The sequence below is a fragment of the Dinoponera quadriceps genome, unplaced genomic scaffold, assembly GCF_001313825.1.
Source record: "Dinoponera quadriceps isolate SergipeBrazil2010 unplaced genomic scaffold, ASM131382v1 scaffold4009, whole genome shotgun sequence".
In the NCBI taxonomy this organism is placed as follows: Eukaryota; Metazoa; Arthropoda; class Insecta; order Hymenoptera; family Formicidae; genus Dinoponera; species Dinoponera quadriceps.
In genome coordinates, this window is record NW_014557992.1 from 680,095 (window position 1) to 732,112 (window position 52,018).

At 43.9% G+C, this 52,018-nt stretch overlaps 5 protein-coding genes across 9 annotated transcripts; 2 read left to right on the forward strand and 3 right to left on the reverse strand.

Annotated features, from left to right (window-relative positions):
- Positions 1-7,223: 7,223 nt before the first annotated feature.
- Positions 7,224-10,691, reverse strand: LOC106749579 (defensin-like). The gene is made up of 3 exons (XM_014629205.1): positions 10,628-10,691; positions 9,168-9,391; positions 7,224-8,517 (listed from the first exon to the last, which is right to left on the reverse strand). The coding sequence occupies exons 1-3, from the start codon at positions 10,689-10,691 to the stop codon at positions 8,305-8,307; spliced, it is 501 nt and encodes a 166-aa protein (XP_014484691.1). The 3' UTR covers positions 7,224-8,304.
- A 1,676-nt stretch (positions 10,692-12,367) lies between these two features.
- LOC106749587 (apoptosis-inducing factor 1, mitochondrial) lies at positions 12,368-16,834 on the forward strand. Of its 4 annotated transcripts, none has more exons than XM_014629219.1 (13): positions 12,368-12,595; positions 12,680-13,096; positions 13,642-13,907; positions 13,994-14,027; positions 14,142-14,308; positions 14,388-14,518; positions 14,699-14,874; positions 14,957-15,148; positions 15,234-15,424; positions 15,503-15,755; positions 15,841-16,001; positions 16,074-16,313; positions 16,442-16,834. In XM_014629219.1, exons 2-13 carry the CDS (start codon positions 13,000-13,002, stop codon positions 16,511-16,513), a joined length of 1,980 nt encoding a protein of 659 aa, XP_014484705.1. In that variant the 5' UTR covers positions 12,368-12,595; positions 12,680-12,999; the 3' UTR covers positions 16,514-16,834. The 4 variants fall into 4 exon arrangements, with proteins under 4 accessions (XP_014484705.1, XP_014484704.1, XP_014484703.1 ...); XM_014629218.1 differs by having other exon boundaries at positions 12,683-13,096; XM_014629217.1 differs by having other exon boundaries at positions 12,368-13,096.
- Positions 16,835-16,937: 103 nt separating this feature from the next.
- LOC106749585 (protein broad-minded-like) lies at positions 16,938-22,395 on the reverse strand. Of its 2 annotated transcripts, none has more exons than XM_014629214.1 (8): positions 20,607-22,395; positions 19,852-20,189; positions 19,583-19,773; positions 19,045-19,467; positions 18,128-18,447; positions 17,555-17,732; positions 17,257-17,434; positions 16,938-17,181 (listed from the first exon to the last, which is right to left on the reverse strand). In XM_014629214.1, exons 1-8 carry the CDS (start codon positions 22,283-22,285, stop codon positions 17,135-17,137), a joined length of 3,354 nt encoding a protein of 1,117 aa, XP_014484700.1. In that variant the 5' UTR covers positions 22,286-22,395; the 3' UTR covers positions 16,938-17,134. The 2 variants fall into 2 exon arrangements, with proteins under 2 accessions (XP_014484700.1, XP_014484699.1); XM_014629213.1 differs by having other exon boundaries at positions 17,257-17,472.
- Positions 22,396-22,498: 103 nt separating this feature from the next.
- Positions 22,499-26,399, reverse strand: LOC106749586 (TBC domain-containing protein kinase-like protein). The gene is made up of 12 exons (XM_014629216.1): positions 25,909-26,399; positions 25,574-25,823; positions 25,258-25,486; positions 24,914-25,188; positions 24,669-24,815; positions 24,261-24,543; positions 24,023-24,200; positions 23,755-23,961; positions 23,415-23,674; positions 23,230-23,357; positions 22,828-22,990; positions 22,499-22,760 (listed from the first exon to the last, which is right to left on the reverse strand). The coding sequence occupies exons 1-12, from the start codon at positions 26,111-26,113 to the stop codon at positions 22,653-22,655; spliced, it is 2,433 nt and encodes an 810-aa protein (XP_014484702.1). The 5' UTR covers positions 26,114-26,399; the 3' UTR covers positions 22,499-22,652.
- Positions 26,400-26,443: 44 nt separating this feature from the next.
- On the forward strand, positions 26,444-36,923 carry LOC106749588 (dedicator of cytokinesis protein 7). The gene is made up of 20 exons (XM_014629221.1): positions 26,444-26,756; positions 27,216-27,393; positions 27,466-27,644; positions 27,724-27,865; positions 27,942-28,145; positions 28,202-28,393; positions 28,473-28,697; positions 28,772-29,046; positions 29,113-29,428; positions 29,518-29,823; positions 29,912-30,117; positions 30,474-32,237; positions 32,547-32,674; positions 32,749-33,011; positions 33,076-33,335; positions 33,716-34,150; positions 34,237-34,589; positions 34,658-34,860; positions 34,947-35,266; positions 35,354-36,923. The coding sequence occupies exons 2-20, from the start codon at positions 27,253-27,255 to the stop codon at positions 35,406-35,408; spliced, it is 5,967 nt and encodes a 1,988-aa protein (XP_014484707.1). The 5' UTR covers positions 26,444-26,756; positions 27,216-27,252; the 3' UTR covers positions 35,409-36,923.
- The last annotated feature ends 15,095 nt before the right edge of the window (positions 36,924-52,018 follow it).

A 52,018-nucleotide genomic window follows, 5' to 3' on the forward strand; every position in this document is an offset into this window, starting at 1 on the left:
GGGAGAGGATGAAAAGTTCGAAATAAAACGATAACGAGCGCGCCGCACGCCGCGGCGAGCTCGCCGGCAGAAGCTGTCTGCTTATTACGTCACGCTGAACGTAGTTACTAATTAGTTACATTCAAAGCGCCGCACAAGCGAGGACGACTGCGCTGGGAGGGCGGCGGGAGGCGGACGCGAGGGAGAGAAGGGGGAGGGGGAGACCTCTCGCTTCCACCCTCCACAGTGAATTTGTTTTCCCCTGCGGAGAGAGAGAAAGAAACACGGCGCGCGGGAGCAACGGAGGGGGAGGGATGCTTTCATACGTGAGAGCGAAAGAGAGACGGGCGCGACGGGGGACACGACGAGAGGCAAACGGGGCCGGCGGAAGAAACGCTGGAAAAAGAGAGGCGGTTGGCGGGGCAAGGGGGAGGGGGGAGTAGTTGGCTCGCGGGGGGGGAAGAGGCCGGAGCAAACGAGCCGTCCTTCACCCCCGTAGGTGGGTAGTTGAACGCGGTCTCCTCTCTGTCTCTCGCACTTCCGGTCTCCGCCGTCCCTTTTTCTTCCTTCCTTTCTCGCTCCTCCCCCGTCCCACTCCATCTCTCTCGCACTCCCTCTTCCACCCTCCGTTCTTTCTCTCCCCCTCGTTCTATTCCGCACTCGGCTCCGGCAACCCTTTTATTTCGCGATCTCGTTTCCGCGGCAGCGTTCCTTTTTTTCTCTTCCGACCTGTATGCTCGCCCCTACCCCTCTCCCTCCCGCTCCACGGCGCCCCTAACTCGCCAGCGCGCTACTCTCTACGCGCGCTTTTCCGGCTTCTCCTACGCTCCGCCGTTCCGACCGCCTGCGTATCCACTGCGAAATCGATCGACCGAAACGTGTTCCGGAGTGGCCGGAACGGTACGAAGGCAAGAGAAGCAAACGGGGACGAATGGGGCGATCAGGGAATGCGAGAGATCAGGGCGATTTAAGGGAAAGCCGCAAGAAAAGGACGCAACGGCTGTCTGAGCGGAGCGATTCCGTTAACCCCGTCCAGACTTTTTCTGGGTCTCCGGCATCATGTTGTTGTTGTTGTTTTCTCGCACTTGTATCCTCGCACCTCGGAACGAGTCCAAAAAATAAGATCGTTCCAGCAAACGTCTAAAGTTTGCGCGATCGTGTGTGCGCTTCACTCGAATGATCTTTTCCGACTCCGCCGCGCGTTTAGTTGTCTACGTCTCGTTCCGTTCGTTTCGTCTGCTTGTTCTAATTTGTTCGTTTCAGCACGTCACTGCACTAGTCTTCCCTCTATTCTCGAAAAGTGCGGCGAACTTTGTGATTTTTCCCCCGACTCGACCGCTCAATACATCTGATATCTCGATATTTCCGCGAGTATATTAAATGTACGCGCGCGGTCGGTGGAAGAAAGGTTGCAGCATTTCTATCTCGATGAATTTCCGAACGGCATCCGACGGAAGAAGCTGCCTTTTCTTTTCGTAATTCTCGTAAGATACATTCTTCCCTATCGGGGACGCTGGATTCCGATGCTTATCTAACAAGAAGTGTTGCCACCTTTCTCCTCCCCACCGATTGTACATTTTGCTACCACGTGCGCTCACAGTCGCATTTATTAATACACACGGAAAAGTTGTACGCTACGCACTTCGAGGAGTGTCCCGGGGCGAAGTAAAGTTATCCACCCATTCTCTGCCCGACTTTTCGAAAGGGCGGTGGCTTCGAACTCGCCGCTACGACGACGGTTACATCGGCGGTGTTATTAATGACAACGGCGATATCGGGCATCGTTAAGAGTCCGGAAGCTTGTACCGTGGAAACGGCCGGTTTAGAAGTAACGGGCGGGTACACGCGCGGACGCTAGTCCGGGACGCCCGTATTAACGCCCGGGAAATCGGATTATGTCGTGACCTACAGCACCGCCTGTCTACTAACTCCTGCATTAGCCTCCCTTCGAGCAAATTGCGTTTATCCTACAGCGAGAGCGGAACGCCGATCGGTTTCCCCCTCCCCCTCACTCTCTCTCTCTCTCTCTCGTTCTTGCAACTTCCCTCGTTCTTCCCCCTCTCTACTTCTCTCTCTCTCTCTCTCTCTCTTTCTTTCTCTCTCTTGTTTCGAGAGCACTCTACGTAGGTAAATTGCTAATTCGTGAGTCGCGCAAACAACGCCACAGCGAAAATCCGCGCGCTCGCGTGTACGCGCGCCGATAATAATTATTCCGCGGATATTTAACGGGAGGCTCTAAAACTTCCACCGTCGCGCCGGTCGTCGTCGTTGCGTTACCCGCTTCTTTCGCGGCGCACCATTCGTCCGCGGTTGCCCAATCGCCCGGTCGACGTTTATAGTTAATAAAATATCCGCGCCGCGTGCGCCTTTATCGCGGAAATATCGGCGATGCGAATTCCCTAAGTGCCGGTAATACCGTGAGATAGAAAGCGCGGAGAGAGAGAGAGAGAGAGAGACGCTTAATGCATCCGGAGGAAGATTGCGTGGCTTCTGAAGTTAACGACGACGGTCGCTCCTGCCGCCGCGCGACGCGACGGCTCTCCCCGTTCGCTCGCGCGCGCACGATCGATAATTTCAATAAGGAAAAAAGTCGCCGCGCGTGATTGAGGAGCGAAGCAGACTAAATAAAAGTCGGTCAGAGAGGCGGAAGTAAGTGGCTGCGCGAAGACCTGATATAAAGCTGCCTTTTGATCGAACGTGTTATTTTAGAGAGAGGAAACGTCTCGCGCGCGAAAAATCGATCGACGTAACGAGGCCCCCGCGTGAGAGCTCGCCTCAATTGCGTGTTTCTCGAAAATATATTTACGGAATTGCGCGACCGCCGATCCCGAAAATGAAATTGCAGCGTGTTTCGACAGGAAGCGAAATGTAATCGGAACGTTTTTACGGCGCGAATAAACGCACCGTGAAGCCGGGGAATCTAAATCACGCAGTGTGGACGTACAACCAACGGCCTACTAACCGTCGTCGTAATCGAAAATATTGCGATGTCGATTTGATGGCCATGTAGAAAGTACGAGCGCGTCGAAGGTTGCGGTTAATGATGACGATGGGGGAATCGCGGGTCTCTTTTGTCCGATTGGAGGTGGCCGCCGGGAGCTCTCTCGCAATCGCGCCGCCACGCGTCTTCGCCAAGTGACAGGTGCAATCACGTTTTACTTAGACGCTCTACCTCACTCTCGATCAGGCTACGTATATTACGCGCTACCGAGCGGGTGAGCCGAAGGAGCCGAAACCGGCTTTCGAAATCGATCCGCCGCACAGACTCGCTTCTATGAAAATGGCATGATCCATGTGTCGTAACGAGTTTTACGCGCGCACCGCGAAATAATAATCGCCCGCTCGTATCGCGTCGGAGGGCTTCTCCCGAGCAATAAAGCTCAATTTGTAAACACCGTTGTGATTTATAATTTCATTGTCAACGAATGTCGGCGTTATTTCATCAAACGTGCGCGAAACGCTTTCCGTGTTTTATTTCGCCGATATGTGTCGTGTATTTCACGACGTCACGAGTCGTAGGTGCGTGCGTGCGTGCGTGCGTGCGTGCGTACGTACGGACGTACATATATATATATATACATACATGCATACATATTCATATTCCTGATATTTATTGCGTCTCGCAATGCGAGATCGCGAGCGCTTACTATGTATATTTTGTTTATCAGATCGATGCACATAGATGGAAACAACGGTAATATTAATTTCCGCTGCACTATCAGTTAAGTGGTCAAACAAACGGTCAGTAGGTGTAATATCGATCCCTAATGCGATAAATTTTCGGGAAGCGAGCAGTTTAATTTGTTTGTTTAATTGAAACGTTTCGCTGGATTTGTTTTGTATCGGGGCGCGACGCGACCGGCCCGGACTTTCCGGATCGCCGCGGCGTTCTCGAATTCGGAACTCGCGTCTGTTTCCCCGGAATTAAAAATTCTAGAACGCAAATTAAAGTCAGTTCGAGGTAAATTTATCAGGATTTTTCTGGCGTACTGTATTTTTAGTACATAGCGCGCATAGATAATATTTTCCCGAGAGAATATTGCATTTCCCGTCGAGAAATAAAAAAATACGCGCAGCGGAAGTGAAAAATGATACGCATCACGGAATATTAATGCGGATACATCGGACGATTACTGTTGCAATTAACGTCGATCGGCAAATCGGTTTTATTCTATCTCCCGATTCGCTCCTTTCTCATTTTAGTGCTCTCACGTGATTGATATGTACTCGACATTATTTGAAATATAAACATATATTGTAAATAACCGTATTCACGCACGCGTGTATGTGTGTGTGTATGTGCGTGCGCGTACGCGCGATGTATAATAGATGATAATAGATATATAATTTGGAACGAGTGCATTTTGCATATTGCTCGAAATGTGTTCTGCAAATTATATTCTTGCATGTATCATTACACAATGCATTTTCAACTCTGTTATTTCGCGATGTATCGTTAACTTTATTTGAGCTCGCAATTATTCCCACGGGATAAGGATATAAATTAATTTGACGAGTTAAAAAATTATAATAATCGGTTACTGAAGCGATTAAAAAATCTTAATGGAGCTTATTGCCGTTTTAATCATTATTAAAGCGATTAAAGAGTCTCGTATGCTCGTGTGGCAAACGACGAGCTCGCGGGAGCGTTTCGCCCAGAATTCTCGAGCGACAAATTAGACGCGCGATTCGCTTCGCGACGAAATTTCATCGAATGTACGGATATACGAGTGCATATGCCGTGCAAGTGGTATTCCCCGTCTAAATAGCGACTGAATGGCGAACGCTCGTACGCAGGAAATCATTTTCAACGAGTGGACAGCGGGCCCGTCGGAAACGAGAAGTGCCGAAGGGAGACAAAGACGCGCGAAGAGGGAAGAGGGGATAGAGAGTAGATAGAAAGAGAGAGAGAGAGAGAGAGAGAGAGGATACGAATGATGAGTCCGATTTTTAATGAAAGCCGTGCGCGCGAGCGCAAACGCTCGCGTGGAAAGGGAGATGGAGAGCGCGCGCGCACGCAGTGGCCGCCGCCGCATTTGTTTCTCGAGGACCCTCCAGACCACAGAATCATCCAGTTACGCCCCAGGGGACGAGGGAGAAAAATCCTAATAATCGCTGGTCGAAAAATATCGCCGGTAAACTCCCTCGGCCGTTTAATTGCACGCCGAAGCACAAAGCATATTGGTTCCCCGGTCGCACTTTCCCACTTTTCTTTCGATCAAACTTCACCGTCTCCCCCTGTCCTTTCGCCACCTATTTTCTTTCCCCATTGGCCGCGCTTTCTTCTCCCTCCCGTTGTGATTCTTGCCGAAATCTATGCGGTGTACACGACGGTGGTACGTATTAATTAAAATCGACGATTAATTTCGGTTAAACGCGAAATTTACTATCAGCTAACGATTTCTGCCAGTCGTAACTTATACCAAGCTTATTGTTTGAATATACGCACAGGCTCATTAACAAGGCATTAGAAGATGAAATAGCGTAAAACAAGCACTCACTGTACGGGCGAACGATTATTATGTTAAGCTGCTTTCCGCTCGTCCTTTCTTTCCGTTCGGCTGTTCGTCGCCCATTCCAGATTCGTGAAAGAGCAGATTGCATATTTCTCCCAACTGCCAACGTGCATTTCTGTAACAACGGTGTCGAGGAATCTTGTAAGTGCGCTGTTGTTTAAACATGTAAACTAGATAATATAGTTATCTCTATTCGATCATATTATATTCCAAGTCTCTCACAGTCGAAAATATGATTTTCCGATCGCGACGGTTACAATGTTACACGCCGAACAGATTGAACTGGAAATTGTCTATTATTTGTTACGTGATACGACAACACCAGAGACATGGAATTCAGCGTTCAACGTGAAATCAAATATTTGTCACGAAAATTTCACGCTCGACGTCGCTGGATCATCAAAAGTCGCAATTTCGATGTGTCATTTGTGGTATACTGGTTATCTCTTCTCCCTTGTTCCCGTTCGTCACGATGCTTACTGATATCGTAGTCACGTTTAAGCAGTGCATATTTTTAACACAATATTTTTCTCAAAACGATCCGAACGCTTTATTTGCCATGTTATTATTAATTGCATCGCTACTCTATTCGAACATCATAGTTAAAAACGAATATGCAAGTCGGAGCATTATTCGCTGAATTCGGAAGAAGTTACATGCATCGCTTCCAGTGCTGAATTTATAATGCATTTCGTTTAAAGGTGACATATTGAATTGAAATATTTTATTATTCAAGAGCAAACATCCAAATTAGAATATATCAAGACTAACATATGATGACATTTCGTTGCCTTGCTTTTAAATATATTAGTTATCCAAGTTTAGTTTCGAGCAACGTAGAATTTATAGAACCAAGGTGTTCATTTTCAGCGTTACGTTAAAAATAGTTGGGGCAGAGAAACGTAAAAATTACAAATATAATGTACTTATTTTTAATTCAAATGTTCTGTCAATATTAAAAATTAATTGCGTTGAAAAAAAAAAATTATATATATATATATATATATTCGCGATTTATCTGCGACGACAGTTTTCTCGAGAAATTTTAATTATCGAAAATCGAAGAACTATTACCTTCGATACACTCGGTGTGTCTCAGCGTGTTACAACGCCTGCCTTTCGGTCGACCTTTTGTACGACAATGGAGACTGCAGACTGCTTGCCCGTCTCTGATAACTTCCCGATTCGAATGCTGTAGGTTCGTCCATCTATGTTATCTATTAGTATGCTCTTGTATAAAAACGATCAAACGGCACTATTGAAACAGTCTCGATCTCCTAAAATATCAGACATTGTTTAGACTCTCGTACTTTTATTTTCGTATCTCGAATTCGAATACATGCATAAATTATTCTTCCCCCTCCTCCTCTCTCTCTCTACACACTATTACATAAATTATTAACTTTCGCTTATCAGTTTTCAATACTCCTCGAAAAATCGTACACGAAGAACTGGTTATGCTAACTAAATTTCATTGCAATCGCCAACAAATACATAGTAACAACGATATGGTTTAGTTGCAACAGCAAAATTATTTTTCTTCGTGCACATAAATATCACAACTCAATTTAAATCTGCAGTTTTATTATTAATATTAGAAATATTCTAAAGATAATAGCGCGTTCGATATTTATTTCGGACTCCTCGCGTTGCAAAAAAGTGACGGGAGGAAAAAGGGGGAAGAAATATTAACAGCGCGTACAGAATTTCTATATAGTTATACTAGCTGTCACCCGCGAGCACATTTTGAATGCGTAAATGCCGTGAGCTATAAATCGAGTGGTGAGCAGATAAGGAAAATATTTGTGAGCTATTAAAACAAATACAAACCACCGGCGAACGCTGGCATTGCTGCAACCGTTGTTATGGCGAGAAGGGAATAGTGAAACAGATATATTCCCATATCCTCGCAAAACAAAGCGCCAGTTTTCGTATCGCGATGAATCGCATCACGTGCGGTACTTTTAAACATCGACTGCGGCTTTAACTGTCCTCTTTTTCGGAGGGCTGAATTACGTGACGATCAATTCATGTCTTCTCGTGTAACTGCATATGTAATTTCGATCAGATTGAGTAGCACGGTAGATCTCGGTCGATTAAATTCACTTTGACGCTGTAGTACGCCAGTCAACGCGTATAAACCGTCGCGTTTCTCCGCACGAAGTCGAGTATCGATTTCCACGATTACAGCGCGAATTCGCTGCGTGTCAGCGATCGGGCGTCGGTAATTTCATTGTCTCACGAATCGCTTTTAGATAATCAAGTTGAAAGACGAATCTCGATCGTAGGACTTATTCGCGCTCGCTATGTAAGAGATCGAACAGGCGACGGAAAAATAATCGGTTGCGCGAGTCCCGGAGCGTCTAGCGATCGTGAAGCATGATCGCTTTGCGTTTTCGCCGCTTTTCGCACGTCGTTTGACCGCAGCGCCAGCCGGAGGTTTGTACATGCATAGTAACAATACAGTAAAACAGCATATAACGGTGAACGATAAATTACCTATTGCATTCACCTGCATATACGCGATACGAACGTTTCTCACCGTCCCTGATCTTAATATTAGTTTACGAGTGATAAACAAGTCATTTTAGAAGACGGATACGAACCCTTCGAGTTCTCGCCGAGGCCGTCGGAAGGACATGCCGGAAGATATCGCAGGGTCACTTGCAAGTTCAGTAACGCCGCGTGCAAGTCACGTTGCATACTCGCGGCAAGTCGCGTTGCATACCGGCGGTCATTGCACCGGTTCGAATCGTATCGGTGTTTGCGTGTGCGACAGGTAAGCGATAAGAAACGATCTTGTCCGCGTTTAGCTTATCATATCAGTCCAGATTGCGCGTCTTGATAATGCAATTTTTGCTTCCAGCGGATCGATATGGGACGAAATGTCGACGAAAGAGACTGCATCGGTGAATTTCCTCGAGCGCGTTTGCAGGAAAAATCGACCGGTATATTTATACTGGAGGTCTACGGTTATTTCGGTGTTTCCCTTCTCGTTCTCCGCGCGTTCTCTGTCGTGTCTCTAAATAGGGAAAAAGAGGATTCACCATTTATTCATAAAATTCGCACAGGTCGCATTCAAGTCGCAGCGCGATTTAAAATAAAAATATTGCGACTTCGACTACGCTTGCGTATGATAATATAATATATATAGTATTATATATATGCTTTTAAAGAAAGACGCAATGAAAAATAATATGAAGAGGCGTGCGAATATAATATTGATTTTCGTGTCTAAATATTTAAATATTTCTTAAAGACATCTTAGATATCTAAATATTTATTAAAGACGAATCTATAGATTAGAGAGGAGGATAGGAGTTACACTCACTGGTAAAATCTTAATCGAATACGAATTTCATATTTCCAAAGACAGTTTAACCCTTCCTTTGGTTCTGAAACTATGTGTTCCATGATTCATTAAAAATCGCGAAAGAAAACTTCATTACAGGCTATTACAATGCATATGTATTATAAAAAATATATTTTATGAACTATATATACACGCTGTTGACACACGCGAGTTTTCTGAATTAACCGCATAAAATTCTCCAACAACTTAAATACATCACACTAATCGACTCGGAAAGAAACCGAAGATCGTTTTCTTCGAGTTGTAAATCACTTGTAAATCACGTCGAAGCACCAGCAATTATGAAAAAAAGTATTTACTTGTACGGCGACTGATTTGCGACACACACAGACACGTCGACTGTTGCAGCTGCCTCCGGACTTTCCACGTAACATGCAGTGCGCGGCGCAAGCGAAGTCGTTCACCTTAAAAGCACTAAGAAGATCGGAAGTGGTCCTACGTGCACAAAGATGAACGTAGTTTTCGAATAGTAACTTAGACAAGTCTTGCGTGTTGTCATCTGCAAACGAACAGTTAAATAGAGATTACACTACAGTCGACATAAAAATTGTTTCCTAGACCTAAACCGTTAATTCTAATTAATTTTGTAGTGTTGATCACACAAATATAACAATTAAAATCAAAACTTAGTTCTAATTTCCATTATATAGTAAATAACAATCAAAAGGAAATTTGATATTTGAGGCTTTCGTAGTACGGAGAAAAAAAATGTCTTCAAAATCATCTTTTTTAAATTTGTCTTTAATTTTCTGTAGAAGTATAGAGACTATTTTTATTCTTTCGTTATGTAACATTGGAAAGAAATTTTACTTTTTCTGACAGTATGAAATATAAAAATAAGAAATTATAGTAAAAATACATTCTGTTGTTTTATTTTCATACTTCGTACTATTAATTTACAAAAATTAAAATATAGCCTATATTTCGTAAACTATAGTAAAATATCTTTTTTCATTGTCATTCTCTGTTTCGACATATAAACATAAATGGGAAAAATTAAAATCCAAAAAGGATGCAATTTATGGTACGAAATTTGTTGGCCAGTGTTAACGAAAGGAGCAGACAGCGCGGATAAAGTGGACTATAACAATCTCTCTCGATCGTGACGCGAAAATACCGCGAGTCGTGGAAAATATTCCACTTTCGATCGGAATTGATTTTGCCCAGTTGTCCGGTGAAGTGTCGGAAACTTTCCAGTTGTTTCGGATACTACCCGAACGCCCGTAATGGGATAGCCGACGAAAAATAGGATCGTTTTGACTGGAAACCTCCTCGACTCTATAATGCATCCCCCGTTCGTATCGTCGCGCAATGTTCAACGAAAACGTATTTTATTCGGCTTATTACGGAGTTGAGCTTTCGTTGAGCTACTACATAGTTGTCGACGACAGATTGCGAAGCTAATCCACGAATATGGACCTAAGATATACTCAAAGAAATGGCTCACTCCTTGTTCACAATCTTGCTTTAAGACGTAAGCAAATTGACCAACCATGACCGATTACTCTTTTAATAAACGACAGTGATTGGTCAATTTGCTTATTTATATATATTTATATCTTAAAGCAAGGTTGCGGACAAAAAATAATTATTTTGAGGGTATCTTAGGTCCTAGCGGTCAATGTTCGAATTACCGTTCCAAAAATATAAGACATTCTAGAATTATTCCTGAACGTGTCTAAAATGTCCGGAAAGTGTCTCAGGACGTCTTAAACACGTTCAAGATGGTCTCAGGACATTTTGCGCTATTTGGTTGTACTTTCAACGGGCAAGGCGATGGCGACCGCGGCCAGAGCCAAGAGGACGGACACGCAGATCTTCATTCTAACACGCAGCGTGAACGATAGAGCGTCTGTTAGGTTTCGAGAATATACTATCGCCGAATAGTTTTCGCCGTGTTTTATATATTAATCAAATCGATTATCGCATCGCCCGTGTAATTGTGGTGGGGCGTGGCTCAACGATAATGAATATCATAATTTCGTGCACGAGTTAGCACAAGAGTATGTTTTCCACCTTTCACAAACAAAAGATCATGTATTATCCGCGTATACATATTTGCACACGTAATGTTATTAGAAATATAATAGTGCTTGTACGTCCGACATTTAACTTTCTGACGTTATTCGCAGTTTATTTAAATCAAAGAAGAGAGAGGAGTAAAATTACACGGGATTACTCAGGTGAGAATGCCCGAGAAAAAGAAAAAGTGAGAGAGAAAGAGAGAGAGAGAGAGAGTTATGGCAATTATATTTGCGCCACTGTATTATAATACGAGATTTATATGTACATAACCCATCGCCCAGGAATTCTCGCTGTTGCGTCTTATCTTGTTAACGTCGTAATATTTGCATTCATCCATCCACGTATATCATAAAAAAATTAAATGTCGGCTGTTAAATATCGATGCCATAAATACCGAGCTCGGAAATCGAAGGAATACTCGACCGAATGAAACTCGATCGATCGGACGATAATCGAAACCGTGAGAGATATATGCGCTCTCACAATAATCACGAGGAATCAACGTTAATAGAAATATTTGCTCTTTCCTTCTAAAGTGTTTTCCCGCTCGGGATTATGTACAATCAAACATTAAACATCGATATCGCGCGGATAGCTCGCGCAGATGTCGTTCCGATGATGATAAACATGGAATCGCGTTTCATGATGCTAACAAGAAATATTTCGTCGTTAAATATACATATATTACGCTTGGAAAACATCCTTTTACAAATACCGTCGTGTTATCGTCGAGTAGTTGAAGAATCGTCAAATTTACCGTTTATTCGTCGGTCCGACAATGATCGGAAGCCACATAATTCAAAAAACAAGCTGGCCGATAAAATCTAACCTAATCATGTGACATCGATGCAGAAATGTATTATCGAAGCTTAAAACGGTATCGTATTCGTTACGATACTGATTGCCCATTAATTCGACGATAACATTTCGTATATAGTTTAGTTGCAGCGGTAGATTGGGGGGGGGGGGGGGGGGGGNATATGCATATGCATATACTGTATATATAATGTCTACGAATTAAATTCTTACCCTATGAGTGTTTGATCCGCCATAATTGCCATGTATCTAACAGGGAATCCTATTACCGTCCATTTTTCAACGGTTCGCTCGACACATCACAGCGAGCCTGCCGATTGACACAATCTTTAGACCTTACTTCGCTTGATATCGTTGCGTTATATATCTCACGTATGCCAGATCGGTCTGCTTACCTGCCCAAGTAATTCATACGCCACTCGCCGAATATAAGGGACAAATTTCCGAAAGAATTTGCAGGACGTTGCTCCGCAAGAAGGTCAATGGCGCCATTTTCGTACGCGTCCCAAAGCGAAAAGAGTCAATCGACTAGATGACGCTGCCGACAAGCCGAACGCGGGAAAATGGTACAACGTGCGCCATCTGCGACGCCGGGCGGAACTTTCTCCCGTTACCATGGATAAGTTACACCGCCGCATGGTGGCGTCACGTCGATAACGGATTATGTAAGAAAAATGAGAAAAATTCACCAGACCCCTGTGTCAGATCTCCGAGATTCTACCAATTGTAACTTCAATGAAAGCGAAATTCCTCTCGTATTGTATCTCATTGATTCTTACAGCGCTCTTGTCGACTGACCGGCGGATCGATCGCGCCTGAAGTTAGCTGCACTCGGCCGATTCGTCCCGTACAGTTTCGGCGCGTTGTGCTCCGTGTGGTTAGATACGTGCGTATATACCCGGATGGACGGCAAACTCAGCGAGGTATAAAGGGCTCTTGGGAAATTTACGTGTTTTATCCCTTTATCCAGCAGTGTTGTCGTCGTCACATCACGTGAGAAATCCTCAGTGGTTTGGTGGCGAGCTAAACGGGAAAAGTCGACCCGATGCGCGCGCGATAGGAAGCAGGCGAAGGAGAAAAACAGACACGGACGGACGAACGGACAGTGTGGAAGAATAGGTGTTTCGGGTGATGGAGTGTCCCACGCCGTGCACCGTCGAGTTCGTTCTTCCGGTCGGGGCCGAGAGCAGCAGCCAACAGGTATACGCGAGCAACGGCAGCAGCTGAGGGGAGGCGCGCCGCGCCACCATATTGAGTGAAGCGGACGGACGACGTGGACCCGTGGCGAAGATGATCGTCTGCGGCAGAGTCATCGGCCGATTATCGTCGAGGCTGACGCACGCGACTCGCCTGTATCAGCCCGTTAATTACGCGGGTACGTATCGACGTACGTATTCTCGCTACTCCGCGAGACCTACTCCGCGTCTCGGGATCCGCAATGGTCACGAGGCTTCCCGGCGGAACCCGTCCCGTTTCCCGCCTATTTTACCGCTGGTTTTTCTCCGGATTGAAAGAGAGTGTTCAGCTCGTGTCTCTCGTATCATGGATTTAGTACCGTCTGCGGTACGTTCGTACGACCGCGATAATCGCAGCTTCCGGGCAGTCGGAACTATGTTTACAACCTTCCACGCGGCCTGTTTGCTCTGAAGTAGGCGGCGTATGATGTAACGCGAGAGGAAGAGAGAGAGAGAAAGAAAAGAAAACTATCACACTTTGGGATAATTCATTTTTTCGTACCTTTTTTTCCTTCTGTGCTAGTTTTTTTTTTATGATTGACGAATGATAATTGCTACATATATCGTACGTTACTTTAATTTTTCTCCTCTTTTGCTGCATTGCCATTGGTAATAGCCTTTTGGTCAGCAAAGAATTTCTCTTGGTAACGCCTTCTTGATTAATGTTCCTTTGATAACTTACTAAAAATGTTTACAGGGACTGTAAATATTAGTAATTTACACTACAGTAGCGATGCGAGCAATAAGAAGACGCCAGGCACCACTATCAAACCAGAAGAATGTGTGCCTAAATATTGCAAGACAGAACAAGGGATTCCTGCCTGTGCGTTGCCTAATGGATCCTGTCCGCCACCATTTGATAAAGAGCAAAAGCAATCGGGTGATAAAGGTGGCAAGAAATATCAATTTCAATATTGGCACTTGCTCACTGCCTTGGTTGTAACAGGAATCGCTGGATATACGGTAGTGTATTGGTAATCCTATATCGAATTAACAATACTAATTAATTTATTCTTTATATTTCTAATTGATATTTAAATGTTCAATAGCTATTTTTAACTGTGTCGAAAGGTGATGGGACAGGTGAGTTGAAACCTAGCCTATAAATAGACAAGATTAAATCAAGAATTGAATAGGAATTTGGATAGGATAATGAAATTCAATCAAATATACTATTTGTGTGTATCATTTTTGTAGTTTCTGAAAAGAAAGACAAGAGGAAGCTTAGAAGGTTTAGGCAGAAAACGAAAATTCCAACAGAATCACAGTCATTACCTCCAGAAATACCTTATCTATTGATAGGTGGTGGAACGGCTGCATTTTCAGCATTTAGGTCAATTAAATCTAGGGATCCCAAAGCTACGGTGTGTCAACAGTATATGTCAATACATTGTAACTTAATTTGTTTATGAAAAAACACAGCAAGTAAATATTTCTTTCTAGGTTTTAGTAATAACGGAGGAAGAAGAGTTTCCGTACATGAGACCACCATTATCCAAAGAACTTTGGTACAATACAGACAGAGAATCATCACAGCAATTACGTTTTAAGCAGTGGAATGGAACTCAGAGGAGGTGAAGTCAATTGATTTAACATATGCTGAATAGGTGACTCATTGGTGATACAATTTTTTTCTCTGACGAGTTGCTAAATAATTATATCATCGGAAATCGTGTTAATTGCATTCAATATTATTAGTACAATGATGATGGTTTTACATGTGTATGAAGTTTCCCGTTATATTTATGTCGCAGCATATTCTATGAGCCAGGTGAATTCTATTTAAACATCGATGATCTTATAAAATCCGAAAAAGGCGGAGTTGCTGTAGCCACAGGCTGGAAAGTGACAAAACTCGATGTTTTAAACAAAAAGGCGATTCTCGAGGACGGGTATGAGATAAAATATGACAAGTGTCTCATAGCAACTGGTAAGTTCCATCGAATGTATCGAAGTAAGATTGCAGAGTAAATTTAGAATTGGGTCTTTCTCACATGCGATTGTATTCGCAGGTTCAACTCCGAAAAATCTCTCTGTGTTTGAATCCGCCGAGGACAATGTGAAAGACAAGATCACAACATACAGGACAAAGGAAGATTTTCTCGATCTGGAAGAAAGTGTGGCCGATTCCAAATGCAAAAATATCGCGGTCATCGGTGGCGGATTTCTGGGCTCGGAACTAGCCTGTGTGCTCGCTAGGAATTGTACGTTTTATTTATTTATTTTTTAACGGAATAATCTTTGATACTTGAAAGAATATTAGTAATATGTAAAATCTCCCCTTTTCAGATAAATCTAAAAACGTTTACCAAATCTTCAGAGAGAAATTTATAATGGATCAAGTGTTGCCAGAATACTTGAGCGAGTGGACCACGAATAAGGCCAAGGCTGAAGGTGTTAAAGTTGTACCCAGTAAAGAGGTCGAGGATTTTAGATACAAAGACAGTCAACTGTCTCTCGTTCTCACTGGTGGTGAAACTGTATGTTAGCATTGACATTGAGAGGTTTCGTTGACATTTTCGTGAACTAATCGAGCTTCATTTCGTTTTATTGATAAGATGAACGTTGATCGAGTGATAGTAGCGGTAGGTGCTGAACCAAATACGGATCTGGCGAAAACTTCTCGGTTGGAGACGGATCCTCAGATAGGAGGATTCCTTGTTAACGCCGAGTTAGAGGCGAGAAGCAATATTTGGGTTGCTGGTGATGCAGCGTGCTTCTACGACATTGTTCTTGGTAGAAGAAGGGTCCAACATCATGATCATGCCGTTATCTCTGGAAGATTAGCTGGGGAAAATATGACCGGTGCAGGTAACTTAATAAATTCATTGATATCTCTCCGGAATATTGATAATTACGAGGAGCGAGCAAAAGGATACGCGAACTTGGTTCGCAGGTAAACCGTATTTGCACCAAGCGATGTTCTGGTCTGACTTGGGACCTGATGTGGGATATGAAGCAGTAGGTATCGTAGACTCGTCCTTACCAACTGTTGCAGTCTTCGCGAAAGCAAGCGCGAAGGAAGGAAACGCGGAGTCGACTGCTAATCCTAACGAAGTAAGTAAACACCTCTCGATACAAAGTATATCTAATTGAAACCATTTTTCTTTTACGTTCTTCTCCTCCAAGAAACACAAGTCAAATCCCGAAGAGAAACAATCTGACATAAAATCAGAAGAAGCGTCGCAAATCGTAAAGAACATTGATTATACGAATTCAGAAAAGAAAGAAACGTCTGAACATAACACGAAATCAGAAGAAGAATCCAAGAAGGATTTTAACAAAGGCGTTATTTTTTATCTCAAAGACGACATTGTAGTAGGAATAGTGCTGTGGAATATCTTCAACCGAATCCGAATTGCCAAACAGGTAAGATGATTATAGATATTACTGAGGTATTAATCAACTTCTCTCTCTCTTTAATTCTTGTCATATTCAATCATAGTTCAATATGATATTTCCTAAAAATTTACGAATTTACCAATTCCATACTTTAGGTTCTCGCGAAAGGTACAAAATATGACGATCTGAACGAAGTAGCGAAGGTATTTACTATTCACGATGATTAATTTGTTTGATCGGCAAATAAGAAAATGAATGACAATACTACGAGGTTACTGTACTTTATGTAAAAAAGTTTCGGCTTCCTTGTTCGGGGTATTGTTATCGATGGAAAACTCACAGACGAATATCGCCGCACTCTGCAGGTATGCGAATTGTATATGACGTTAGCAGCGCTACTCCGTGTTGTACACGCTGATTTCTAAATACAGTCTGTACACGAAACGTTCTCATAGGGATACGCGAAATGTATGTACGTTCATCATAGTTGATGTGCTAACTGAAAGCATTTATAGGAAATAAAGGGAGAACCATTTTATTAATTATTACGTAACGGTCAATTACTACTTGTTATAGAAATACAATTGTTTTGCTAACGTTTAATTGTACACATAATTGTGCACTCATGCACGCACACATACACACTTTGGTGTAAAAGGATCTATAAAATATTTTACATGTCGAAGTTTACATTATTTTTATCTACACGGACGGTAACGCACTTTTTCGTCAACACTTCCCCGTATTTCAAATATAAATCGAGATAATTGATGTTTTATATCTCATCTTCTGAATTAATGTTTTTCGTCATTGCCGGTAAAACTCGGTTTCTGTATCGCTGACCTAAATTATCCATGTAGGTAATGTAATTGTGACAACGGTACTCGTCTAACACCTGTGTGAAAATACATTTGGCGAATTAACCGACGGTACATGTCATAAATAATTCCACCGTGTTCAAGATACATACCATATTTTCCGGCCACATTCTCCCGCTCGTTAAATCCTCCAGCAGAAGCTCCTGACAGAATACCAAAAGCGACACGCAGTGGTATACCATGTAATCGGGCGGGTACAGGATGCAGATCGCGACGAAATGAACTATCTCGCTCCACGGAAGAATTCCCCAGAAGCATTGCGATATCATTCTATTGAATATCATCCACCAGTTGATACCGCATACATCCTTGTCGCGTTTAAATCGGAGAGAACGTTAGATTTCATCGTTCAGGCATCAAATATTCTCCGCACGATATAAATCTAGTCACCTTCAGCGCGTATTTGATATTCGGGAGCTCGATATTAACCATGGCCTCTAAAACTTGCATGAAGGTGAATTGCGAGCTGGTGTTCTCGTTATTCCTCTCGTCCATAACATGGCCCAACTTCGGCCAGAGAAGCAGAGTCGATGGGAATTGAATCAATTGCATGATGAAGGTCTTGCACCTGTAATCAGTTATCGCTGATGATCGTGTATCACCCGGTATGAAAGAGGTCAATGATGAGAGCAAGCGACTGAGGGTCGTTATACTGTGTGTGTATATGTGTGTAATGACTAAATGAAAGACAAGTTTTCAACCTGAGACCCGATGTGCCGATGATGATACATGATTAGCTCGAGTCAATCGATATCGAGGGAGACAAGCTTGTTCGATCGATTTTACGTCTTCGTGATTATGTGGCGATTATTACCGTCTTTCGATCGCGAAGCGGTAATGTTGACTGAAACAAGGACGCCGTCGAGCGATTGATTCGCGGTCAGCTGAGGCTTAAATTCACCTCCCCCGATTCTCTTTCTCTGGTGGCAAGTGAATTGATTCGAGTCATCTGGAGTAACGTACTTATCTAGATCTCCGTCGCAGATAATGAACACTGTCGCCAAGAACCAGTCGAAGCCCTCGAATTTGCTCGGCTTGTTGTACTGTATGAACATGTAGGCGGAATGAATGAACTGCCTCAAGTTCTGCTTGGTATCGTCGTCGTTCTTCAGGATCCGCTGTTGCTCCGCGTAACTCAGAGCGACGTTGATCGCGTGCGCGTCTTCTGCGACCCAATAGTCCGCGTCGTACGTTATATTCTCTTGCCACACGAATTGTTCCACCCACTCCGCGGTCGGAATGGCTTTGTGCATTTGGCTCAGTAAATTCGTTATAACGGAATTCTAAAGTAAATTTCCCTGTGTGTAAATTTGATTCATCGATTCGATCAGATTGCGCGCCAAGTGCTCAGACACAATGACAGGAATAAGGAACGAGAAATTCAATATAGAGAATTAATAATAAGATACCGGGAATAAATTATAGTTTAAAATAGTCTAGAATTTAAAACACAATAAAAGAAATGGAAAATAAGATGTAAGAGATATTGTAAAACGAGATCATCACTTTTACTATTTTCTGATGAATTTCTGACGTCATCAAATAAGGATAGTCGCAGCGACTATTCAGGAGCCTTAATGCTCATCATTTTCTTGATAATTATTGATTGATTCAAACTGACTTTCATTTGTATATTAATGATCATTAGATATTTTGTCTAATTTTCAGTCAACTACTAAGCCCTATAAGCAATCCTCAAGTTACAATGAACAGTATGCCGACTATGTTCCTAATCCTAGTTTTCTATTCCTTTATTATGGATCAATTCCAGATTATCCGTTATGTCGACATTGAACTCCTTGTTCTTACTTATCTCTATTCAATTCTTTATTTCTTATTTCTTTCACTTTTTTTATCTGAGCTCTAATTCAGGGAATCACCTTCATCGGGTATCGCGACGCTTTATGAGCCGCTCGAACCTGCGACACCCAACCGATGTCCAACAATCCAGGCCTCTTTTCCTGCAACATGTCGTTTAACTCCGAATCATATTCCTCGTCGGAATAATTCATCGTGTCCGCGTATATCCTGGGCGGTGGGTATTCCGAAAAGAGCTGATACTCTTCCAACGGCATCGCGTACTGCTTCCTCTTGTGAGCCACGTAGTAGGATTTTAATAATATATCGTACCGCAGCAAACTAGAATCGTCGATCACGTATTCTTTCGTCAGTTCTGGCTCATAATTCTCGTTACCGTCGTCGTCGTCTATCATAGACCGCTCGTAATCCATTTCGTTGTCAGCTTGTTCCTCGCGTACTTCAATCATGATCGTGCTCTCCTTCTGAATATTTAATAGCGCGTCCTACAAATCGTACATCTATTATTGTGTGTAATTATAATCATACGTTCTCTTTTTATCTGATTTTTAATTATCCTTTTCATTACATTTGTCTCCAGCAGTGTGTTTGTCGTATTACCTCAAAGTTCAGCGAGTTCACTAAGTGGACATAGGCATCCAGGTTCCAGATGACCGCGTTCAAGGACAAGAGACCCAAATGATGGTAGCTCGAGTCCTCGTTCACCGCGGTCTGCAGTAATTCCGACAAGTTCGAAGGGTAATCCTTCTCCTCGTTATCTGACTCGTCATTCACCATAAACGCCGCGAAACCTGCTCCGATATGAATCATTTACTCGGACAAGATAAATCAGAATGAGACATAGCGCAACGGTTGCTGGTGTTATTTACAATTGAAGTTCAGGGAGAACAACGTGAGTATGTGCAGGAACTCCTTGATGTTCTCTCTATCCCAAGGATCGTAGAAGTGCGCGGGATCCTCCACGTTCGCACAGATTTGCGACACCAGAGTCGACAGGACGTGAGGTGCGAGATCCGCGAGCACCTTGTAGCCCAGATCGAAGTAACCGGCTGATGAGATGAAACTGACTATGTCGGTGGAGCTCCAGGATGCTCTCAACGGGACGATTAGTCCGCGAATCAATTCCTCAAACACGAGTTTCTCGTTGACGAGCGCTTGCAGGCCGAGCGGTATCGATACCATCTTCAGCAGAACTTTCTTGACGGCGCTGAAACGCGCGATTTTGACAATTAGATATTTCTGTTTGCGTATTATTTTTTATATTGTTTTATATTATTTCAGCTGACTTTACATTAGATAATTAGATGTCTCTTTTCTACTAAATGTTATTTAGTATTATTTGATTTTATACGATTTCATTTTACATTAACTTTAATTGATGTTATATCCTCCCTTCCCGATAAAAAAAAATTTCATATATAATAATATATATAATCATGTAAAAAATCATATAGAAATATAAGATTATATAAATATAATTATATAATTATACATAATTTTATATATTTCTATATGATTTTATACGATCATATAATGATTATACATGAAAATTTTTTTGTCGGATTAAATAATTAGAAGTCATTATGTAAGTCAAGAATCAAATCCATCCGTGGTCTCGTATTACCTGTCGAGCTGCTGAATTTTATTCTCATTCTCGACGCCGTACTTGTTCATCTTCTTATAGAAGTTGGCGACGGCCGGATAGAACTGCGTCTCTATCTGCACCTGCGCGGCCTCGTAGACGTCGTACACGTCGAACAGCTTCTCCATCAGCCCGAATGAACCGAGGATACATTCCATGTCCATTATAGAGAACGGCTGCTTCAGCAAATTCGACGCGTACAGCACGAAAATTGCGACCGGGCATTTCGACGGCGCGCCTTCGGAACTCGCGCTCGAGTGTTGCTTGCAGTCTGTAGTCAAAAACTCCGGACCGTCCGCGGTGTCCAGCATGTGGGAGATCACGTCCAACGTGTGCGGCCAGATCTTGACGTCGTTCCCTGGGAGAGACGTCAAGTGGCACAACGTGGCGTGATAAAATTCTGCGTTGTACAACACCTCCGACACGTTCAGCACGCTTCGCAGAGCGTGGCGGCAAGTGTCGTACACCCCGCTCGGCGCCTCCGTCGCCAGCTTGTTCAGAGAGCGGGACAGCTCGGTGAAGAAGTTCGCGATCTCGAACGGCGCCTTCAGCGAGCCGTCCGTCAGCAACGCTCTGCCCGTCTCGTAGCTGCAGAGCTGCGACACGAAGACCAAGCAGTGCAGATAAGTGACGGTCTCTATCGTGTTGCCGGGGATGCACAGATCGTTGCCCTCATCCACGATGGCGGCGGACAAGGAACAGGGTGTCTCCCGCAGACCGTTCTGGACGCACTCCACGACGTTTTGTAAGAACGTCGGCGACCTGGCCAAAGCGGCGACGAACGTCCTCCTGATGGACAGACCGTGCAGCCACCTTTTGCTCCACTTAGCTTGCGGCTCCACTACCGAGATGACATTGAGCATGTTCAAGGTCTTTGGTTGCAGCGTGTTGCCGAAGCTATGCGTACTGAGGAAGATTACAAATTGCTCCACGATATCCTCTGTAGTCTTGTCGATATGTCGGACACTCTTCAACAACTCTTCCTGGTAGCGGATTATCAAATGCATTATGCAGAACAGTTTCTCGTGCAGGAAGAACTTGAAGTTGATCCCGGAGATCAGAGTCGGCAGGGTCTCGCGCACCTTCTGCGAGTGATACTGCGCGTTGAACGCATTCAGCAAATTGCCGTAGATACTGTGCATCTGCACGCTGCTCAGCAGCTTCGCGTGCACCTGCATGCTGGCCTCGAATATGGCCCTGCTGTCATCCGTGAGGCCGTCCAGCAACGCCTTCTGCAGAACGTCCCAGTGAGGACTGTTGTTCACGTTCGACAAGTCGATCTTCAACAGGATTTCGTAGCCAGCCAGTCTCACGTGGACCGGCTTGTCGCGACTGATCTTTTCGATGATGTAACTGTGTTGCTCCCCCTCCTCTCCCTGCGGAGAGGTGGCCCAGTCGTCCGTCATGAGATCACTCGTGAACGAGAGCGACGACTGCGTACGCGACGCCGCGGACGACGGCTTGACCGTCACGTACTGCTCGGTGATCACCATCTTCATGGAATTCAACAGACTCGCCATGTCCCTGGACTGCGTAAGCCTGTGAGCGATCTCGCCGCTGCTTTGCTCCTTGTCTATGTCGCTCTGTATGATACTCCCGAACTCCTTTCTCAGACACTTCCTCAACCACTTTTGCAAATCCGACGGTACACCTTTATCCATAATTATGAATTCTTAATTATTGAGCTAATAAATTCGAAGAAGGTAACTGAGCACAGTGCTACGATGTGAACGACGCACGTGGTGGAGCCTTCATAGTTTTGACATTTGTTACCATAGCAACGGCGAGGGATACCTTACGGCGCACGCTGTAAGGACATATATAGCACGCATTCTCGGCGGACATGTCCCCGAGGAATAATTAAGCCACGCTCATTCGCTCATGAATTATTTTATCGCAAAATTTTACAGCCTGTTGTACAAGTTTTACAGGTGTCACACGTAATATCGATTGGACTTTATCAACGACGGAGTAAGTCTGAGAGCATTATGTACAGTAACGTCATTCTTAGATTCGTGACTCTCTCAACTAACGCGCAGGTACTATGATATTCGGAGCTTTGGAACGTAACGCGTTAATGCCGCCTTGCAGAGAGCAGACTCCCACGACACCGCATTTTACCAGGAAATCTGCAAACTGTCGGATGAACTCGTTAGAACAGATCTCTCTTTCACCATTCTCGATCTACCTGCTATGTACGTACCAGCGCGTTATTTTGATCGTGCGGTCCGATAATCACGACAACGCTGCTCTTGTTGTCCGTCAGTGGCTTCGCATGCGGTCCGAGCGTGTCGATGTGAGTCTGAGAAAGTTGCACACTCGTAAACGGGATATTAATACTGTTAAGAATAGCACCTCTTTCGAACCTGTCGAAGGACAGAGATCTCGTCAATTTGGGAACAAGTCTTTATATTGGCGTATAAATTAAATACAATTTATTATATAAAATTTATACATAAATTTGTAAATTAAATTTATATATTTACATTATTAATTTATAAGTATAATTTATAAATTACATCTAATTCATCAATAATATATGAATTACAGATAATTTATTAAGGATACGTATTTATTTCGGTATAAATTTTACGCGAGTACTTACTGTATATTACTGCGTACGTCGACCACTATCACCTTGCTCGGCGAGTTGTTGTGGAGATTTAGGAAATCGTCGACGCTTATCCGTGGCATTTTCTCGGTCCCCACCTCGGGCTCGGTCCAATTTGCATCCTGCGAATAGATCGATATTTCAAAAGTGCGTCAGATGTGCCGGAATGAAGTTCATACCTTTGTCGTGTTATACTGATGCTTTCTGTACGTGATGCTAGCCGGTGTGTTCTGATACATCGTCATGGAGTCTTTAACGCACAGCTCTATGTCGATCTCGGGCAGATCGGAGAACAAGAGGATGCACTCGTTGAAACCAGACATCAGCAGCGAGTCTCGCAGCTGCTTCAGTATCGCCAGTCCGACCAAGAGAGGAAACGACGAGTCTCCCAACAATAACTTATCCCACAGATGCAATATCTTGTGCAGTGGAAACACGTCTAAAACACGAATAGCTCTTTCCAGCGGCGCGATAAACGCGACGTATGCTGAAGTTATATGTCTACGGTGACAAACTCACGTGAAAACATCGTCAAGAACCACGGTATAGCGAACAGTTCCGGTACAAAATTAATGGACTTCAGATGATTCGCCAATTGGGGATCGTGGAACGCTATGATCTGAGAGAACTTCCCCAGATATTCCTGTATCACCGCCGAGTTGTCTTTCAAGAAGAACTTGTGCAGATACTTCGGTATGAAAGCAGAGAGACACCCGAACGCGCGAGCTGCAATGATACACGCGACGAGTCACGAGATGCAAACGCGCGTTTCAACCAGCCGACTCACCTTCGTTGTTAAAATTCAGGTAAAGGAAGGGCGCGGTCAGCGAATCGAGTCCCTGCCAGTACACATAGTGCGGATTGTTCCTGACCCAAGCCTTGAGTAATCGTTGCAGTCGCTCGTGTCCGGCGCCGGACGACAGCAGCTCGCTGTATTGATGACACCTCGGTATATCCACCTCTATCTGACAAATCATTGGCGAGATGCATTTACGTGTCGAATGTATTGCGCACACCGGTCATACCTGTCGGTCGGTGTGTGTGGGCGTTTCCTTGTCGATCATGTCGTAACGCTTCTGCAGGTCGCCGGTGATACCGAGCAAAGCAGCCCACACGGCGCCCCGCACCGGCGGCGGTATGTCCTTGTGCGCCTCCTCGATAATCGCATCCTGAGTGAGCGGATACACTTGTAAGAGCCGGTCGTACAGGACCAACCGGTAAAACTGATACTCGGTGTCGCGCTCCCGTATAATCAACGGCAACTGGGACGCGGCGTTCGTCAGGTCTTCCTGCGCCTGAACTCGCATTCTGCAACGCAGTATTATATTATAAAAGAAAAGCCTGCATCGGCGTACACATATGAATGGTATCTGTGCAATTGTTCTACAATATCGAAATAAGCGATACAAAACAAAGAGGATAAATTCACTCACTGGTCCGTCAACCAAGGATAATTTGCTATGTACGGAATGTGAGCCAGACGTTGGCGAAGGGTCTCTATAGGAACCTTCACGACCCTTACGTCGAGTAGACTAGCGGTATCTCTCTGGCCGAACATTTGGCCCAGCAGTATGACTAAGCTGAAATACAAGGAGAATTTCGAACAACCGATGTAATCACATTGAATATAATTTGTCCCTATCACATTACATTCACAGAGAGACGTTTGCGGAATTACTTGGGAATGGATAAAATAGGCGGCCTCGATCTGATGAGACCCTGTTTCTTCAGATCTACAGTAATGTCCCCGCCGGCCAATTGCCACAGGTAATACAGCTCGTCCATTTTCCTAACTATTATATTTTTGTAAAGATTTTCTTCCCTCTCCTGGGCGTTTCTCGTTAAATGCTCCGCGAATATCGACAGTTCTAACAGTTCTTCGGGAGTTTTACGCTTCGTAGGATGTATTTGCAGGCAGGAATCGACGAATTCCCTCAGATCCTTTGATAGCTTCTGCATGATACAAAATGAGGTATGTAACATTGCGACGCAAACAGATAATATGTAGATACAAATCCATACTTCGTAAGCTTGGAAACAATTATTTTCTCTGGCAAGACGTTCGAATATGCTGGTGTCGCACAATATTAAGCTCAGAACTTTCCTCAAGCATTGGGACAATTTGACACCAGGCCAAATAGGCTGTCCTAACAACTGCTCTGCTACGATCATTCCCAGAGACCAGGAATCTACCTTAACGCCACTTGAACTAGGATTCAAAAATACTTCTGGCGCCGTATACTTTGGAGAACTGATAAGAAAATATTTCATGTAAGCTTTCTTCAAGTAAGTAAATTCGTTCAAATCGTCATCAAAGAAAAGGGATATTTGAAGATACCCGATTGGGAAAGACACATTTTTCCCTCCGTCTGTCATATAGTACAATCCATAATTGTAAAGCTGTACATCGCCGTTTGTCTTGATCAAAATATTATCTGGACTCAAGTGTCTATGCACCAGATCGAGTTCGTTCATGTGCTGCAATCCTAAGAGACACTGAAAGGATATCTTGGCAATCTCTTCTGTGCTGAGATCTTGCTTGGTATTCAAAGGATCACCGCTGTACTCCGCAACGACCACTATTCTCTCTAAAAGTATGTGCGGAATTAAGTTATATGGTATGTAAATAAATATCCAAGCTTGTGTCTGTGTATTTGAACTGAGACTTCTTACCATGCTTGCTTCTGATTATATCGAGATAAAGAGAAAGATGCGGATGGTAAATGGTCTTCAAAAATTGCGACTTCCCATAAATTGTTATAGAATTTGGAGTGAGTGGCAGACCGTTGCTACCGCACACTTCCACCGGGTGACTCTGTGCGAAGAAAGTCATGCCACCCAAACATCGCTCCTCGTTCTCCAAGAGTGCCGGACACATGTTCGTAAGATTATTTATAAAATTCTTCGATCATAGCGAGCTCCACCGCTCTGACTCGAAATTACCGTCGCTCATGATCATTGCAGATAAGTGGGCATTTTTCACGAAGGGAGAGAGATACGCCTACTCTGCCCATCATTTACAGCTGTCACTGAATCAAACAACATGAGAACATAAATGCGTCTGTCGTCGAGTTTATCACTTGAAAATATAAAGTGCGTCTGCTTTATTGATGAGTTATATCACAACCTCGATTCTTCATGAGAAAGAAACGGGTGGCGGCACGTAGCGGAGACAAATCGAGATCGCAACTCGGCTCCATGATTGGTCGGGAAAACTTTTTATTTTGCAGTCATATAATTAAACAGTGGGTGGGAGATAAAAATTCTGGAATGGATGGAATTATAAGCTGTCGATATAGAAACTAGTCAAATTTGAAATCATTGAGATGATAATTCATCCTTTAAGAGAAGAAGAATAGGGCATCGTTTCATCGGTCGATCATCGTCCATCTCTACTTGGAAACGTCAAAGATCGCGTCAAACGCGTCAAGGTTCGACAATAATTTTAAAGAAATCTAGGGTTCTCGCTGGTGAAACTTGATCGTTTTTATTTCTCCTTGCTTCGATGAATTCGTGTTAACGTAAGTACAAATCCTCATCGCAATACGTATTTCTCAATTCACTTTTATTTAGTACGGTTATGTTTTCTGCTCCATTTCGAATCGACTCTCACATCCTATGAATGTTAATCATTACTTTCTAATTATCTTTGTTTCTATTTTTAATATTATTATAATAACTTATTACACACATTAAACAAACATACAATTATTTCTAAATTAAATCATTGATAGGCAAAAATTTATATGCTTAAAAGTGTTGAAGAATTGAAAATATTGCGTTTATTTTAAAACTTTTCTATATAAAAAAACAACGTTTAATTTCCATAATGACTGTGAAAACAAATGTAAAATTTTAGTAAATTTTGACAAGTACTTGTAAAAGTAAAAGCACTTGTTGGAAACATTTGTATTAATATCTGACAGATGATTTTTAAATTTAAATTATTTAACAAGACGGCTATATGTATTCTGTTGCAGAATTTCATCCACAGAATATTTTACCGGGACATTTATAATGTCTTCGGTCCAACGTGCATTTGCTCACAAATTAAGTAAGCAACATGCCGCTGATGTGAGGCGGCAGATTGCCACTTCTACTTCTTATTCTCGTGATTTATCCAAAAGTGGTAGCAGTATATCAGGATTTTCTTCCACAGTATGTAGATTCTTCAAAGGGAGAATTGAAGGTAGAGAATCTTGAGATAAGTAATACTCGGTGCTTTTGCAGATGTCTTTGTGTGAAGTATTAGAGCCACTTGATTATGAAGAGTTCTTAGCACAGCATCAATCAGTGCTGGATCGTGATCCCTTGAAGCCAGTACTGGATTTTCCGCCAGGGGATGTTGAAATGAGAGTCATAAAACGGAAGATTCGAACAGAAGAGCCGATAGTTCCACATGAGTCATTGTAAGAAACACGATTGATTTGCTGCAATTGTTTATTCAAAATCAAATATATATTTTTCACTTAATTATCTGCTTTTCAGAGACATCGTGTCTCCTTATGTGAAAAGATGCATCGAGAGCTTTACGTCAGATTGGGTTGTAATAAATCGCAGATACAAGGGAAGAATCTCACCAATAGCCAGAGACAGATTGCTCCAGGACACACCTAGACAAGATTTCGAGGTATTTAAAGCTGCAGAAGAAATTTCTCTTTTGTGAGGAACAGTTTAAGCAAATAAAGGGAAATTTACTCAATCAGGTAGATCAAGAAGATACAAATGGCTGTGGGTCACCAAACGAAGAAGATGATCTGTCCAACTGCGGAGACACTCCGAGAGGATCCTGGGCGAGTCTTGATTTGCGACATTCGCAACACGATCCGCTTCTGCCGAGTTTATTGGATCGTGTCTGCCTGGAGACCATCGATCAGATGAACGAGCAAAAGAGACTGGAGGATCGACAGGTAGAAGATCGCGAACTTGTAAACTTGATTTTTCATCAAATGAACTCTGTTTTCAGGAAGCTTTATTCCCGCTTTACGCTCCACCGACATCTCCGGACGACGAATGGCAAGAGATCGGAGTTGCCCCCGAGCCTACGGAACCGTTTGCTCACAAAGTTCTCGTGAAATGTCTGCAACTGAAGTTAGAACTGGAAGTGGAGCCGATATTCGCGAGCCTCGCGTTGTACGACGCCAAAGAAAAGAAAAAAGTATATACCATCCGCCATACTTAATTAATAATTGCAGCTTTGAAAGTGCGTAGTACCACAAATGCAAATTGTATCTCAGGTGTCGGAAAATTTCTACGTCGACATGAACTCCGAGGGCTTGAAGAGAATGCTCGGAGGACACATTGCTTACAGCGATGCCAGCACCTTAGCCAGAAGCTGCGTTCTGAGCATCAGTAAACCCAGCCCCGACTTGTTCCTCGTCGTGCGGCTGGAGAAAGTATTGCAGGGCGATATTTCGGAATGCGCCGAGCCATATGTGCGTGAGGATAAAAACAAAGACAAGGTAACATCATCAGCATTATACGGCATTTTTCGATGATTTTTTTATAACGATCGCCCCATCCGTCCATTCCGCAGGTGAGAGCCGCCGCTGCCGCTGCGTGCGAACGCTTAGGTCGTTATAGGATGCCTCTCGCATGGACCGCGATTCACCTGTCCGGCGTGATAGGGGGCGGCGGCGACGCGGACAGCACCGGCAGTGCCGGATCCTTGGACAGGAAGTCGGGCGGTCTGGAACAATGGCGGAAGAAAGTGGAACCGCCGACGCGACGAGGCTCCTTGGAACGACGAAGTTCGGACAAGAGACGCAGTTGGTCCCCGGACGATTTCGCCAACTGTCTCGACAGTTTCAGGTTCGTATATGATTTATTTGAAAAGATATATCAAACAGATTAGATATTATCTCAATGCTCTTGCAGACCCATCACTTTGACCGTCTCGAGCTTCTTCAAGCAGGAAAGTGAGCGACTTCGCGACGAAGATCTCTACAAGCTCTTGGTTGAACTGCGAAGACCTGGCTCGAATCTCAAACGATTAAAGTGCTTGCCGGGAATATTGAAGCTGGATCTCAGTCCTAGACCCGAAGAGCTGCCCAGGTGTCTGGATCCCGATCTCAGGAGATTAGTGCCGTATCCGGACGAGAAAAGTCGACCGGTCAAGGAGATACTCGAATTCCCGAGCGAGGTTGTTTCGCCAGACTTGACGTACCGCAATCTCTTGTATCTTTATCCCAAGGTACGTGGCCCCGTGAAATAAACGATCGAATATCCATTCTCGTTCGTTAACGTGTCCTTACCATCCTTATTATCATCTCTCATTTTTAGGAAGCGAATTTCAGCTCCAGAACTGGCTCAGCGCGTAACATCGCCGTGAGAATTCAGCTTATGGGCGGTGAACAGGAAGCGGACGCGCTCACCGCTATCTTCGGCAGATCGTCGTGTCCTGAAATGACGCACGAATACTTTACATCTGTGTCTTATCACAACAAGAATCCGAACTTCTACGACGAAGTGAAGATGAGACTTCCCGCGGATCTAAGCGCTAAACATCACCTACTGTTCACCTTCTATCACATCAGCTGCCAGAAGAAAGCCGAACAACCGAATGTTGAGACAGCAGTCGCGTACACGGTAAGTTTCAATGGAGAATTTAGAAAAGTGATAGAGGTAAAATCAGAAAATTTAATCGTTAAAGATACACTATTGGAATCCTTTGCAGTGGCTGCCGCTTCTGAGAGACGGACATCTCCAATCGGGCGAATTCAGCTTGCCCGCTATGTTGGACCCGCCACCGGCCAACTATTCCTACATCGCACCCGATGTCCTCCTGCCAGGTACTCGATGGGTGGATGCTCACCGAGGAGTTTTCACCGTCATTTTGGAACCTGTTTCCAGCGTTCATCCGCAAGACAAGTATATCGACAGGTAAGATGCGAAAGTTCGTTACTTTTTGTACAGAATCAATCCATCTCAAGTAGCGCAATTATGAATTTTCTGGTTGCTCGGGCATTTTTTTTTAAATCTCATTTCTTATCAGTTATTACGTCACATTAACAATGTTTGACTCAAATATCAAAGCAATATTTCTACATTATGATTTTAATATTTACGAATATTATATTATGAAATAACAATTTAAAAACATTTATAAAATATGATGTCAAGATGTTTATAAAATGTTTATACAATTAACGTTTCAAAAGACTGATTTAATGTTTCTTGCTTACGGGGAACGTTCATTGCAAAATAACGCAAGAGCCGGTACAATTTTCGCATCACAGATTTCTATCACTGTGTGGTTTCCTGGAGACCGGTCAAGTGCCGCCTCGCATCGGCGAAGCCGGCATGGAATCCGAGCTGAAATCGGCGCTGCTCGAATTAGCGCGCGCCTCGCACTCCGCCCTGGTGCGATCTCTGCCCCAGTTACTGGATCAACTGTTGTCTCTTCTGGTGCGGCCGCCGACGTTGCCGTCTCAGTCGCTGAATGTCGCCGCTACGATTTTCGAGGCGTTGGGTTTGCTCGTGCGAAACATCACCAACTTGCCCGACGGCCAGTTGGACGCGCACGGGAGACACGCGCTCTTGGCTACTTACATCGCGTACCAGTGCTCCTTGCCGAGCATGTCTCACGGCGCGGGCGTGGTGCGGGCGCAGAGCAACCCGGATTTGCCTCTGGAAGACTTGGAAATGGAGATCCACTCGAGAGGGCTGGACAGAACCGCGTCGATGCGGCAGGAGTCCCCTTCGATCAACAGCCAGCCCACCAGGAGGCTCCTGCACGAGGAGCTCGCGCTACACTGGGTCGTGTCCACAGGCCAGGCGCGTGAACTGGCGATAACGCACTCCTGGTTCTTCCTGGAGCTGATAATGCGCTCGATGGTCGTCACGCTGTCGGAGCTGAACAGCTTGGAGGCGCCGCGGAAACTGCGCTTCTCGCCGCAGTTCTGCGACGACATCACGACTCTCACCGCCGCGCTGACCACCGAGGTGACGACACGCTGCGGCAAGGAGACTCGCGTCGCGTCCAACCTGATATCGAGCCTCGGCAATTTCCTGTCGGACCTGCTGTCCGTCATGGACAGGGGATTCGTATTGTCGCTCATACGCGTCGCCTGCTGCTCGCTGTCGGACGCGTCGATGCACATTCCCGACTCGGCGGCGTTGTTCGCCCTGAAACTCGATCTCGTGAGGACGGTGTGCTCGCACGAGCACTACGTAGCGCTGAACCTGCCGTTCGGCACGGGCTACACGTCGGGATCAGCCCCGGCGTCGCCCAGCCCGTCGACCGGCAGTTCCGGCAGTCTGATTTCCACCCTGGTGCCCGGAGACAGAGCGAGATTCTCGGAACTCAGTCAGGAATTCAGGCAGCAGCACTTTTTAGTCGGCATCGTTCTGTCCGACTTGGCGAACACCTTGGAGGTGCCAAACCCGATGCTGCAGAACAAGGCGATCGGCACCGTGCGGCATCTGATGAGCTGCCACGACGCCGATCCACGATACTCGGACCCAGCGGCGAAGGCCAGAGTCGCCGCGCTGTATCTACCGTTGCTGAGTATCCTGATGGATGCCTTGCCGCAGCTTTATCACTGGGACTCTAAGGACAAGAGCGTCTACCCGGACGAGTCCGGGTCGATCACGCAGTCTGTAGCCTTGGCTATCGCCGGCGGAGCGTCGGCGGACACCGCGGGCAATCAATGTCGAGTGTCCTTGAGCTCCGAAGCCACTCGACACCTCTTAATGTGCGTCTTGTGGGTACTTAAGGGCCTGGAGCGAACCGCGTTGGCTCAGTGGTGCTCTGAATTGAGCGCAAGACGCATCCTAAGTTTGCTTCAAGTGCTGAATATCGCCACCGCAGCCTTTGAATATAAGGGCAAAAAAGCGCTGAAGAGGCTGCCGCCTCAAGCCGCCGCTACCAGCGATATCCGATCGCGATTGGAAGACGTGATCCTCGGTCAGGGAAGTGCCAGAAGCGAGATGATGCTGCGGAGGAAGGAGAGAGTGACCGGCGACAAGCTAAGATGGCGCAAGGACCAAATGCCGTACAGGTAAGTTTGCTATTAAAATTAATAACTGCAGAAAAATATTTTATAATGAAATTGTTAATGTTTTATTGTGCTATTGAGTTCGTTCCGCTTTTTAATCAAAGTGTACATATAAATTTATTCATACGAAACATCTGTAAATGCAATTTTGTCAATTCTACAAGTTGGACGTTTCTTTATCCTTGCGCACTTATTTCCAACGGCTCAACTCTTATAGGCTTGTTTACTCAACTCTTCATTTATTTATTTTAAGATACAATCGATTAATTAACATGATTAAAACTGTAATTCAATTTAATTCGATACTTCAAGGTCCTGCGAGCAGCCGGAGGGAAGAGCCGTCGAGCAAGACGCTCATATAGAAGGAGCTTTAGCGGCTGAGGCTTCTCTCGTCGTGCTGGATACTTTAGAATCTGTGGTTCAGGCCGATGGCGGTGGAGGTATCTATGAATTCTTCATTTCACGCTTAGACGCGATAAATCGGATAAGCTGCGACACGTTTGCGACCATTTAGGTGCGGTTGTCGGAGCGGTGTTGAAAGTATTACTGAGGGCGCTGGCTAGAAACCAAAGCACGTCGGTACTGCAGCACATGTTCAATACACAGCGAGCTCTGGTTTTCAAATATCACAGCGCCTTGTTCGATGAGGAAAGCGAACGCTGCGGGGATTTATGCTTGACGCTGCTCACTCGATGTAGCTCGCCATTGAGCGCCGTCAGGAGTCACGCAGCTGCGAGTTTGTACTTACTGATGCGACAGAACTTCGAAATTGGAAATGTAAGTTCTCGGCGTGATTATCGCGGGCGACGAGTTGCTTTAATTTGATGTTTCTCTTTTGCAGAACTTCGCACGCGTCAAGATGCAAGTTACGACGTCCTTGTCCGCGCTCGTCGGCAGAGGCAGAGCTCCTAGCGAGGGAGCGCTGCGCAGAGCGCTGAAAACGGTATTGGTGTACGCCGAGAGAGACACGGAGCTTGCAGACACGAGCTTCCCAGAGCAAGTGAAGGATCTGCTGTTTAATCTTCATATGATCCTCTCTGATACCGTCAAGATGAAGGAGTTCCAAGAAGATCCCGAGATGTTGTTGGATTTAATGTACAGGTAAGATTGCAATAACAATTTTACTTCTACTTAAAAATATACAGGTGTGTGTATGTCGCTAAATGAGGCGTCCGTTATATACTTGTAGATTAGGTCGATGTGAACATAAAAGTTCCAAATCATACCAAATTTTGAATCATTGATTATTGAAAATGGCTATATAAAGGGTTCTTTAATTAATGATTCAAAAGTTTGCGTGGTTATTTGTAAAATGGTAAAAGACTTTTTTTTTACTCAGAATAGTCTAATCTATACAAGTTTATGATGTTCCACTTAGTGACAGACATCTTATGTACGCTATAAATCATTTATTAAATAGAGAAATATTAAATTTACCTCAAATATATATAGATTTATGAAATATGAAATTTTGTTTACAGAATCGCCAAAGGCTACCAAGGTTCGCCGGATTTGCGATTGACTTGGCTTGCAAACATGGCGCAGCAGCACATGGAGCGGAAAAATCACACGGAAGCAGCGATGTGTTTGGTGCACAGTGCTGCTTTAGTTGCGGAATATCTGCATTTGCTGGAGCCCGGTGGTGGTGGGCGGCCGGTAGGAGCCGTCGCTTTGAACGCTGTGACGCCGAACGCCCTAGAGGAGAGCGCTGTAGGCGACGATGTGTTGGCCAGAAGAGAAGAAGGACTTTGTTTAGGTCCCGATTTTTCGGAGAGCGGCTTGGCGGGACTGTTGGAGCACGCGGCTAGCTCTTTTCACGCAGCCGGCATGTACGAAGCCATTCCTGATGTCTACAGAGTGTTGTTGCCGATAGCTGAAGCCGCGCACGACTATAAGAAATTGGCTAACATTCATGGGTAAAGAAATGCAAACGTCGCTCAGACGATGACGAGAGACGGTTTCACCATAGGTTGACATAAAATACCACACTGTGGATTTTCAGAAAACTTCACGAGGCGTACACACGCGTGGAACAGTTGGCCGGCAAACGTGTCTTCGGGACGTACTTCAGGGTCGGCTTCTACGGTGCGAGATTCGGTGATCTCGCTGGCGAAGAATTCGTGTACAAAGAGCCGACTCTGACGAAACTCCCGGAGATATTTTCGAGACTTGAGAACTTTTACGCCGAGAGATTCGGCGCGGAGAATATAGTCATAATAAAAGACTCGAATCCCGTGGACCCCAGCAAATTGGAGCCGGACAAGGCGTACGTTCAGATCACTTACGTGGAACCGTACTTCGAACCGCACGAGTTCCGGCACAGACCCACCGTTTTCCATCGCAACTTCAACATAAGTAAGTGCTTTTCGATATATAAGCGCGATTTTGTAAACTCTCGCTCGTTGTCACGATGTTGCTTTCAGAACGATTCGTTTACGCGACGCCTTTCACGCCCGGTGGCAAGGCTCACGGCGAGCTGCGCGAACAGTTCAAACGGAAGACGATATTGACGGTGGCGACACATTTCCCGTATCTGAAGACCAGGATTCGAGTTGTTGCCCGGAAGCAGATAGTTCTCACTCCCATCGAAGTGGCGATCGAGGACATACAGAAAAAGACCGCCGAGGTATTCCTTCTGAATAATTTTTATAAATCGTTTTCAAAGTTCATTATAGGCACAACGCAATACGTTTGCCTGTGTGTCTTAATTAGGTGGCTGCCGCGACCGCTCAGGAGCCACCCGACGCAAAGATGCTGCAGATGGTTCTTCAAGGATGCATCGGCACGACTGTTAATCAAGGACCCGCCGAGGTGGCGGTCGTGTTTCTATCGGGTTTGCGTGAACAGAACGTACAGCCGGACAGACTGCAGCACAAGCTTCGCTTGTGCTTCAAGGATTTCCAGAAGAAATGTCTCGACGCTCTGCGACGTAACAAGAATCTAATCGGTCCCGATCAGCGGGACTATCAGCGAGAGTTGGAGAGAAATTACCAAAGATTGACCGAACGATTGGCGCCTCTTATCGCTTGGAGGTAAGATATCTCGATTGGAGAAACGAGTGTTTTATTTTCTTTAAGTTTCCAGTGTTAAAGAAGTCTCTCTTACTCTGCCACGTGTAGCGGACCTTCCTTACTTAACCAGCAAGCTGTGCCGGCAACGTCCCCGCGTTGGTAGAGAAACGAGCTGCCATAGAAGCTTACCAAAGAGTCTCGATTATTAATCACGTATGAGATTGTCATTTAGCATATAGATAATTCTACTTACGGTCGTATTACGAGAAACGCTCACACATTGAATCCTTGCCTTGTGAAAATGATTGCGTTTACTCCGAACTACGTGTAGATTTACATGTGATGACAGTCGAGAGATTATTATATTTGTTATGATTTACGTTTAAAAATTAATTTTTTTCTGTTATAAAATAGGATAATATTAAAAATGTATTATATTTATTATAAATCTCATAGATACTGTAGTTCCGCAAACAAGGATTTAATGTAATTTATTTATATGACTGAAGTTTTTATACTTGACAGTACTTAGATATTACGACAAGCTGTGGCCGTCATATTAAGCGAATTTGAAGACGGTATTCATAAGAATTCAGAATTAGTATTTTTTTAACGATTGATAATGTATGTATATATCACGCAGTATGTCTTGTCGTAGAAATCTTCATGAATTTTTCCTCGATTTACAGGTTTATTTATTATAAATGCACTGTGTAATGTAATAATATATAATTAGTATTATAGTAGAATTTACAGCTATATAAGTGTAGGTACATTTTATGCAGGATATTTGTCAATTAACGCCCACTATTTAAATGACGTAATTGTTCATGAAAAATTGAATCGAGAAAGTAATTTTGTCGAAAGAAGTCATTATTTATGGCGACTTTCTAACTTTCAACTTGTCTTTTTAGCTAGACCCTAAATTAAAATTCCGTTAAAGTAAAATCCGCTGGAAATTAAAGAAAATCTACTCGGTCGTCCGAAACATAGTTTGCGAAAAGCCTTGTTCTTCCAATCGCTTGTATTTCGTAAAACTACTGACGTTTCGACATTTTCGTTCGGAACTTTTCGACTGAAATTTTTATGAGGAATAACGCTATGTAAATAGTGAACGTTAATTAACAAGCACCTTGTATATCTTCAATAGTAGACTTTCACTTTCGAGTGAATATACGAGATTGGTTCGTTAGTTCTTACATACAATTTTTCATTCCTTCGTTTGTTGTTTCCTCCGATACTTATATATTATGTATATCCATATAATTCCATATAACATAGTCTCGTTCACAGGCATACGTTAGTTTGATATGGCAATGATGTTGACATTTTACGAACTGAGCGGTGTACGAGAACGCGTGTGGCTCTTCGGGAAACGGATCGTTAAATTTCCGGTTGGAAGTGCTTTCCCAGAATTCCTCGTCTACAACATGAAATGCAGAAACGTGGTCGGTTCGTAAAGTGTTAATCTAATTAGGATAAATAGGAAAGTGTGATCGAAGAAGTATGGTCGAAGATCCATGTAGCCTTACGTCAAAATAAGCTGGAAGGCGGTGTGTTTCCACGACTTAAATTCGCAGCATTGAAACTGCTGTCGCACACACCCGTAGCACCCTGAGCCTTGCGCGATACGCGCGCTTTTGTATCTCTACAGGTATTGGAAATATACACGAGTTTTGTACGCAGCCGGCTTCGTTGTGTTTCGAGGTACAAGGGAAGAAGGGAAGAAGAGAACGGGCGAGAATATCAATCTTCATTCAATCGATAGTCCCTTCACCACTCCACTTATCCAAGCAGTCGCCCCTCCCAGCATTATTCTTCATTTTTTTACCGTTTTCTTCTATCTTATTATTTTGAAGCAGTCAGCTTTATCGCCGCTTATACGACCCGATTTGCTGATTATATCGAGGGTTGCACGCCCCTCGCGCTTTCAGTTTGACTTCTCTATTTTTTAGGTCAGAAAGAAAAAATCGCTCAATTCGCGCGGTTGTCCCTTCTAAGCCTCTCGCGGGGATTCAAAACGACGTGTCTGAAACTACTCTTATCGTCCGGAACGAGCACGGGGATATTATTTTCGTATATCTCCGTCGAGATCTGAATCGGTTTAAATCCTCAGTTTTCATCCCCCGAGTGTGTCGGTCGCCCTCTCGACCTCAAAATCTGCTTAGCATAATACTTAAAATGTGATATGATTGGCTTCGTAAGTACGTCGTTCGGCTCGTTCGAATTCACGGGCGTCGCGCGGAGACAATGACGATACAGACGCGAAAGAAGCGTAGTTCCTTTACGAGTGCCTCGGCACGACGAAAGGAGCCGAGGAGAGAAGAGACCGAATGAAATGTCGTAGCGGAGGCGAGAGAGAGAGGCTTCCATATTGGAGGTCTCAGATAAAAGGTTTACCTTTGAACTCCGGATGAGACTTCTCGAAGGATTTTCTCGAGGAAAACTTTGATCGCGTTAAGAGATTTCCTTCGGGGTACTAGCGAGACCGCGTCGCGGAAAATTCTTCGGAAGTATTCACTCGCGACGCAGAATAGAGCGAGGGTGGAGAAATAGAAAGACGGAGGGAGGGAGGGAGAGAGAGGGGGTGAAGGGTGTGGGTGGCGTGAGATGGGACAAAAAGTATTATTCGAAATTCCCTTTCTCCGTGGTAGCGCGCGACTTCTTACGACGCGCGAGTGCGACGACTGGAAATTTCTTTCCCGTCCCTGTTTATTTTATCTACGGTCCATTTAACTCTCAAATGCACCGACGATTCTCTTTCACCTATCCCGGTCGAGCGTCTCCTTCTTTCTTTCGCATTCCTGTTGCGTCTCTCTCTCTCTCTCTCTCTTTCTTTCTTTCTTTCTTTCTTTCTCCTTTCCTCTTTTATTTGGTAGCTTATTTTTCCCACGGTCATTACCGTTCTATTTTCGTCCTTTCTGCATCATACTGTTGTGTCACTATCTGCATCATACTTACGATAAAACGTAATCATGAAGCAGATTTATCGTAACGAAAAGGTGTATATTTAGATCGTCCTTATGATCGCACGAAAGACAAGAATTTTGTGCGAAGAATGTTAATTAAGGGAGTTAATTAAGGGGGTATTCAGGTAATTAACGGAGATTTTAACATGAAATTCTATATTTCTGACATGTCTCTCTGATATTTCGCATTTCACGTCATGTTATTCATAAATTTGATGATATTTCCTTCATGCATATTTACGATGTTGAGGTTATATTATATCGCCTGATCTTACCGAGTTTAGGCCTGAATACAGCTCAAACTCAAATTGACCAATAGCATGCGCGTATCCGTCATCGTCAGTTAGTTTCGCGCCGGTCGGATCGGATAGAAGTCGCAGTAAAGTTGCTCCGTGTTATTTGCATTTTTTTTCCCGTCAAAAGTGCATTCCGCACATAAAAATGCGTCGCAAGTTCCGCGGAATCTGCCGTGCGATCGTGGTAACATGTTAATCGTCATGCACGATCGAAATTCGTGGCGTTTCCCGATGTTCGTATTCACGTGAGTGGTGAGCTCTCGATGGAAGTTGAAGCGGTACAGTTCCGGCCGAAAGCCGACGACGGGCCGATGCTAGCGAAGCGACACCACTGAGTATAGTCCGGTGAGTAAATTTATTCATTAGTCCCTGCATGATTAATTGCTTATTTATACGCGATTATCCGGCGTTCTCGCGATACAATAATCGCGCTCTATTAAGCTCTCGACGATTAATGGATCTGGAATTAAAGGATAAAAGGCGAGATCCTTTGTAATTTGCAGCGATTTGCATTGAGATGCACTCATTGCGCATTTTATCGTAAATTGTACAAAATTATACATGTTTATTGAAATAATATTATTAGAATATCTTGCATATATTTTTACATATCCATTTGTTATATGTTTGATTTACGAAATTGATTGTATTTTCTCCTTAATATTCACAACGAAATTGGTTGGACATTTTATTTATTGTAAAATTTGCAACCTCCAGTCACACACACATGCACAGGAAATTGTTATCAAATGAAATCATAACATATTTATTGGGAATTACACGAATGAATACAAAAAAATACCAAAAAATAAATCGAGCTCCGCAAGTTTTGCGAGAATCAAGATACAGGCGAGTCTCACATTATGATTGAAAAACATTCTACTCGGGCCATATTTTTGAAAAAAAAAAAAATGAATGCTTCGCGTATCGTAAGAACGACGTAACAATGTAGCAATATCATCCGACAAAAGGCGGTAAATTTTATTCCTTCCTATATTATACCTCATGCTAGATTATAATTAGTAGTACAAAGAAGAACTCGATTAGCGGTACGGTAATTAACTTAGGTATTTCATTTAGCCGCTCGCATTGAAATCTCGTTGCCGGCGTAATTCCGGCCCCGCAATATTCTATAGTTCGGTGGTCCTACATCTCCGACAGCCTCCGGCGCTAAATTCTTGTTCCGGCTCGTTCGCGCGGAACATTCGCCCGCGATGTTATCGAGTCGTTAGATAGAAGGGCCCCCGCTGTCTCGGCCCTGGGGATCCCGCTGTCTCCTGAAATGACGATCGCAGCTTCTGCGATGAATTATTTAGCGCGTTTTGCACGTTGCCTTTGGGGGTATAATACGGAAACGCGTGATAGTACGCCGCGGTCGATAACGCTTCCGTTTGATTACGCACTACGAAGTGCGCGAAATTAGCAAACTTCCCAACGATACCGGGGACGGGGGGATGCGCGCGCGCGCGCAAGCGAGTCATGCTCGACTGTTTTGCGACGAATACGTTAATTACTTTTCCGACAACATAACGGGCGAAGTAATTTTCCCCGTGTTGTCTACTTGACGACGAAGGAAAAGAGAGAGAGAGAGCTTTTCAGACGTCTGCTCGTTCACAAAACTCGACACTTGCAGTCGCTTTTCCCCGCTCATGATCTCCTTTTGCGAACACGCTCTCGTGCAATAGCTCGTAAGTCGCACGAAGAGGAGAGCCTTTTTCGCAGTAACTTACGGCAAAATCTTACTCCCTTCTTGCCCCCCTTCTCCCCCGTCTCGTTAACCGTATACAACGCGCGTGGAAAGCGCGTTTGCCGACGAAGTCTAAGTACGTAATCCCGGCTTATAATATTAAACGTGAAACCAGAACTGTGCAGCTCCGCACCGACATTACGGATTCCCGAAAGTCGTGACGATGTTTCGTAATCTCGACTCCTTAAGCCTCCATTGACGGGAGCAATAATATTAGCGTACCAAGTTAGAATTCTCGAGAGGGTTTATTGAAACGCGAGTAAAGGATTCAACGCAAACGGTTTCCTTGTGTCTTATCGGCGACGGATTTCCTCGCAACGAGCGAACGAGTCACGAGAAGCTTGCCGTCTCTTGTTCACGATCGAGTCTTTAATTAAAAAAGAAAGAGCGGTACTGCAAACACGTATTTATGCACATTTCGCGTGTCATACGACGAAAATATTTGCGATACAGTACAAACGAATACGATAACGAAGGATATCCTGATCTTACGCTTTGATGTTACGTCTCTACGTCGATTTTTCGCTGTGCTTTGTCGTTTCGAACACTCCACGACGCGTCCATTAACAAGCGCCTAGCGGTAGGTCAGGGCACGCGCGCGTAGTAAGGCTAGGTCGGGTACGCGCATAGCACGTGACGACGATCAGCTGATCCGCCGCTGCTCGGCGTCGCGCCATGCGGGATCGCGATCAACGCGATCTGACGTAATTGGTATCTTCACTTGGGAGTGTCACAACAACACGAAACCAGGCGCGTTGGAAAGCGAGGCTTCTTCGCGTCTGATGAGGTCGGAGGGATTATTTGACAACCGGCTGATTTTCCGAGTACAATCGGTCAAATAAACGTTGTTAACACATTGTTGACCGGTCACGAGTTAACTCGTGTCTTCCTGCTCAAACGTTGCTGACCGGCCACGAGTAAACTCGTGATCGATGCAAGATACATTTGCGCGATTGAAACAAAATACATTTGCAAAACCTGTTGTGTACCATTACACGTAGGTGATTGCTACACCGTTTATCATACCAAAAAGAAATATTAAAAGTTAAATATTAAATAAAATTTATTGAAGTTTATTTATATTGTTTCACTTCCACATCCAATTACGAAATAATAGCCGATGACATGAGATAAATTCTAAGTAAAATTGCCGGTCAACAATGTGTCAGAAAAGTATTAGGAACTTTGGTTTAAAATTGATTTTTAAATAAAAATGTTATGATAATTATTAAAAAACAATTTTTTTAATAATACCTGAAATGCATCCTATTTTACAATTTTTAAAAAATTCGTAAAAATGTATTTTCAAGTAAAAAAAGTTATGATAATGATTAAGAAACATAATTTTTTTTTCAATAATACTTAAAATGGGGCCCAATTTACAATTTCTGAAAATTTGACACACATTGCTTCATCAATAAAAATGTTATGACGATTTTAGTAACGTGCAGTTTGCCGAAAAACGTGCGGTCCCAGGCGTATGTCTTACAGATTTCTTAGCGGTCCGTAATATGTTAATTCGCAATTTGTAGTTGTTCACGTGAAGAATACCAGGTATGTTTTAGTTACACGCCATAATGATATATTAAAATCATTTTTTGTCGCTATCGTGGCGTGACTCGAAAAGTAATTGCGAGGTGTCAGAGCGGCGGCTTTCGAGCGCACTAATGTCACATCGTGTGATATTCCCAGGCGATTTAAAACCCTTGTATCATCTCTCTCTCTCTCTCTCCCTCTCTAGGTCATAAACAACGGTATATATACTATGGTGTCGCCGGAAAAATTCCAAGACGTGACATGAGTGTCCTCACGTGCATCGGGAGTTTGCCACGGGTCGTGTCTGCGAAGTGCGCTCATAAGATTTGCGTATAGCATTTAAACCACCCGCAGTTGCATACCAAGATTTCGCAATTTTCCTTTTTTTTCTTCCATGCCCTACCGACGTTCCGCGTACGTGCGTGGGGGCAGAAACGCGACGGGAGAGAAAGAGAGAGAAATAAATAGGGACGAAAGGACGTGGATACGCGCACTCACGGCTGTAAAGGACAATGCTCGTTGTGCGAGCAATGCAGCAGCGGGGACAATAAATAGCGTACGTTGCGAACGCGAGTTGTATTTTTAACGTGGATCGTATACGAGGCATTTCGCGCGCGGACAACGACAACGACGACTTTCGGCAAACGCAGAATTTAACGACGTCGGTTTTATAGGGCTGTTCAAGTGTGCGTGAAACGAAAAGCGGACCCGCGGCACCTGATTCGCATTTTATCATTACGGTTTTCGCTCGATCTTGCCGGCGACGTTCTTCCTCTCTCGCTCCTCCTTCGCACGGTGTTTTTAAGTCAACGAAATTATTGTAACGCGGTTGACATAAATCATCGATCGTACGATTGATACGATGGGACAGTTTGCACGATCACCGCGGGCATTTCGCCGCGCGATTCCCACAACGGATAATGAATGCAATCCTTTAAACGACGCAGAGGAGAACGCAGAGGAGAACGCGCGAGGGCCGGTAATTGATTTTCGATGGACTATTATTCTTGGTATTTCAGGAGTGCGGTCGCTCGAGCGATACCTAAATGGTTTCCGATGGCGTGCTTGTTACTTCATTTGCAACGCATGAATACCGTTCGAAATTTTTGCCGCTACGGAAAGATGAATAAAGAGCGGAGCGCGCAATATGAAACGATCATCGCGCGTTGTTCGTGTAACAAATTAAGCTCAGGAAAAGAACCGCGCTCGTGTGTGCGTGATACGCGTATAAATTATGTTTGCCTCGATTATACCTCCTGGAGGGAAAATATTTTTGTCATCTAGTAAGAACGTTCGATACACTAGAAATTACTGTTTTATATCCTTCTCTTTTTATGTGGTAATAAGTAATATAGAAATATCTTTTGGTGCACGGAAAAAGTTTGGTCGAATTTACCAAACAATGAATAAATCAAACGCGTTTTGGTTGAGGAAAACAGGATTTCTGATTATAAGAAAATTTTTGTCATAAAAATCAAATCAAATCTGTGCCATAAGAATCAGAAATTCCGTTTCCTTCAACCAAAACGCGTTTGATTTATTCTTTGTTTGGTAAATTCATTTAAACTTTTTTTCCGTGCGTGATGGAGTCTTCATAGTCTTGAATAATATCTTTTTCTGCTTGCAGCGACCAATAATGTTATTATTATTATAATATTTGAAATTTGCCATAAAAATTTCGAATTTTCAAAGCCTAACATTAATTTTCATATATTATTTGCGAACGACTGTTTTTCCGCGTATTTTCGTTTCATAAGTCGTCGTAGTCTTCAAGAACACTGTTTACTCGCGCGGTTATTGACTCTAGACTACTGCAATCACGCGGCAAGACTACATCCTTGTCATTGTGTAATTATTGCCTCTGCGTGCGTTTAAATATTTGTCGACGGGCGTTTCTCTCCTATGCTTTACACGTATTCACAGACACGGGCTTGCAAGGAGTACATGCATTCCGATGGTACACACTGCGGCCAGCGGATTCTACATTTCCGATCGTATATTTAGCTCGGCCGCGCGCGCGTGAAACCAGACTGCGCTCAATTATACGCTCCGAGCATATCTTCCTATCTTTTTTCGGGATCCGCTTCTTCTTCCTCTTCGAGTTCTTCCTGCTCCTCAGCTCCTCGCCGGCAATCGATATAACGAATGACGTAAACGAACGAACCGCTCGGAATTACCACAGCATCTCTGTCGACTCGCCCAGTTTCCTAATGACGTAGTCAGTTTGCAAGTCGGTCGCAATTATTTTATCGATGATCCGACGAGTGGAAAACTAGCTTGATTAGACAGCGAAGTGGCGCACGACCTTGCCGTAATGACGAAATTGAGAAATTATACGGAACGGGAGGTAACTCGATTTAGGGCATCCGTTGTATGGGGCGCTTCGTTAACCTCGACGCATCGACTTCTCGGGGATTAGGGTAGTTACGTTCGGCTGCATCTTCGAGGCCTCTGCAACCTACAAGCTACAGCTACCACAGAGGTCCTCCACCGGCGTACACCGTCGTGTCTGTCTGCGCTTCGAGGAGACGTCGAATCGTCGCGATGGCACACCCACTCTGCTTTTGGGAATTTAATCATCCAGTTCGAGTAACCGCGCGCACACCACCCTTCGTGCCGAGGCCCTCCATTTGTGCTCGGGAAATTACGGGCGAAGGGGGAATAAATGTCCTCCCGCTCCCCCGCAACTTTTTCGACAGCGAATTCCTATGCGTCGAGGGAAAAAATCTGATATTGTGAATATGAATATTTCAATGCCAATATTAGAGAACTCTACGTTCTTACGAACGGCGGCACAGCGGCGCGATACTACGTGACTAGTCTTCCTGCGAAATCTCGGGGAATTTTCGTAAATATATTCGAACCGCGGTCTGCGATAGCTAATATTTATCAGCGGACTCTCTTTTCGCGCGAGCGCGACGACGAAATTCTCTTTCCCAAGGATACGGCGTGAGGTGCGGCGCGACGAGTCGGTCGGGAGTTCAGCTGTGAATAAATGAAGGTGACCTTAAAGGTCGCACCATGGCGAGATGTTTGCACGTACTTTTTCGTGAGCAAGAGAGAGAGAGAGAGATATATATATATATGCATTTAGCCTCGTTTTTCGTTAATTCTGTGCGAGGGTCCGCGACGATGGGGCGGGGTTCCTTCCTTTGCGTGTTTGCCCGGCCTTATTAATTTACAAGGGCGTCGGAAGCTGCGAGAGAGGCGAAGATGCTGGCGAAAGGAGCCCGGCGTGAGGATGTTGAATAAATATCCACGGAGACGAAGACGCGAAATTCGGGATACTCAGGCACTGGCACCACCACCAACACCGCCAGCAACACCACCACCACCACTACCACCATCACCAGCAGCACCAACAGCAGCAGTAGCAGCAACAGCAGCCGAAGTGCCGGGCGAGTGGAGCCGAGCGGTGTAAGACCGTGTTTAATTTATTTCGACTGCCAAGGACCCGGGGCATTAAACTTCCACCATTCTCTCTCTCACGCTCCTCTCTCTCTCTCTCTCTCTCTTCCACCTACCTTATTTGCCTTGCATTCGTCACCAGCAGGACTACGTTTCGTCTAAAGGACGCCGCCCGACGGCGCCGTGAAGCCTCTCCACCTACTCGCTTGGTTTTCTTTCCCGCTCGTATCCTCCCTACGCGAAGACGCTAAATGTCATAATTAATCTGATCCCATTAGGATCCGTCGTAGAGGCGGCGATTAATTCCGGGACATCGCGATTCGTTCCCGTCAAAACGTGCCCCGCGGAAAAGTATTTGCTTACCTCGGATTAATGGAGCCGCTTAACGCAATTTGCGGAAATCACACAAAAGGAATCGCTTAATGTCACTAGGGGGAAATTGATGTCAAACAAAAGATCGCTAATGCGATCGGAGGATTCTGGACATCCCGCAATTTCTCAGACGCTAAGTAGCCCCGCGGAACCGCACGGGCTCGGTCGTCGTCTCACTTTCCTTCCCTTCAAATGGAGTATTTGCGTTCTATTGATTGCTTCAATATTCAGGGAATCAGTAGTCCGAACGGTACGTAGCTTAGGCTGGTTGTTTCATTCGGAATTAGTATTCCGTTCGTGTGTCGCTCGAGTCAGGTCGCCACGGACGACGTTTGATTTCTTCCGAAAAATTCACACGGCTGCAGATTGACGACCGCGATTTTTCAATGCTCGGCTACGGGGATATATATCCTGTCGTACGTGCAAACAGGACCGGATTAAGGCACCGAGGACGGCCGAAAAATCGCGACAGGGATCCATCGATTGGGGATCTCGAAATAAAAAAAGAAAAAGGAAAATCGCCAGCCGACCGTAAAACAATCCGCCAATTTCCCAGAGTTTCCCCATCGTCATATTTTATGTAAAATACGCACGCGACACTTTTTAATAATTTCGGATTCTGGCACTAATTTGTTAAATATTAGAGGGGACTTACGCGGTAATGCAGAATTTTCACCTTTGGACTCTCTGAATTTTTAACAGTCGGTGTCGGGTAATGCTAGTCGAAAGCGCGGAAATATCCGATGCGCCCCTGGCGTGTAAGTCTAGATGACCGTAAGATTAACGCGACGTAGCCGCGGAACGAGTCGTGATGCGAAATACAAGCCGAAACGTCCCCTCCCTTTCCCTTCAGGCTAAAACGCGTACGTGACGGGACTGGGGCTTATTTATTGATATTGCGAAAGTCGCGAGTCCACTTTTGGCCACGTTTTGTCGGGCACCGGTGGTGGGTCGAGGTGCCACATTTTTAACGTCCTTGTCCTTAATATGCTGCATCGCAAGTAGAAAATACACCCTCGAGCGTGAGCTGCGTTGGTACTTACGCTGTGCAATATTCTCGATATCGTTCTAAATAAAATCCATCTTTCTATTCCGAGTGTATAAAACGCGAGTCGTTTTCGACGGCGAAAATCTCGATCAGACAGCTAAAAACTGATGATTATCGCGCGCCGATGTCATTTTTCACAGACTACATGTTTAGTGGGAGATTTCGGGATTTCTTGTCCGCTCTTCTCCTGCCACCGCCGTCGATCCTCCCTGCATTCTTCTCCTCTTTTTGTTCCTCGCATCGTGCTCGCACTTCGGAACCATCGTTCTTCGTCGTCTCTATCATCCTTGCTGTTTCCGCGACCTCTTATCGCAGTGTCGCTTTCCTGCACCTACCTACACCCAACTACCTGTGTCCTGCGACGCTTTTATCGCATTACGCTATGCCCTCCCGCGCTCTTTGTCCGTTTCTGCTGGTGTATGCGACCTGCCGATTCGTGCCGCTAACCGGATTCGCATACGTCTGAATTTATCTCCTTTGACAGCTCCCTCGTTCCCTCTCTCTTCCTATCGGTATGTACATATATATATATATATATATATCTAAGTACATTTGGCATCGTATGCTTTCCTATTAGACAGATATTTTTCAATGTCGTATCGAAATGCGTACACGGAAGAAAGATCCTTTTTCCGGATCAAAATTTTGGTTTCACGTTAAACCTACAAATTTCGTCGAACTTGGGGAACACAAGCCATATTGTTAATTTTTTCTATATTGAATTATTAAAAAAAAATAACTTCAGGATTATACGATATTCGACTATCTCAATATTATGTCTGCATTTTTTAATTTATATTCTCATAATTTCAATAAGCAATGCATTAATTGTGTAACTTAATTGCAGGTAGGATACGTGCATTAAGCAAATATTAAATAAATAGCTAAAATCAATTTGGACAAATATAATTACATTGAAAAAAGGATTTGATAATAAGTATTAAAATTTGCTGAATATTTGCTAATGAAATATTTGATTACTGCAATCAAATAATTTAATTCCCTATATTAAATACACAATATACGGAACTATTCATATAATACTGTATACGCAATACACGGAACTAAATTATTTGGTTGCAGAAATCAAATATTTCATTACCAAATATTCAGCAAATTTTAATACTTATTATCAAATCGTTTTTCAATGTAATAGATAAGTGAATCAACTAATTTTATATTTTTATAATCTTTTCATTATTTACTTATTTTTTATTGGTGTTGAAATAATATGTAATATATATATTATAATAATATTGAATATATATCTATATATTTGGAAATATATGTAACATATCGTTGCCTACATCCTGGTGTCCGGTATCCTCCGTTCTGGTTTTCCGATCGAACATTTTGCTCTCCTAGATGCCCCTTAGATATACTGACACTCGCGTAGATACGAATATGGTCGGAAAAAAACATGTGTTAATTAACGTAATGCCGCCGAGAATCCGACTATATATTTCAAAAGCCGACGAAATATTTTGCGCAAAATGCCACGTAACAGTCGGCCACGAAAAAGTAGACGACTCGCGAGAACAAACAAAACAAACGATAAGGAAAGCAAAATTATTCCCTCCCATCAATCAATAACCGTCCATCATTAAACTCTGTGCGATTACAACAATTAAAACATTCCTGACCTTCAAGATGGTCAAACATACTTTTGTGCGCTACGCATTTTTCCGAATAGTCCCTTATTATTTGAAAAATAATTGCAACTTTATTAACCCTTTGCACTCGAGGGCTCCGGAGCGGAGCCATTTAAAATTCGTCTTCAAACTCTTCAAACTCAAATGCAAATAGCAAGAGCGGAATATCCTATACACAATAGTTTTTACGATTTGTCTTTGTTCTTATGTTATGAACTGAAAGTTATTTGCATTGTCTCCATAGCAGAGTCCTCGAGTTTGAAGACAAATTTTAAATGGCTCCGCTCCGGAGCCCTCGAGTGCAAAGGGTTAATCACCGATTATTCGTAATTCCTGTACTTTTACTTATTATATTATTACATATAAGAAATATTGATCCAAACAGCCATGGTGAATAACGGTTCATGAATATGAATCTATAATTATGTTCTTAACCAAAGATCTTAAATAATTCACAACCCTATCAATAGCGGCTTTAGAATCTAATGTAAACTTCAGTACTGGTTTTTGCGTCTAGTAATGGGCTGCGAACGTGCTTGCTTACATCTGCCAAACGCTTTTTTTGTTTCTGTTTAACTTTGTTATTTGTACGGCATTCAAATTTAAATACTATTGGCAAACATTATTATTGGGCACATAACTATTACCTCCACTTTAACAGCTTCTTCTTTATCAGCTCTTTTAAAAGTTCCTAACTCCATCGAGACTTCCAACGCCAAAAAAGGAGATTATGAGAATAAAACTTTGCTGCATTTTATCTATTCATACACCATTATCCTTATTAGATAATTTAATATTTGCTTATCTTTCATATTGTACGGCTGAATAATAATTAATGCATCACTGATTGAAATTAATAATACAAATTACATGCAGACTCGATATAATAGAAAATATTAAATAATTCTTAAATATATTTTTTTTAACTTCAACATGAAAAAAACGGCGACAGTAACTACTCAGTTATTATCATTAAGATAGGACAATAATAGCTTGTTTAATATTATATCTCGAAATTTTTCATTGGTCTTTCAAGTTCGACGGAATTTGCAAAGTTAATGTAGATCAGAAATTTCGACTCGGGTCTCGTCGTTAGAATTTCGAGCGTATCATAAAAATGTTAAACGGAACACGCATCAGCGGAGGTCTAAGACCGTCTTGCGATATCGCCTCATATTGGCGATTTTTCTTCTTTTTCTTTTTTCTCTTTTTTTTTCTCTTCAAAAATTACCCGACACTGTATAATCGCGCGAGAGCGGGCGGAAATTTAAATCCGCCCAGCACCGGTTGGCTATTTGCTATTACCTGTCTCATTACATTAACCATTTTTACGGTCGCGAGATTATATTCGCAACAAAACGCAACGGAGCGATGTCAAAGCTACACTGCGCCCGTTGTCGCCGTATGTGCGTGTGTGTGTATAAAAGCGTGCACGCAACGAACAACAGAAAATCCCCATTCGGCGGACGAGCGTGGGCGCCGCCGTGAAGAGTCTGACAAGCCAACGACAGATATTCGCGCGGGTTTACGAGCCGTTTTATTGCGACAGTTTGCACGGACACGCGAGAGGGAAAAAAGTGATGAGCAGACAGAGGTCACCGCTTTAGCGCGATAAATTGGCAGGTGATAACACAGCCCGCGGGGGAGCGCAAACTTTCTTTTCTGCTGCTCTCGACACGTTCGAAAGATATCCGACGGAGTCGGCAAAGTCCGCGGATGCGTCGTCACCGGCGAAATTATATTCTATCAAGTAGTATAGATAGCTTCGTTTCCTCTCGATACAAGCGAACTCCTGTCGCTCTTGCGAGACACTCGTGCGTTTCCCGCAATTTTCGTATAGACAGTCACGCGTGTACTTGTCTAATTGTCGCGCGGATGTCGCGAGGAATCTCTCCGCGACACGCGCGAATATCCGGCATAGTTTGACGAAGGGTCGAAGACATGTGCGCCGCGGTTAAATTGGATCTCTTGTCGTGTCTAGATTCCCCGTAATAACAGTCTGGACACCGTATATCTAGTTTCTGAGCTAGCTCCGTTATGTTGGGCTTCCGATTGGGATGATGTCAAAGGTTGCTTTCCAACAAAAGACAAAGGCCGACACAAGTCTAATTATATTATCTATTATCCTTTTCTTTATTAAATTCGAAATAAAAATACACAAATGATGATATAAATAGATGCGTCGGATGTGTACTGTGTCTCTTGCTGGAAAGCAACTAAAATTATCAACTGAGTGACAATACAAGCAAAGATTTGCCATCTGCAAAGTCTACAAAATGTTTTGGAAGAAAAGTTCGTGTGTTTCATACTGTACTCGATTATTAATTTATTTTAGTTTGCACCTATTTTAGTATTTAAACATTTCGCGTATTATAGCTGCGAACTTTCGATTTTAACCCAAACACGGCTGCCTAATCTAATCCTAAGAATATTGCTAATATGACCTGTTTTTCTTTTTAAAGCTATTTTTATCTAGGAGCACATTATCACACATGTTTCTCTTTATGCAATGTCGTCATATTTTTATAAGTAATATCCCACGTAATAAATATTTCTTAACTTTGAGTCTAAAATCGATTGAACAACACGTGACGAATGTAATAATTTAATTTTCAATTTAAAATATTGATTGTTAACTAAGTTACTGTGCAAAATGTAAATGAGGGGGGGAGGACCATATAATACCGTCTTTTCCTCTATTATAAAGGCTCTAGACTCGCCGCTATTAAACTGCCGCCGCGATAATTCGCGACGCGCCGGGAACGCTCGTTTAGGTGCAACCGAGGGCTTTGACTTTTCTCCTCGCTTCTCTTTCCCTACTTCACTCTGCAGTAGGGGATGTCCGATGTCATCCATTGTTTCAGGTCGACGTGGACGTTCAGCAGAACGGCGTCTTCCGCGTACGCTTCTATATAATTACGCGCTCTAACACACGCACAATTTGCCGTCGCGGCTTTGTATGCCAGTTTTGTTCAGTTATCCGCCAAGTTCTCTCGCGAATTACAGGTGCGCATTGCGCTATTTACTGACGAGCCGTCACGGACGCCGTAAAGAATGGACCTTGTTACGTCTCGTTAAGGAGTTTCGCGGAAGTTTCGATCCCGCTGCCGCCGCCGATCGTCCTTTAATAACCGCGAGATGAGTTTACGGTGTACAAGCAACCGGATGAGAAGCAAGAAGCGGCCAACAGCTCCGGCTGCTCGGTTTAGAGCAGGAAGAGGAGGAAGAGGAGAAGGAAGGGCAAGGAGAGGGTGGAGATCGGGGGCTAATTTATAATAAGCGGTGATCCGTTCGCGCTCGCTCGTCTTTCATCGCGATGTTCATTCTTTCAGGACGAGCACATGATTGATCTCACGTTATCGACACGCATTCCGTAACAAACAAACAGGCTGAACACAGGCGATCGGGAAAATTAACGTTTCGCTGCGCGTTTGTGATACCGAGGAGCACCGAGTTTCGGGCGGAACTCGAAAGCTCGGAGATCGCGCGCCGCTATCGATACACGGCGTAAGTCCGACCAATTCGGCCGGGGGTGAAGCGTTTGATCAATAGCGCCGATCCCGCGCAAGTTATCGTCGGTGCAAGGACCTTTTGTCAGGCTAAAAAATACTCGCTTGCGCCGGGTTATTCCTGTACAAGCGTGAGTTTACACAGCGAAGAGTGTTTCTTTTTTTTTCTTTTTGCGCGGCGAACATCTCGCGGGAGTGCGCGTTGTTGAAATCAATTGGGAAGGACGGCGGGGGTG

Excerpts from the sequence above, each read along its gene's own strand:
- LOC106749579 (XM_014629205.1), bottom strand. The coding sequence starts at position 10,691 with ATGAAGATCTGCGTGTCCGTCCTCTTGGCTCTGGCCGCGGTCGCCATC. Across the intron at positions 9,392-10,627 it reads CATCGCCTTGCCCGTTGAAA|CTCTATTTAACTGTTCGTTT; the intron begins GTACAACCAAAT and ends CTGTAGTGTAAT. Across the intron at positions 8,518-9,167 it reads GCAAATCAGTCGCCGTACAA|AGACACGACAGAGAACGCGC; the intron begins GTAAATACTTTT and ends TTCCCTATTTAG.
- LOC106749587 (XM_014629217.1), top strand. The coding sequence starts at position 13,000 with ATGATCGTCTGCGGCAGAGTCATCGGCCGATTATCGTCGAGGCTGACG. Across the intron at positions 14,028-14,141 it reads GTCGAAAGGTGATGGGACAG|TTTCTGAAAAGAAAGACAAG; the intron begins GTGAGTTGAAAC and ends TCATTTTTGTAG. Across the intron at positions 16,314-16,441 it reads GAATCCGAATTGCCAAACAG|GTTCTCGCGAAAGGTACAAA; the intron begins GTAAGATGATTA and ends TCCATACTTTAG.
- LOC106749585 (XM_014629213.1), bottom strand. The coding sequence starts at position 22,285 with ATGGATAAAGGTGTACCGTCGGATTTGCAAAAGTGGTTGAGGAAGTGT. Across the intron at positions 19,774-19,851 it reads GTTCTCCCTGAACTTCAATT|GTTTCGCGGCGTTTATGGTG; the intron begins GTAAATAACACC and ends ATATCGGAGCAG. Across the intron at positions 17,473-17,554 it reads ATATCAAATACGCGCTGAAG|GATGTATGCGGTATCAACTG; the intron begins GTGACTAGATTT and ends AAACGCGACAAG.
- LOC106749586 (XM_014629216.1), bottom strand. The coding sequence starts at position 26,113 with ATGTGTCCGGCACTCTTGGAGAACGAGGAGCGATGTTTGGGTGGCATG. Across the intron at positions 25,189-25,257 it reads ATTGTTTCCAAGCTTACGAA|AAGCTATCAAAGGATCTGAG; the intron begins GTATGGATTTGT and ends TGTATCATGCAG. Across the intron at positions 23,675-23,754 it reads GTTCTTGACGATGTTTTCAC|ACGTGTTTCCACTGCACAAG; the intron begins GTGAGTTTGTCA and ends TTCGTGTTTTAG.
- LOC106749588 (XM_014629221.1), top strand. The coding sequence starts at position 27,253 with ATGTCTTCGGTCCAACGTGCATTTGCTCACAAATTAAGTAAGCAACAT. Across the intron at positions 32,675-32,748 it reads TCAGGCCGATGGCGGTGGAG|GTGCGGTTGTCGGAGCGGTG; the intron begins GTATCTATGAAT and ends GCGACCATTTAG. Across the intron at positions 33,336-33,715 it reads TTGTTGGATTTAATGTACAG|AATCGCCAAAGGCTACCAAG; the intron begins GTAAGATTGCAA and ends TTTTGTTTACAG.